We start from the raw sequence: 72,089 nt of genomic DNA, 5'->3' as shown, positions 1-72,089 counted from the left end.
GGAAACAGTTTTCGAACATCAACTCACCCAAAACGTATCAACTTTTAACGAGCCCGCCAAAATATTACAAAGAAGAGCCAAGCCTACCATATTTAGACAAAGGATTTTGAACTGATTTAGCGCCAAGTTTAGAGCCACTGAAATCATATAACTGGCCCCTGTTTTCAACAGAGGGTATGACTGACAGACTAGTACCACACTGTGTCATCACGACAAGGAGAGAAACCAACATGACAGTTGTAAACTAACTTTTCCAGCCTTGAAGCCCTGAAGTCCTGAAGGAAGGAAGAACATCACCAGCGCCGCAGCAACTGACCACAGCCAACGTGGTATCAACAGAAAAACCACCGCGATCGACCAAACTCGAACAAAACACCAACGGGAAAAAACCTAAGAATCAAAAAATTTCCACTCGACAATCTAATCCTACCTACCTACAGGTAAAACATTACCTAAAAGACTGTAGAAACCTATTTCTAACCAAAGAAAATGGGTACTTACCCCACAGATCCAAAACGCACCTTACCATATCAGCGGACTCAACCCAACTGAAGATTGCGCAGCTAGAAGTCCTCTCCGACATTCGGGGTACGGCAAGCAGACCTTACCACATCCAACAAATCCTGAAACCGTGATCTACTGTTAACTGTCAAAAGGATTGGTAAGCATAGTCCCTGCCTGCCCTGGAGTCCAACCAAGGTAGAATTAGGTATTGGGAGGTGGGAGGTATAATTTTACTGTAACCCCCTTTGAATGTGTAGTGTATGGTTCTTTATTAGAGTGATTATAATTTTGACCTTGTACCTTTCCTCGTATTGTCCCTTATTAGAATGATTGTAAGTTTGGCCTTGTATTCTCTTACTAAAGTAATAAGTTTGCATTTCCTTGACTGTAATAAAACAAAAGTTCTTTTGCATCAAATCAGTGTCCTTTGCACTTTTGTCACACCCCCCAAATAAATCCAGAGTCCAGAACCCAAGGGAGTGGGAGCGATTCGAACCATTCAAGTTGGTCAGAAGGGAACCTGACCCCCTCATAGAGACCACCCCCCCCCCTACAAAATGGTGACCGCGACAGGACTCTGGTACACGGGGTGTGATGTGGAGAGTGCTGGTTTAGGGCAAAGAACCAAAATGGAAGAGAGGATTTCCTCCTATGTGTATAAGAAGGTCAATGTAACTAAAGAATGGGTGCTTAGTCTATTGCTCGCTGAGCGTCCAGCTGACGCTGCTGCCCAGTGGATAGCAAGAAAAGGTCACAAAGAAGCAGTAGAGAAGGCAATTTGGTTGGTCTGTCTACAGCGACAGGTCCAACTCCTAGATAGAATGAATGAGACACTACAGGCAGAGTTATGGGAATGCGCAGAGAACTATCAGGAAAGGATTATGTCAGAAGAAAGATTCTGGGGAGAACTCCGCAAGCTAAAACAGAAAGGACCCAGATAATGGAAAGGTTTAAAAACAGTCAGGACTATTTTCAATGTCAGGTTACCGAGGCCAAAAGTAATGAGGGTGGAAAGCACTTGCCTCACCCTACAAGTAAAAGAGCTCCAGGAAAGATTAAAAGATGTGCAAGCAGTGTATAAAGTAGCTCGCACTAATGGGTTTGAATCGGGAGACCACGGTCCCTGCCAGCAACAAATTAAAAGTTTAAACCTTGCTCTTTCCAAGGCAAAAGGCATAGTATGCCTAATAAGCCAGGATACGCCCCAGGTAAACCTGGAAGAGAAGGAAGAAACTACCCGGCCACTACCTGTGGTACCGGTGACTACACTGGTTCAGCAGCAGGAGGAACAAATCAGTTGCGGGGCGGACAGGGATAGTGAACCACCACCACCTGTAGCACCGAGTTTCAGCTCGGCTTGGCCGCAGGGAGGAGAGGGAGGCGAGCCAGAACAGGGAGAGCCAGAACCAGGGCCAATGTGCCCGGTCCGGCAACAGAAGTTTGGCCCGCCCACCCTTAACGGGGGTCCAGGGCCCCTGGAAAGTCAGTTTGTGGTCCGCAACACTCCCCACCAGTTTAGGGCTATGATAAGCCACCTGGGAAAGCTAACTCCAAAGGGAGACCCCTCGGTTCACTTTGTGGAGGTGGAACAGGCAGGGGATATTAATGGGTACGATGATGCAGAAATGGCAAAGATGCTTCTCCTATCCCTAGACAGCAAACTGTACCAGTCCTTCTCTACTGAGAGCAAAAGAGGACAGAAAACACATGCTGCCATCCAGAAAGACATTTTAGAAGCTATGGGCTGCAATGACGGGATTCCCTTCTCTAGAGTGGAGAAAACGGTGCAGCTCACAGGGGAAACCCCACAGGCTTTCGCAGACCGACTGTGGCCTGTGTACAAAAGCGCCTGTAGTGGGGACATAGATAGAGATCACTTAAACCCGGATGAATTAGCACACTGGCTCCGAAGCCTAGTAGCTAACAGTTTGCCCAGACTAAGGACTAAGGCGGAGGCCTGGTTCGACCCCAGAGATCCCCAAGCCACCGAACAGGGAGTACTTAGGCAACTGACACTAGCTTACAGAAATGGCAGAGGGACAGAAGAACACCCACAAAAGGGAAGGGTTCACGAAATCCGACCTAACCAAGATAAGAGGGAATGGCACAATGAGGGGGGCAACCCCTCCGATACAAAACGTACCTGCTTCGGGTGCGGAAAGAGTGGGCACTGGAGAATTAATTGTAGAAATCCCTGGAAGAATAGCGCAGGAAAGAGTTCTCCAGCCCCTGCCCAAAAGACCGAGACAGATACGCCAATCCCTCCCCACTCATTTGATACCTTTTTAACTGCGCTCCGAGCCATGTTAGATGGCCTGGGAAGGTAGCCACCGCCACCGGTACCGAAATCCCATCTGCCCCCTCCCAACCAAAACCGTGACTAGGACAGGCGCAGCCTGTCTACCTGTGTGCCCTCGAGTACGATGCATGGGGGAGACCGACCGTTCAGATGGAGGTGGGTAAGGTGAAAGGGACTTACCTGCTGGACACCAGTGCCTCAAGCACCCTTGTCTATGCAGCTAACCCCGCCACCTCACCTCTGTCCAACGGGGTCCCCTACAGCTTGGTGGGTATCACAGGCACTGAACAGATTGGCTCATTCTCCGTTCTGCTCTCTGTTCATTTAGGTACACTCCACACGAAGTGGACTTGTGTCCTGATGAAGTGGGAGCAGGAAGGGAGAGGGATCCTGGGGGCTGACTTCATCCTGGGTCACAGGAACCTGGTGGATTTAAGAAACCACTGTCTTTGGAGGTCAGTCTGTACGGGACAGGAGAGTGAGGTGATGGTTATCCCGGGAAAACAAGAAAAAGGGACAGTGTGCACCGTGAAGCCAAAGGAGGGTTACGACCTTGAATCACTGGTCAGTAACACCCCTGTAGAATATCAAGAGTATGTGAGGAAAAACCTTGCAGCTTTTGCCACTCACAAACACGACTGTGAGAGAATAAACGGGGTCGAGGTTAGCATTGATGGGGACCTCATGACTCGACAACAGAAACAGTACAACTTCCCCAGGGAGGCGGAGGCAGACATGGAAACAGCCTTGGGTTCTTTGGTTAAACAGTGGGTACTGAGACCAATAGCTACCCATGTGAACTCTCCATTGTGGCCGGTTAAGAAACCGGACAACCCCTGGAGAGCCACGGTGGACTATCGAGTACTCAACCGTAACATCCCCGCCTGTGCACCCACTGTTGCTGCTGTCGCCGACCTCATTGGAAGTATCCCAGCCTCCGCGACCACCTTCACGGTGCTGGATATTTCCAACGGGTTCTGGTCCATACCTTTAAGAAGGGAAGATCAGTATAAGTTTGCTTTTACCTTTAAAGGACAGCAATACACTTGGAACTGTCTCCCTCAGGGCTTCCACAACAGCCCCAGTATTTTCCACCAGTGTATGGCCAACTGTTTAAAGAACTTCAGCAGACCCCAGCAGCTTGTACAGTATGTGGATGACCTGCTCCTGTTCACCGATGAGGGGGAGGAGCATGGCCCACTGCTGGCTGAACTGCTGGAGCTGCTGAAAGAAGAAGGATTTAAAGTAAACCCCAAGAAGGCACAGATCGGCCTGAAGGAAGTAAAATTCCTGGGACTGGCTGTGCACGCTGGGGAAAGAGCCATTGACAAAGCTAGAAGGGAAGCAGTGCAGGAGTTACCCGCCCCCAACACAGTAACAGGAGTAACATACTTTCTAGGGCTAATGGTGTACTGCAGAGATTTCATTGAGGATTATGCAGCCACCGCAGCCCCTCTGCTCCGACTCCTACACAAGGGAATGGAGTGGGAATGGGACAAAGGTTGCGAGGCAGCATTTATCCAACTTAAGAAAGACCTGCAGACCGCGCCAGCTCTAGGGACCATAGATGGGGGTAAAGAGTTTTTCCTGGAGGTTGCAGCCAGTGGGGACAGCCTGAGTGCAGTACTGCTCCAAGAGTGGCACGGCCGGCTGAGACCAGTGGTCTACTCCTCCAGGATACTCACGGATGTGGAGAAGGGATACTCCAACTGTGAGCGACACCTCCTAGCCACTCACTGGGAAGTGAAAAGATCACTGATCTTCACAGGGGGGGGTCCCCTATCACACTCCTTACCCACCATACGCCCACCCAAATGCTCCTGGACGGGAGAAGTAATGATGGGACAGTGAACAGTGCCTGCATTGCTCGCTGGACCCTGCTCCTCTCCCAAATGGACCTAAGAGTAAAGGGTCTCTGCGAGCCAAGACTCGCAGCCAACATGATTTATCGAGGGACAGCCCACCGGTGTTCCATAGAAAGGGTATGGGAAATTGACATAGGCTTTTGGGCTGGGTTACACCCCATAGGCCGAGAGATCTATGTGGATGGTTCAAGCACGGTATCTGCGGGTGAACAGGCTGCGGAGTTTCTGACCCCGAGGCAGGCATTGCCCTGGCGATTAAACTCCCCAACACTATGAGTGCCCAGCACGCTGAACTGTCTGCGGTGGTGTATGTAGTCACACACCCCGAAGAATTCCCTACCCCATACACAATTTGCTCAGACAGTATGTTCACATGCAATTCATATACGGAGTACCTGGCTATCTGGTCCCGCTGCGGATACACAGAGGAGGGGAGAAAGGGAATATCTACATACAAAAGGTGAAGGCGCAGTCCACCACTGAACCCCGTAGTGAGGGAAACTGTTGTGTATGCATGTCTGTTTACTGTGTAATGTCTGTAACACTGTTATGCCACATTGAATGTACCCTTATACTGTACACACCTCACCGGTACACCAGAGGGTGCTGTTGCTGGAGACCTAAGGGTTGCCTGCACACAGCAGGTAACCCAGTATAAAAGGGAACTCACAGCTTGTTGTCGTCACTGAGGAGCTGCAAATGAAAGACTACAGGTCTGCACAGTTTAAGTATCATACCCTGCCTCGTGGAGTCATTACTAAAGGTGCCTACATACACTACAGAAACCAGCAGGCTGACATGTTAGCCAAGCAAGGTGCCCGCACAGGCAAGCTCTGGGATCCATGCAACCCAGGACCCATTGCAGCAGTCAGGGGTAGGATTGGAATGACAGGAAAGGCAGGGATAGCTTTGCCCCCAGACCTAAAAACGGTTCAGACCCAAGAGCCCATCCTCAAAACTGTCCTGAACATGCTAACTAAAGGGGAAAAATTGACAGCCCGTATGGCACCGCAACAATTGCCATTAACGAAGGCATGCTGTTCAGTGGGGAGCAATGGGTAGTACTGCAACAGCACCGGAGAGAGTTCCTCCAGCTGGCCCACGAGGGCCCAGGAGCAGGACACCCCGGACCTGAGACCACTTGGCAATGAGTAGAACAGGCAGGGTGGTGGCCAGGACTCAGGGAAGATGTCTGCGAGTTCTGTGCTAGCTGTCTGGTGTGCGCGGCCAACAACCCCGACCCCCAGAAAAGAAAGGTGTCGATGGGACATATCAGGAGGGTAGAGGGACCCTGGCAGTCGATCCAAATCAATTACATTGGGCCCCTACCCACTGCCCAGGGAGGTTACAAGTACTGCCTAGTATTGGTGGATGTATTCACCAAATGGGTGGAAGCCTTCCCATGTCGAACAGCTACTGCCCTGGGAGCAGCCAGGATTCTGGTCAGAAAAGTGTTCTCTCAATGGGGACTACCACAATATGTGGAGTCCGATCAAAGGAGCCACATCACCGGGCAGGTGATGCAGGAGACCCTTAAGGTACTCGGCATCAAAGCAAAAATGGCATGTCGCCCACAACCCGCAGTCATCCAGGCTTGTGGAGCGTTTAAACCGCACCATCAAAGAAAGGCTGCACAAAGAGACAGGGGACTCACCCAAGGGGTGGGTAGAGGTCCTACCACTGGTCCTCATGGGGATCCGGGCCAGCCAGTCAAAGAGCACGTGGTACTCCCCGTACGAGCTCATGACCGACAGAGCCATGCGAACCCCCACCCATGTGTTAGCCCCGGTACTCACGGAAGGTCAGCTTAGGGAAGTTTGAACACCTTAAACAGATTCACTAGCAGGCTGCTAACAACATGGGAAAATGACATCGGAGCAACCGACTGCTGCTAGAACCCCGCAAGCACCACGAATAGGAGATAGGGGACCAGGTTATGATAAGGAACTAGGCTCGAATAGGGGTCTTTGAGGTACTGTACATGGGACCGTACCACATTGTCGATAAGGCAAGCCCCATGGTCTATGCCATAAAATTGCCCCGCCGAATAAAGTGGTTCCACATAAATCAGTGCAAACTTTTCAACCCCGGGGCAACAGCAGCTAAATGTAAAGGACAGCCAAAAACGGTAAACTGTACTAAAGACAGGGACCCCCAGCCAGCAACCCCCGACTGGAATTCCCACAGGGGAACGTGGCAGACCCACAGACTGTACCTAGAGGGGCGGTGGACTGTGTTACTGGAGGAGCTGTCTCCCCCAATCATTTGGGACTCGGACGCACCTCCAGCAACCGGAGCCTTAAGAAGGACTCCCCGCATACCACGGCCAAAGACACCGTGGTCACCAGCGCCCCAATTTAAATGGTTCAGCCCCGGGAAGGGGACCAACCGCAAAAGGGCACCTAAGGTCAGAGACCATCCCCGCGAGCAGGGACACCCAGCCAGTAGCCTCGGGCAACAAGGGACCCCCAGAGAGATAGCGGTGGAACTGCTACCAAGCGGGAGTCCCCAGCCTGTAGCCCTCGACCAGGCAGAACCTCCAGGGGAAGAAACGAACCAGACAAATGAGCGGCGTGCTGTAGCACCGGAGGGGACATTCCCCCGATAGTGTGGGACTCAAACCCACCTCCGGTTAGGACACTCCGGGTCTGGTGATGCAGGCCAACCTATTACCGACCTCGCTGGACACCCAGCGGAAGAAGAAGAAAGAAAGAAGGCAAGAATTAACGTGGCCACCGGAGACGGGTGGCAGATGTACACATATAGTACAATATGAATTTAAGCATGCTTAGTGAATAATTTAGAGTAGTGTAAGATCTGTGTAATTTTAAGACTTTATATATTAGTTAACTGGGGTAAGGAAAAGAATCTACCTGTGCAGCTGTTAATAGAAGCACAGGCCGGATAATCCCCGGGAGTAAGAAGAATCTACCGGTATGGCTATTAAGGAAGCACCGGTGAGATAACAAACAAAACGGCTGTGAGATAAAAGTTAGAAGCAGACATCAGTCCACAGGGAACTGAATAAGACAGCCAGTCAATTAAAGTCTATGAGCCCAAATTGCAACCCGGTCATCTTTGTCAAGCCAGAGAGCTTTCTCAGGGCTAGACAATCTGTTTTATGTGCCCCTACAGGAAAGAGAGCAGCATGAGAAGGATCCTGTTCCTGCTCGCCCTGATAAGGATGAGCAGCGGCGACCGAGGAGACGTGGAAGAATCCCTCATTTACGGGTGTTCAGGAGGGAGAGCACCAATCGTAACCGCCGGGGGTGGCCCCCGAGACGTGGAAGAACTCACCATTTACGCCCACGAGGGAAGATGGCCAGGGTGGCTGGGAGCTAACTCTACCCGCTACTCCAGCCAGGAAGGTTTTACCTACGGGAAGGCCTCAGTTCCATGCCCCCGGATGCGGATCCTCGCTGCCCGAGTCAGTGTTACAGAGGGAAAACATGTATGTTTGACTTGCAAAGGGAACATTCCCCTGGGAAGATGGTGGTGGCTCAGAAAACTCAGCAAGGACACGTGGGACCAGGAATCGGACCGGGAAAGACTCGGTAATGATACGTACTGCACCATCACGGGGACACGGGGAGCAGTAAAAGTGTGTTGGGACAAGTGGTGGGAATCTGAACAAGGAATTTATGTTTGCATGTGGGGGTCAGAGAGTATTTGTCCCATAGGCATATCGATCACCTTCGCCAGGCAATGGCAAGATGAAGGGGAAGGGATGAGGTGGGATTCCAGCCTACACGGATACGCGGTTCCACACTCCCCACTCCCAATTAACGCCACCGAACTAAGAGCACACATTAAGAAACCCCTGCCCACAACCCCGCCAATACGCACAGTAATAGAAAGGTGTCCTACCATCACCAAGGGACCTGGGAACGGATTAGTATTGGTACCGACCAAAAAGGTGTTATACCAGGGGGTACATTATGCAGTAGCTTCAGTAATATTAAACCTTACCGAGGTACACCTGCCTGCATGGTGTCCGAAGGAAACAGAGCTACTATACCAGGCCCTACTTAGACACATGTTCAAGAAATGTTATGAGTTAGACTTTAGAAATGTAGACAAAGCAGACTTATGCACCCTAAACGCTAAGGACACCATGGGCTCAGGGAAACCTAGAAGGAGAATCATAAACTATATTTTCACTACCTACAATACAGCATCCTCTGTAATAAATAGCCTCGCTGACATAGAACTGCAAACACAGATAAACAGTTTAAAGACCCAATTGAGAAAAATCCTAAAACAGGAGAACAGGATCAGAACTACACGAGGACCAGGCTATGACTGTCCATTTAAAGAAATAGTGGCTGAGCTGGAAAAACATACACAGACAGTGAATGCACTCATACGGGAGGATAGAAACACTTCTGACCAGGCTGCACAGAACGAGGTGTGCGTACTATATGGGGCATGGTTGTTGGGCGAGGGCCGCAACAACCTGGAGGATTTAAAACAAGGTGTAGTCCCCTCCTGGATCAGGAACAAGCACCTCGCAGCCCTCCACCCGTACAGTAATTCACTAAGCCCGTGCCAGCTCCACCTAACCTCTGAAGCCTATCCTGTCCCAGTAGTCTGTGGGAAATCTAACCACACTATTATGGGAATAGTATTAAGGATGCCGGTCATGGGTGGGACAGCCCGACCCGCAGCGGTATACCGGGTGGAGAACATTGGAGTTATTCAGGGAGGTGCCCACATTCGTTTTGCAGCGGTCCCACCCTATGTCATAAAGTGGGAGCACGCTGTAACAGGTACTGACCTCTCCGGGAACCGGAGCCTGGTGCACACGTAATACTGTGTCCCCAGTACTTGAGTGCTAAGTCATAGTGTGGGTTTAAAGCTGCTGGCGCACAGCCTATTAACTGCACCATGGAGGTAATGACACAAGGCCATGTCCCTCTACAGGTAGCATACACAGGGGGTGGGACATATTGTGTCACCACCAGTGTACCCCACTACCAGCATGGACACTTCTGGTGTCCGGTAAGTGACAATTGTTTTTGCGTCAAACCTGAGGCATCAGTTCAAGTGGACCAGGAACGGATTGTCCCCATTCCTGAACCCTCCACTGCCACCTCACTGTGAAGGAAAACATTACAAACCTGCAGGATTATGTTGTACATTTTGGCTATGCAATTCCCCCTCTACCCGAACATCTTACCGCTCTGCTAAAAGCTGTATTATCTCACAAAAACACTTCTACGCTCTAGAACAGAAAACAATTAAAATAGGGAAAAAGATTCTCGGGATTACCATTCAGCCTTGGTGGGTCCTTTTCAGAAATATAGAAGTCCCAGTCTGGATCCGAATCGCTTCCCATACTCTAATTATCTGTCAACTCGCGATTATTGTTTACTTATGGTGTCTCACTTGCCAAGTGAAACGCAGAGGCGATCAGGTCAGGTACCAAAGGGTGCTCTACACTTCTTGGCCGAACTTGGGAATCGCGCAGGGAGGGGTGACACCATACTACCATATTTAATTTGTGTTGATTTTACCTGCTGTAAACCGCAAAATCTCGAGCATTGTGAGAATATTACTTAAAAATGTGACTATGTGCTTTTATTTTACTTTACTTAAACAGTGTTTGACTGTAAACCGTTATTTTACTGTGAAAACCGAGTAAAAGAGGCACATCATATGCCCTCTATGCTATAACCGAATTGTGATGATTGTATTCGCCTGTAAATTGCATTGCATTTCAACGGGGGATGCAGGGTAATGTTTAGCTAGTATAAATACAGGGAAGGTTGACTCTCGGGAGCAGGAATTTTGCTTACCTTGATTCACACTCAAGAGTGTGGTGTGTCAACAGTGGGGACTGAAGGAGGTGCAAAATTCATAAGAACCACCCCCCTCCCCAGTGTTTGGGCTCATTCAAAAGGAAAAGGAAATTTAAATTGGGACTACCTACCAAAAAGTTTGGAACCCTAAAGTGCTTATGGAAGAAACTACAAATTTTAAGAGAATTTTGGATTTTAAAAGACAAATTCGAGGCTGTGGGCGGCCCTAAGGAACTAGCAGGAGACAACCTGATTAAGGGAGGCTACCTGGGTGTGAGGACTATGTTAAACTGTCTGGAGAAATGAGTATTTGAGAATTCTTCTCCACAAGAGTCATTAACATCACAAAATCACCCAGAGATAGCTACCCATCAACATGAGTCTGGAAAACCATTTCAGCATATACATCACAAAGAGGCCCAATCCAGCCTGTATGCGAAAACTAAGCACAAAAGGACATTACAATTACCAAACTAATATCTCCATCAAGAAGCAGTTTTCGAACATCAACTCAACCAAAACATATCAACTTTTAACGAGCCCACCAAAATATTACAAACAGCCAAGCTCGCCAAATTTATACAAAGGATTTTGAACTGATTTGGCGCCAAGATTAGAACCGCTGAAATCATATAACTGGCCCCTGTTTTCAACAGAGGGTATGACTGACAGACTAGTAACACACTACGCTGTGTCATCACGACAAGGAGAGAAACCAACGCGACAATTATAAACTAACTTCTCCAGCCTCAAAGTCCTGAAGTCCTGAAGGAAGGAAGAACATCACCATTGCAGCAACCGACCACAGCCAACGTGGTATCAACGGAAAAACCACCTCGATTGACCAAACTCGAACAAAACACCAACGGGAAAAAAACGGAGAATCGAAAAGTTTCCACTCTACAATCTAATCCGACCTACCTACGGGTAAAACATTACCTAAAATACTGTAGAAACCTATTTCTAACCAAAGAAAACCATGTACTTACCCCACAGATCCAAAACGCATCTTACCGCATCAGCGGACTCAACCCAACTGAAGATTACGCAGCTATACATCTTCTCCGACATTCAGAGTATGGTAAGCAGACCCTACCACATCCAGCAAACCCCAAAACTGTGATCTACCGTTAACTGTCAAAAGGATTGGTAAGCATAGTCCCTGCCTGCCCTGGAGTCCTACCTAGCTAGAATTAGGTATTGGGAGGTGGAAGGTATAATTTTACTGTAACCCCTTTTGAATGTGTAGTGTATGGTTCTTTATTAGAGTGATTATAAGTTTGACCTTGTACCTTTCCTTGTATTGTCCCTTATTAGAATGATTGTAAGTTTGGCCTTGTATTCTCTTACTAGAGTAATAAGTTTGTATTTCCTTGACTGTAATAAAACAAAAGTTCTTTTGCATCAAACCAGTGTCCTTTTATCTTTTGTCACCCCCCCCAAATAAATCCAGAGTCTAGAACCCAAGGGAGTGGGAGCGATTCGAACCGCTCAAGTTGGTCAGAAGGAAACCTGACCCCTTCATAGAGACCACCCCTTTACACTACCAAAGGCCGACAACCTCTTTGCAATGCTGGCGGGAGGAAAGACGTTCACGAAGCTGGATCTGACTTCAGCCTACATGATGCAGGAACTGGAGGAATCATCGAAGGCCCTCACCTGCATCAACAAGTACAAAGGTCCTTTTGTTTATAACAGATGCCTGTTTGGAATCTGATCAGTAGCAGCGATATTCCAGAGAAACATGGAAAGTTTACTGAAGTCAGTCCTGCACACCGTGGTCTTCCAGGTCACAGGTCGGAACACAGTTGAGCATCTGCAGAACCTGGAGGAGGTGCTTAGTCGACTCAACCGCGTGGGGCTCCGGTTAAAATGCATTTTCCTGGCGCCTGAAGTGGAGTTCTTGGGAAGGAGGATTGCGGCAGACGGAGACGATCGGGAACGCACCGAGGCCACAGAACGTGATGGAGCTGCGGTAATTTCTGGGACTCCTGAACTACTTTGGTAACATCTTACCGGGTCTTAGCACATTGCTAGAACCACTACATGTCTTACTACAAAAAGGGGATGAATGGGTTTGGGGCAGAAGCCAAGAAAATGCCTTTGTAAAAGCGAGAAAATTGTTATGCTCAAACAAATTGCTTGTGTTGTATGATCCATGTAAGCGTTTGGTACTAGCATGTGATGCGTCGTCATATGGCGTCGGGTGTGTATTGCAACAAGCTAATGATTTCGGGAAACTGCAACCGGTTGCTTATGCATCCAGGAGTCTGTCTAAGGCTGGGAGAGCCTACAGCATGATTGAGAAAGAAGCGTTAGCGTGTTTCTATGGGGTAAAGAAAATGCATCAATACCTGTTTAGGCTAAAATTAGAATTGGAAACTGACCATAAGCCACTTATATTCCTGTTTTCCGAGAGTAAAGTGACAAATACCAACGCATGGGCCCGCATCCAGAGATGGGCGCTCACATTGTCCGCATACAACTACGCCATCCGCCACAGGCCAGGCACAGAAAACTGCGCTGATGCTCTCAGTAGGCTGCCATTGCCCACCACGGGGGTGGAAAATGGCGCAGCCCACAGATCTAGCCATGGTTATGGAAGCCTTTGAGAGTGAGCAATCTCCCATCACTGCCCGGCAGATCAAAACCTGGACAACCAAGGACCCCTTATTATCTCTCGTCAAAAGCTGTGTGCTTCATGGGAGCTGGTCCAGTGTCCCAGTAGAAATGCAGGAAGAGATAAAGCCATTCCAGCGGCGCAAAGATGAAATGTCTATACAGGCAGACTGCCTTCTGTGGGACAATTGAGTCGTGGATCCCATAGTCCTTTGGGGGCACAGGTATTTAAGAAGGCTTCACAGGTTGGAGAGGCACTCTGGAGACTTGCAATAAAAGGCTAAGGTCACACTTTACTTTGAGCTCACAGTGTTCAATCTGACTCTTTCTCCATACACAACAGTGACCACCTCCTGAAAGGTGCTATCCACATAGCTCCCAGCTTCATGGATGTACCGTATTGACTCCAGCCGCCGCTCAACCTCTGAAACTCTAACATTTCAAATTTCGAGGCAGAAGGAAATGAAACTACAAACTGTAAATATTTTCATGCAATGGCTTTCGAAAGTAATCGACTTTTTTAAGCTTATGTTCGATAAGGCCTCAGTTAATTTCTTTTAATCAAGGATGTACTATGTATCTTTAAAATAAATGTCACAGTAAACAGATGTTTTGCATAGGAACAGCTCAGAGAGTAAGGGGTTAAATCAGTGCCAACACAGGAGCAACTTAACTACTGCACGGTTTTTTGAAAGCATGCCATTTCTGTTTGCTGTACCTGCTACTGATTTTTCCTGCAAAATAAAACTGAAAAAAGTCTCTATTCATTTCTTCACGAAGATTTAAAAATTGAACCTATTAACACATTTACTCCGAAATTCGGGCTCTCAAATTTGTTTTATTTTTAATGATAGTGTTGAGAATTTTGCTAGCAATGTCTTTCATTATATAATTTACAATCTGAAGCATCTTTGGGTCTGATCCTACGGGCTGATCTATAGTAAATAATCTCTAGGTCCCTATTTAGCCCCCATACAAGCAATGTTTTCAGCCACGGCTTGGCCATAGCAGACATTTTTGTGGTGAAAGCATTAAACCCACGTGCAGTTTTCTTTCTGTGGTCATAGGGGGTTGTGCTCCTCTCCCATTAGTTGAATAAATCATAAAGTTTCCAGACCACACAAGAAGTTTGCAAGGCAAGCCACATGCACAGCCGTGTCCTGTCATTTCTATCAGAATACAGGAAAAAGAAAAACAAAAAAAACCCGGAGAACCGGTTGAGTAAAACCACTGGAATTTTGTCTTTTAATTTCCACAATGAGTGAATACAGTTTTATTTTATGACATTGCGATTGCAGAATGGATTCAGCTCCTTATAAAATGATATACATTACCTACTTTATATACTGCGTATTAAGCTAGTTGCAGTCTGCAGTTTGGTCCAGCATAGCAAACATAACATAAAGGAATCTAATGCAAGGTCTTAATGAAAGGACCGCACTACTGTGTCATAATACAACTAACTGGAAATTAATTAAATAGAACCAAAAGATCTGTCTCGTATGTTAGATCAAATGATTCATGCTGCCAGTGGCAGTAATGAGTTTGTGAGGTCTGGAAGTCTAACAAGTACTGTACAGTTAGTTCCCATCAATCAGGAAATGAGATAAGAGGCAACAATTCAAAATTTGCCACCAACATGCAAACGTTATCACTCTCCACAGATGACCAGTGCCTGTGGTGTTAACAATGTAGCAAACTGTACAGCTGAAAAAAACGTTAAGGATTCTTACTACATAAAAAATGATGTCGCATAGAACACACAGACTAGCATTTTGCAACACATCTGCATGAGAGTTGTTTTAATCATTTCAAACAAGCAGACAGTGAAAGAAAAGGAATGTGAATCCATACCAAACTTTTAGTCAATGCACTTTTGTGAGTTCATAATTCAACTATAGATGCAGCACAGCAAAATGTCCCGTTTATTCTACTTGCACGTGCTGTATACTATACTAACAGCTGCATTAGACACCAAAGTCTTGAAAAAAATAAAGAAAAAAAATCTTTTGGTAAAATGCCGCTACACTGTAACAACTGCTCTGGAAACCATTAACAACCTTAAAGTTCATATGTGTGGAGGATTCCACTTATTGACATCAATTTTTGTAAAGGTCCACAGGCAAAGACCTCACACATTTTTGCATGAAAAATATAATTACTGTTACAGACCACTAGGAAACTTGAAAAAACAATTATAGGGAAATAAAAGGGTTAATTCTGAGTTCTCTCAGTCTGAGCCACTCATACTTAGGCAGCCTTCCTTCAACTGTAAGGGAAAGTAAATAAACCACAGACAACTATTGGGTGATTTTGGAAGAAGATTTCCTCCTTTCATTACTTTGAGTGAAATCATTAATACCTCTCATCATCCATCATAGGCAGTCCCTCGGAATCGAGGAAGACTTGCTTCCACTCTAAAAGTTAGTCCAATACGAGAGCCACAGACTCTGTCGCAGGTGGGACAGACAGTCGTTGAGGGAAAGTGTGGATGGACTGGTTTGCCGCACGCTCTTTCCACTGCCTGCGCTTGGTTTCTGCATGCTCTTGGCGATGAGACTCAAGGTGCTCAGTGCCCTCCCGGATGCACTTCCTCCGCTTAGGGCGGTCTTTGGCCAGGGACTCCCAGGTATCAGTGGGGATGTTGCACTTTATCAGCGAGGCTTTGAGGATGTCCTTGAAACATTTCCTCTGCCCACCTTTGGCTCGTTTGCCGTGAAGGAGTTCTAAGTAGAGCACTTGCTTTGGGAGTCTCGTATCTGGCATGCGAACTATGTGGCCTGCCCAGCGGAGCTGGTCGAGTGTGGTCAGTGCTTCAATGCTGGGGATGTTAGCTTGGTCAAGGATGCTAACGTTGGTGCGTCTGTCCTCTCAGGGGATTTGCAGGATCTTGCGGGGACATCGTTGGTGGCATTTCTCCAGCAACTTCAGGTGTCTAGTGTACATGGTCCATGCCTCTGAGCCATACAGGAGGGCAGATATTACTATAGCCCTGTAGACAAAAAGCTTGGTGGCAGATTTGAGGGCCTGATCTTCGAACACTCTTTTCCTCAGGCGGCCACTATAAAGAATATGTTAACAATTTTGCTGCAGTTTTACCCCAATGAATAGCACAAAAAGTGCATCTATTGGGCACTAATTCAGTTCTACCTTCAGGAGATGAGTTGCTCACACCTGCAATGTATGAGAACAGATGAACCTCATTAAATGACACAACCATGTCTCAAAGTCCAGCCGCATCACATTGGAGTGATCACGGATTCATAGCTAATATATGTTCAACATTCATCTGGTATAATAACAACTTGCATTTATATAACAATTTTAACATAAAAATATTCCCATGGTGCTTCACAAATAAGCATAAGGAAAAGGACAACAAGCCAGCAAAGGATTGAGAAGGAGGCGGGTACTGAGTCAGGAATATATTGAGGAGGAGGTGCGTACTGAGTCAGAAGGGCATTGAGGAGGAGGTGCGTACTGAGTCAGGAGGGGATTGAGAAGGAGGTGGGTACTGAGTCAGGAATATATTGAGGAGGAGGTGCGTACTGAGTCAGAAGGGCATTGAGGAGGAGGTGGGTACTGAGTCAGGAGGGGATTGAGAAGGAGGTGGGTACTGAGTCAGGAGGGGATTGAGAAGGAGGTGGGTACTGAGTCAGGAGGGAATTGAGGAGGAGGTGGGTAATGAGTCAGGAATATATTGAGGAGGGTTTAAGTACTGAGTCAGGAGGGGATTGAGAAGGAGGTGGGTAATGAGTCAGGGGAGGATTGAGAAGGAGGTGGGTACTGAGTCAGGAATATATTGAGGAGGGGGTGCGTACTGAGTCAGGAGGGGATTGAGAAGGAGGTGCGTACTGAGTCAGGAGGGGATTGAGGAGGAGGTGGGTACTGAGTCAGGAGGGGATTGAGGAGGAGGTGGGTACTGAGTCAGGAGGGGATTGAGGAGGAGGTGGGTACTGAGTCAGGAGGGGATTGAGGAGGAGGTGCGTACTGAGTCAGAAGGGGATTGAGAAGGAGGTGGGTACTGAGTCAGGAGGGGATTGAGGAGGAGGTGGGTACTGAGTCAGGAGGGGATTGAGGAGGAGGTGCGTACTGAGTCAGGAGGGGATTGAGAAGGAGGTGGGTACTGAGTCAGGAGGGGATTGAGGAGGAGGTGCGTACTGAGTCAGGAGGGGATTGAGGAGGAGGTGGGTACTGAGTCAGGAGGGGATTGAGGAGGAGGTGGGTACTGAGTCAGGAGGGAATTGAGGAGGAGGTGGGTACTGAGTCAGGAGGGGATTGAGGAGGAGGTGGGTACTGAGTCAGGAGGGAATTGAGGAGGAGGTGGGTACTGAGTCAGAAGGGGATTGAGGAGGAGGTGGGTACTGAGTTAGGAATATATTGAGGAGGAGGTGCGTACTGAGTTAGAAGGGGATTGAGGAGGAGGTGGGTACTGAGTCAGGAGGGGATTGAGGAGGAGGTGGGTACTGAGTCAGAAGGGGATTGAGGAGGAGGTGGGTACTGAGTCAGAAGGGGATTGAGGAGGAGGTGGGTACTGAGTCAGAAATATATTGAGGAGGAGGTGCGTACTGAGTCAGAAGTGGATTGAGGAGGAGGTGGGTACTGTGTCAGGAGGGAATTGAGGAGGAGGTGGGTACTGAGTCAGGAATATATTGAGGAGGAGGTGCGTACTGAGTCAGAAGGGGATTGAGGAGGAGGTGCGTACTGAGTCAGGAGGGGGTTGAGGAGGAGGTGGGTACTGAGTTCGGAGGGGATTGAGGAGGAGGTGCGTAATGAGTCAGGAGGGGATTGAGGAGGAGGTGGGTACTGAGTCAGGAGGGGATTGAGGAGGAGGTGGGTACTGAGTCAGAAGGGGATTGAGAAGGAGGTGGGTACTGAGTCAGGAGGGGATTGAGGAGGAGGTGGGTACTGAGTCAGGAGGGGATTGAGGAGGAGGTGCGTACTGAGTCAGGAGGGGATTGAGAAGGAGGTGGGTACTGAGTCAGGAGGGGATTGAGGAGGAGGTGCGTACTGAGTCAGGAGGGGATTGAGGAGGAGGTGGGTACTGAGTCAGGAGGGGATTGAGGAGGAGGTGGGTACTGAGTCAGGAGGGAATTGAGGAGGAGGTGGGTACTGAGTCAGGAGGGGATTGAGGAGGAGGTGGGTACTGAGTCAGGAGGGAATTGAGGAGGAGGTGGGTACTGAGTCAGAAGGGGATTGAGGAGGAGGTGGGTACTGAGTTAGGAATATATTGAGGAGGAGGTGCGTACTGAGTTAGAAGGGGATTGAGGAGGAGGTGGGTACTGAGTCAGGAGGGGATTGAGGAGGAGGTGGGTACTGAGTCAGAAGGGGATTGAGGAGGAGGTGGGTACTGAGTCAGAAGGGGATTGAGGAGGAGGTGGGTACTGAGTCAGAAATATATTGAGGAGGAGGTGCGTACTGAGTCAGAAGTGGATTGAGGAGGAGGTGGGTACTGTGTCAGGAGGGAATTGAGGAGGAGGTGGGTACTGAGTCAGGAATATATTGAGGAGGAGGTGCGTACTGAGTCAGAAGGGGATTGAGGAGGAGGTGCGTACTGAGTCAGGAGGGGGTTGAGGAGGAGGTGGGTACTGAGTTCGGAGGGGATTGAGGAGGAGGTGCGTAATGAGTCAGGAGGGGATTGAGGAGGAGGTGGGTACTGAGTCAGGAGGGGATTGAGGAGGAGGTGGGTACTGAGTCAGAAGGGGATTGAGGAGGAGGTGGGTACTGAGTCAGGAATATATTGAGGAGGAGGTGGGTACTGAGTCAGAAGGGGATTGAGGAGGAGGGTTTAAGTACTGAGTCAGGAGGGGATTGAGGAGGAGGTGGGGACTGAGTCAGGAGGGGATTGAGGAGGAGGTGGGTACTGAGTCAGGAGGGGATTGAGGAGGAGGTGGGGACTGAGTCAGGAGGGGATTGAGAAGGAGGTGGGTACTGAGTCAGGAGGGGATTGAGGAGGAGGTGGGTACTGAGTCAGGAGGGGATTGAGGAGGAGGTGGGTACTGAGTCAGGAGGGAATTGAGGAGGAGGTGGGTACTGAGTCAGGAGGGGATTGAGGAGGAGGTGGGTACTGAGTCAGGAGGGGATTGAGGAGGAGGTGGGTACTGAGTCAGAAGGGGATTGAGGAGGAGGTGGGTACTGAGTCAGGAGGGGATTGAGGAGGAGGTGGGTACTGAGTCAGGAGGGGATTGAGGAGGAAGTGCGTACTGAGTCAGGAGGGAATTGAGGAGGAGGTGGGACTGAGTCAGGAGGGAATTGAGGAGGAGGTGGGTACTGAGTCAGGAGGGGATTGAGTCAGGAGGGAATTGAGGAGGAGGTGGGACTGAGTCAGGAGGGAATTGAGGAGGAGGTGGGTACTGAGTCAGGAGGGGATTGAGGAGGAGGTGGGGACTGAGTCAGGAGGGGATTGAGGAGGAGGTGGGTACTGAGTCAGGAGGGAATTGAGGAGGAGGTGGGACTGAGTCAGGAGGGAATTGAGGAGGAGGTGGGTACTGAGTCAGGAGGGGATTGAGGAGGAGGTGGGTACTGAGTCAGGAGGGGATTGAGGAGGAGGTGGGGACTGAGTCAGGAGGGGATTGAGGAGGAAGTGGGTACTGAGTCAGGAGGGGATTTTTTTCTTGTTTTATTTATTTTTTATTATTTCCTGGGATGTGGACACTGACAAGGCCAGCATGTATTGCCCATCCCTAATTGCCCTTGAGAAGCTGGTGGTGAGCCGTCTTCTTGAACCGCTGCCGCCCGTGTGGTGAAGTTACCCCCATATTACTGTTGGGAGGGAGTTCAAGGATTTTGGACTTTCCAGGGTCAACTGGATGGATGTGCCGTTGTCGTGCCAGAAGTCTGTGCCAAGGTCAATGCAAAGTGGTACATCCAGTTTTATTTTTGTTATTGTTTTCTGTAGGTTTGTGACAACTGAATGACTTGCTGGTCCATTTCAGAGGGCAGTTATGAGTCAATCACATTGCTGTGGGTCTCTAGAGTCTGGTTATGGACTTCTCTGCTAAGGGAAATAGGTCCTTCCTATCCACTATATCTAGACTCTTCATAATTTTATACAACTCAATTAAGTCTTCCCTCAGCCTCCTCTGTTCCAAAGAAAACAACTTCAGCCTATCTAATCTTTCCTTATAACTAAACTTCAACATCCTCGTAAATCTCCTCTGTACCCTCTCCAGTGCAATCACATCTTTCCTAGCTGTGGTCTAACTAGTGTTTTATACAGTTCAAGCAGAACCTCCCTGCTCTTATATTCTATGCCTCAACTAATAAAGGAAGGTATCCCGTATGCCTTCTTAACCCCCTTATCTACCTGGCCTGCTACCTTCAGGGATCTGAGGACATGCATAGAAACATAGAAATATCGAAAATACATGCAGGAGTAGGCCATTTGGCCCTTAGAGCCTGCGCCGCCATTCAATGAGTTCATGGCTGAACATGCAACTTCAGTACCCCATTCCTGCTTTCTCGCCATACCCCTTGATCCCCCTAGTAGTAAGGACTACATCTAACTCCTTTTTGAATATATTTAGAGAATTGACCTCAACAACTTTCTGTGGTAGAGAATTCCTCAGGTTCACCACTCTCTGGGTGAAGAAGTTTCTCCTCATCTCGGTCCTAAATGGCTTATCCCTTATCCTTGGACTGTGACCCCTGGTTCTGGACTTCCTCAACATTGGGAACATTCTTCCTGCATCTAACCTGTCTAAACCCATCAGAATTTTAAACCTTTCTATGAGATCCCCTCTCATTCTTCTGAACTCCAGTGAATACAAGCCCAGTTGATCCAGTCTTTCTTGATATGTCAGTCCTGCCATCCCAGGAATCAGTCTGGTGAACCTTCGCTGCACTCCCTCAATAGCAAGAATGTCCTTCCTCAAGTTAGGAGACCAAAACTGTACACAATACTCCAGGTGTGGCCTCACCAAGGCCCTGTACAACTGTAGTAACACCTCCCTGTCCCTGTATTCAAATCCCCTCGCTATGAAGGCCAACATGCCATTTGTTTTCTTAACTGCCTGCTGTACCTGCATGCCAACCTTCCATGACTGATGTACCATGACACCCAGGTCTCGTTGCACCTCCCCTTTTCCTAATCTGTCACCATTCAGATAATAGTCTGTCTCTCTGTTTTTACTACCAAAGTGGATAACCTCACATTTATCCACATTATACTTCATCTGCCATGCATTTGCCCACTTACCTAACCTATCCAAGTCACTCTGCAGCCTCAGAGCATCCTCCTCGCAGCTCACACTGCCACCCAACTTAGTGTCATCCGCAAATTTGGAGATACTACATTTAATCCCCTCGTCTAAATCATTAATGTACAGTGTAAACAGCTGGGGCCCCAGCACAGAACCTTGCAGTACCCCACTAGTCACTGCCTGCCATTCTGAAAAATACCCATTTACTCCAACTCTTTGCTTCCTGTCTGCCAACCAGTTCTCAATCCACGTCAGCACACTACCCCCAATCCCATGTGCTTTAACTTTGCACATTAATCTCTTGTGTGGGACCTTGTCGAAAGCCTTCTGAAAGTCCAAATACACCACATCAACTGATTCTCCCTTGTCCACTCTACTGGAAACATCCTCAAAAAATCCCAGAAGATTTCTCAAGCATGATTTTCCTTTCACAAATCCATGCTGACTTGGACCTATCATGTCACCTCTTTCCAAATGCGCTGCTATGACATCCTTAATAATTGATTCCATCATTTTACCCCAAGGAGCCTTTGTTCCTCTACACTTTTCAGTGTCCTACCATTTATTTTGCATTCCCTTGCCTTATTTGCCCTCCCCAAATGCATTACTTCACACTTCTTTGGATTGAATTCCATTTGCCATTTTTCTGACCACCTGACCAGTCCATTGATATTTTCCTGCAGTCTACAGCTTTCTTCCTCAGTATCAACCACATGGCCAATGTTTGGATCATCTGCAAACTTCTTAATCATGCCCCCTACATTGAAGTCTAAATCTACAAAAAGCAAGGGACCTAGTACTGAGCCCTGTGGAAACCACTGGAAACAGCCTTCCATCACAAAAACACCTGTTGACCATTACCTTTGCTTCCTTCCACTGAACCAATTTTGGATCCAACCTGCCACTTTCCCATGGACTTTTACTTTTCTGACCAGTCTGCCATGTGGTACATTGTCAAAAGCCTCGCTAAAATCCATGTAGACTTCATCAAACACGCTACCCTCATCGACCCACCTTGTTATCTCTTCAAAAAATTCAATCAAGTTAGGCAGACACAACTTACGCTTAACAAATCCATGTTGACTGTCCTTGATTAATCCGTGTCTTTCTAAATGACAATTAATACTGTACCGCAGAATTTTTTGCAATAATTTGCTTACCACTGAGGTTCGGCTGACTGACCGGTCTAGCCCTTTCTCCCTTTTTAAACAACAAGATTGTAAGATTTCCTGTTTCCTCTTTCATTTAGATTTTTATGGGTGCCTCTGGCTCCTTGTCAGAAATAATAGAAAAGCAAATTATAATTTAAATGGAGAAAAATTGTACAGAGAGACCTGGGGATCCTTGTGCATGAAACACAAAAAGTTAGTATGCAGGTACAACAAGTAATCAGGAAGGCAAATGGAATGTTGGCCTTTACTGCAAGGGGGATAGAGTATAAAAGCAGAGCAGTCTTGCTACAACTGTACAGGATATTGGTGAGGCCACACATGGAGTACTGCATACAGTTTTGGTCTCCGTATTTAAGGAAGGATATACTTGCATTGGAGGTTGCTCAGAGAAGGTTCACCAGGTTGATTCTGGAGATGAAGTGGTTCACTTATGAAGATAGGTTGAGTAGGTTGGGCCTATACACATTGGAGTTCAGAAGAATGAGAGGTGATCTTATTGAAACTTATAAGATAATGAGGGGACTCAACAAGGTGGATGTAGAGAGGATATTTCCACTCATAGGGGAAACTAAAACTAGGGGACATAGTCTTAGAATAAGGGGCCGTCCATTTAAAACTGAGGTGAGGAGAAATTTCTTCTCTCAGAGGGTGGTAAATCTATGTAATTCTCTGCCCTAGAGAGCTGTAGAAGCTGGGTCATTGAATATATTTAAGGCGAAGATAGACAGATTTTTGAGCGATAAGGGAGTAAAGGGTTATGAGGAGCGGGCAGGGAAGTGGAGCTGAGTCCATGATCAGATCAGCCATGATCTTATTGAATGGCGGAGCAAGCTCGAAGGGCCCTGTAGCCTACTCCTGCTCTTATTTCTTATGTTCTTATGTTCTTGTCATAGTCTAGTATTTGAGTTACATTTTACATTAGTTTTGTATTAGTCTCTACTTATATTTAGAGGTATCTGCCTGATTCCCAGTTAGTGAGATAATTATTTCTCTCTCTGTTTCCATTTTTCATATTTTTATAGCAGAGGTCAGCTGCTCTTTTCTGTGTTGTTGGAGCTGACCTTCATTTTGAGGTTCTGGTGACTTTGCAGCCACTAAAATAGTTTGCATGGGTCTATATTGCGAAGCCCCCCCCCCGCTTCCCTCAATACCAAACAAAATCTGTCAGGGAACAGAGAAAATCCTTGAAAATGTGACCTTCACTGGCCAGTTTGCATAAAAAGAAAACAGACTGCTCATTAACAAATGAATGGGTGCCAATTCTAATGGTAATAAAGAAATAACGGAGCCCCAGAAATGCATGGGCCTGCAATCCAGCAATTGCACTGGATTTGTACCCATTGGAAGTCGCACCACGAACCCTGTCAAGGATAATGTTCCCCCATTTCCATATCAGTAGAGGGCACCCCACCTCTATGCATCTTGAGCACCTGCCTTGTCATAGACAACACTTACTGTGGTAATCAATACTGGTTCTGGGGCGGGGTGGGTGGATGTGGGTGATGGTGGTGGTGTGGAGTGTATCACCCATGGCTCAGTGGGTAGCACTCTCACCTCTGAGTCAGAAAGTTGTGGGTTCAAGTCCCACTCCAGAGATGTGAACACAAAAATCTAGGCTGACACTCCATTACCGTGCTGAGGGAACGCTGCACTGTCGGAGGTGCTGTCTTTCAGATGAAATGTTAAACTCCTATACTCTCTCAGGTGGATGGAAAAGATCCCTTAGCACTGTTTCAAAGAAGAGCATGGGAGTTTTCTCCAGTGTCCTGGTGAATATTTATCCCTTAGTCAACATAACAAAAAGAGATTATCTGGTCATTATCATATTGCTGATTGTGGGAGCTTCCTGTGTGCAATTGGCTGCCGCGTTTCCTACATTACAACAGTGACTACACTTCAAAATTATGTTATTGGCTGTAAAACGCTTTGAGGTCGTGAAAGGCGCTATGTAAATGAAAGCCTTTCTTTTCTTTTTTTTGCCTGGTCACCGCAATCCTCGCAAAGACCTGTTCAGTGCCCCCAGCAGCCACCTTGGCAAGCAGGCTGCTTATAGAATTTGTTTTCAAATTTGGAGTTCCTCAAACATGATCTAGACCTGGACCCCCAGGTGAAGCCTAAATGTGCCCTTTGGGGAACTGGCCTATGAGACATACCTCTGCCAATGCTACGCCAGGTCTTTCTGAGGGTCACGGACGTGGAAAATCCCAATGCTGGAAGTCCACATCCCTGCTCTCTCTGATGTCACTGTCCTTGTAAGGCCATGCAGAATCCACCTCGTAGGAGTGGGACCTAGTGTATTTGGGACCCAACCTAACTTCTGGCCCTTCCAGTGTGTACAGTTTTGGTTTCCATATTTAAGAAAGGATATACTTGCTTTGGAGGCAGTTCAGAGAAGGTTCACTAGGTTGATTCTGGAGATGAGGGGTTTGACTTATTAGGAAAGGTTGAGTAGGTTGGGCCTCTACTCATTGGAATTCAGAAGAATGAGAGGTGATCTTATCGAAATGTATAAGATTATGAGGGGGCTTGACAAGGTGGATGCAGACAGGATGTTTCCACATCGGAGAGACTAGAACTAGGGTGCATGAACTTAGAATAAGGGGCCGCCCATTTAAAACTGAGATGAGGAGGAATTTCTTCTCTCAGTGGGTTGTAAATCTGTGGAATTCGATGCCTCGGAGAGCTGTGGAAGCTGGGACATTGAATAAATTTAAGTCAGAGATAGACAATTTCTTAACCGATAAGGGAATAAGGGGTTATGGGGAGCGGGCAGGGAAGTGGAGCTGAGTCCATGATCAGATCAGCCATGATCTTATTGAATGGTGGAGCAGGCTCGAGGGGCCATATGGCCTACTCCTGCTCCTATTTCTTATGTTTTTATGTTCTTATGTTTCCCACTTAAGTTTTGGCTGGGGTACACCAAAATGGCTTCGGTACTTTAGTCACTATTAAAGGAAAGTGAGTAACATCGCTGACACATTCTTACCCAACGAGTTCCTCCTTGGCATTAAAAAGCTAATTTTGATTTTAGTGTTTAGTAAAGTATGCTTCCACAATATTCACTCCCTTGTGAATAATTCCTGAGCTATTTACAATCTCATACTTACTGAGTCAAGTAATATCCTGGACTTACCAAAAGTTGGCTCACAGAAGATGACTCCTTCGCAAAGTCATTCTGCCCAGCCACATATTCCACAATGTCCCCAGCCAAAATTGCCATAGCTCTCATTTCCAGATCACATCACACGTTCTCTTGCCTATTCCTTCAGCACCTCCTCCTCCTTCAAACATCTCACCCTATCCACCCTTCCTGGTTCCTTTTTAAAGTCATCACTTTCTACTGCCTTTCCAAGCCCCATAATGATTGCTGTTCCATGATCTCCTCCAAATTCTTCTCAATTAGCATTTGCACTAAACGATTTCTCTCCTGTCAACTTCACCATCACTATGCCCAAATCCTCCTCTTACTTCAGGATCATCCTGGAGGATCAAAACAATCCTGCACCCTTCTGATTCCTTTCTTCCAACTCTTCCACTCTCAGCTCCAGTGCCAAGTGTCAGTAGGTCTTAGATTTTTTCATTTCCAAGATTGAGGCCATCTGCTTGGCTCTTCTTCCTCCATTCCTGGCACGTCCAAGCCCTTCCCTCATCTGAGGCTCAATTCTATCACTCAGTAATTTCTCCCCAACACCCTCGCGTGCTCACCACGCTAATTTTCTCCATAAAACTGACCTCCTGCTCCTTCAGCACCACCGACCCCCCCACCCCCATTCCCCATCACCCAATCCAACTCCTGATCAACCATCGTTTCTTACCCCAATGTTTGCTGATATTATTAATGATTCCTGTTGCACAGGCACTATTCCTTTCCCAGTCAGTACATCTGGCATCACGTTCCTCCTCTAAAGGCCCACCCTCAATCTCTTTGTCTTCTCCAACTGTTAGCCCAGCTCTTCTAACCTCCCTTTTCTTGCTAAGGTCTTTGAATACACATTGTTACCCAGCAGTATACTCATCATAGGCAGCCCCTCGGAATCGAGGAAGACTTACTTCCACTCTAAAAATGAGTCCTGTCCTATGGCTGAACAGTCTAATATGAGAACCACAGTCCCTGTCACAGGTGGGACAGATAGTCGTTGAGGGAAGGGGCGGGTGGGATTGGTTTGCCACACGCTCTTTCCACTGCCTGCGCTTGGTTTCTGCATGCTCTCAGCGATGAGACTCGAGGCGCCCACCTGGATGCACTTCCTCCACTTAGGGCAGTGTTTGGCCAGGGACTCCCAGGTGTCAGTGGGGATGTTGCACTTTATCAGGGAGGCTTTGAGGGTGTCCTTGTAACGATTCCTCTGCCTACCTTTGGCTTGTTTGCCTTGAAGGAGTTCCGAGTAGAGCGCTTGCTTTGGGAGTCTCGTGTCTGGCATGTGAACAATGTGGCCTGCCCAGCGGAGCTGATCGAGTGTGCTCAGTGCTTCAATGCTGAGGATGTTGGCCTGGTCGAGGACGCTAACGTTGGTGCGTCTGTCTTCCCAGGGGATTTGTAGGATCTTGCGAAGACATCGTTGGTGATATTTCTCCAGCAACTTGAGGTGTCTACTGTACATGGTCCATGTCTCTGAGCCATACAAGAAGGTGGGTATTACTACAGCCCTGTAGACCATGAGCTTGGTGGCAGATTTGAGGGCCTAGTCTTCAAACACTCTTTTCCTCAGGCGGCTGAAGGTTGCACTGGTGCACAGGAGGAGGTGTTGAATCTCGTCGTCAATGTCTGCCCTGGTTGATAAGAGGCTCCCAAAGCACGGGAAATGGTCCACGTTGTCCAGGGCCGCGCCGTGGATCTTGATGACTGGGGGCAGTGCTGTGCGGCGAGGACAGGCTGGTGGAGGACCTTTGTCTTACAGATGTTTAGCGCAAGGCCCATTTTGTACACCTCAGTAAATACGTTGACTATGACGTGGAGTTCAGCCTCTGTATGTGCGCAGACGCAGGCGTCGTCCGCGTACTGTAGCTTGACGACAGAGGTTGGGATGGTTTTTATACCTGGCCTGGAGACAACGCAAGTTGAACAGGTTCCACTGGTTCTATAGTTTAGTTCCACTCCAATGGGGAGCTTGTTGACTGTGAGGTGGAGCATGGCACCTCCCTGACAATTCCCTGTTCAAACTCCTCCAGTCTAGTTTCCAACTGACTTAAAGCACCTGGTCAAAGTACATTCCTGAGACTGCAACCTTTGCTCACTATTCCTCTTTATCCTCCTTAACTTCTCCATTGCATTCAATATTTCACCCTCCTCCACCAGTTTGACCTGTGGTCCATCTTCATAGAGCTTTGTCCCAAAATAGCAAGCACATCTCTAGCCATAGAATTGCCCTGGTAAAAAGGATTGTGGGTAATGTGGTGCGGACTAAGTTGTCAAAGATGAAAGATGGAGCTGAGATTGATGCCAGAGATGTAGAGCTGGTTAGCTAATCTCAGTCACAGCCTTAGAAATCCTGGGTTAGGAAGAGGAAATTGGCCTGGGCTCCCACAGCATTCTGAAAGTGTGCATGTGCGTGTAGCATTCAGCTTGGGTGTGATACAACTGATATGCATCGACAGGGTTTTCAATTGAATGATGTTTGCTTGGATATCAATAGTCACTGCACTCCAAACGGTGCAATAAGTTTTCCAAAGTGCTTTGAAACATTTCAATGTGATGAGGCAACTGACAGCCAGCAAGGAGTCAATGTCCTCAGGAGGAGAGGGGAAGGGAAACAAATGGAATGACAGAGCAATAATTTGCAGTGCAGCATTTATTTTTAAATGATTCTCTGAGAATTGCAATGCCCATTTTTATCACATAAAAGTAGAAAACTCTTGAAGTACATGGCATGTCAGTCAGCATCTGTAAGGAGACAAGATAGGCTAGCGTGGGTGACTGCTAGAGAACATCAGGTCAGGAGAAGGAATTGGACCAATAACTTTATAGACAAATAAGGGCAGCATGTATAAGTATAGATACATTAGTTAAAGTTGATTTTAACTTACCAGGAATGAAGAAAGAACTTACATTTAAATAGTACCTTATCTTATCCTCAGGATATGCAAAAATGCTTTACAGCGAATGAATTATTTTTAAAGTGCAGTCACTGTTGCTATGTAGGCAAAAACAACAAACAACAGCAAAGTTCCACAAACAGCAAATAAGTGAATGACCAGATAATCCATTTTTGCTGTGTTGGTTGAGGGAAGAATGTTGACCAGGACACCAGGAGAATTCCCTGCTGTTCCTTAAATGGTCTACCTAAGCTAGCAGAGAGGTTTAACATCGGTTTAACATCGTGTCCAAAAAATGATCTTCTCACAATGCAGCCTTTTCTCAGTACCACCCAGTGTACCCAAGTTCCAGCCTAAATTCCAACCCTCCCAGTGGACTACTGCTGAGGTTACAGCAGGAGGATGTCATGGGCCATAGAGTTTCATGACCAAAGGCAAAATACTGCAGATGCTGAAAATCTACAGTAAAAGCAGAATATGCTGACGAAAGGTCATCGACCTTAAATGTTAATTCTGTTTCTCTCTCCACAGATGCTGCCTGACCTGTTGAGTATTCATGGCCATATTCTTTTGAGTAAAAACTTAAAGTAAAACTCTCATGCCAGCATTTAGCCCCACTATTTACACACAGCTTCTTTAAATGGTCAACAGCAATTTTGTGAAGACGAGCATGTCTCTATTGTATGATTTTTAAACAGCAGTGAAGAAATATTATTTTTTGAGCCTTACAGGTATATTCCATTTCTGAAAGACACAATAATGTAAAATGTAACTGATGGAAATATCAGTAATTTAAATGCATTACATGTATTTCTACTTTCTTTGATGCATAAATTAATGAAGTGGTTTAGCCAATTCATTTTTTAAATGAACATGACGGCGTATGAAAGTCCACACACATTTGTTTTTAAGATGGTGAAAGGAATGGGATTTCCTACTCTCCAACTACTATCCCATATACCAAACTATCTTGCAGGCCCTTGATAGGCCCATTGATCTGGGTCTGACACAGTACATTTCATTTGGTATATAGTGATTTAGTCACTTATCAACATCTCACTGGTGGTTCCAAATGCTCTAAACAAGAACAAGGGTGCACTGAACCTCCCATGTAAACTTTGTATAACAGTTTTAGCAGAACAGTAATTATTTATAAACTAATAGCATAAGCAGATTCTGGATTTCTATCATGCTCCATTTTTTTGAAAAACAAATAGTGCTTCAAAACTAGGCAAAAAGTCAGTTATTGAACTGCAATTGTATTTTAATCTAATTCTTTATTATCTCTGTAACACATTAATGTGGCTTTAGGTCTTGGGGTGGTCAGATGTAATGGTACTAATTTCTGTTAATATGCAGAGAAATAATCGCAGCCATGGTTCCTGCTCCAGTGAGAAGCTGTATTAGTTCTGCAGCTGGTCCACCAGGTGGAGTGTTCCACCAGGGGTAACACCAGGGACCACTTGGTCCAGCTTATTGCAGGTAAACTCACCTCCTGCTGACAGAGTAGCACAGGTGTAAGAAACTAGTGCTGCCAAGAACTACACTGGGTCTCACCACTCAGGAATGAAACAGCCCAGTCCCTAGGTTTTAGGACCACACGTATCACTCTTACAGTTAAGAGCAAATGTCATATTTTGCAGCTTCATGTGAACTGATCAATTAATGGCCCCAAGTTTCCACATGATTTGCTCCTGATTTTTAGGAGCAACTGGTGTAGAATGGAGTATCTTAGAAATCGGAATTCTCGTCATTTAGTTTGCTCCAGTTCTAGTCAGTTAGAACAGTTTTACTTTGGAACAGAATTTATTTTTCAAAAGGGGGCGTGTCCGGCCACTTACGCCTGTTTTCAAAGTATAGGTAGTGAAAACTTACTCCAAACTAACTTAGAATGGAGTAAGTGAAGATTTTTGTACGTTCGAAAAAACCTTATCTACACTTTAGAAAATCAGGCGTAGGTTACAAATTAGGCGTAGGAAATGGTGGGGCAGTTTAAAGGGAAGTTTACAAACATTAAACACTTCAGTTTTACAAATAAAGAGCCATCATCAATAATAAATGATAAATACATCAATAAATCAATCAATAAATCAATCAAAAAAATTAATAAGAAATACATTTTTTTTTAAAAATCAATAAATAAAATATTTTCTACTTACCGACTGCAGCACCGGGAGCCCTCCAACAGCATGCCCTCCCCCCCCCCCCCCCCCAGTGTGTCTCTGTCAGTGTCTCTATCTCTCTGTCTGTCTGTGTGTCTCTCATTCTCTGTCTGTCAGTGTCTGTGTTTCTGACAGCGAGGGGAGGGGGAGGAGGGGGGTAGAGGGAGAGAGGGGGGGGAGCAGAGGGAGGGAAGAGGGAGAAGGGGGAGGGATGGGGAGAAGGGGGAGGGGGGAGAAGAGGGAGGGAGAGAAGGGGAGGGGGGAGAAGGGGGGAAGAAGGGGATAAAGGGGAGAAGGGGAGAAAGGAGATGGGGGGAAAGGAAATGGGGGGAAGGAGATGGGGGGAAGGAGATGGGAGGGAAAAAGGAGTTGGGGGAAGGAGATGGGGGAAGGAGATGGGGGGAAGGAGATGGGGGGGAAGGAGATGGGGGGGAAGGAGATGGGGGAAAGGAGGTGGGGGAAGGAGATGGGGGGGAAGGAGATGGGGGGAAGGAGATGGGGGGAAGGAGATGGGGGGGAAGGAGATGGGGCGAAGGAGATGGGGGGGAAGGAGATGGGGGGGTAGAAAGGAGAAGGGGAGGGAGGCTGAACGGGCCGGGCCCTAGACCTCGGGCAGGGCCCGTCCCCAGCACCAGATTTCCAGGTAGGTAGCGTTGGGTCGGGTCGGGGGGGGTGGTGGGAGGGAGGTCGGTTCGGTTCGGGTCGGGGGGAGGGAGGGAGAGGGAGGTCAGGTCGGGGGGTGGGAGGTCAGGTCGGATCCAGTCCGGGGGGGCGGGGTGAAGCGGGAGTCAGGTCGGGTCCGGTCCGGGGGCGGGGGGGGAAAGCGGGAGTTGGGTCGGTGTCGTGTCCGGTCCGGAGGCGGGAAGCGGGAATCGAGTCGGGTCGGGAGGAAGCAGGAGCTGGCCGTGGGACGAGCCTTATTCACGCAGCCCCAGTGAGGCCATTCGGCCAGGGCTAGGGGCTGCGTGCTTTGGACCCTCCCACACAGTTTCGGGCGCCTGGAGCTACTGCACTTACTGCACTGTGGGGCGCATGTGCAGAGGTCCCGGCACTGTTTTCAGCGCAGGGACCTGGCTCCGCCCCCTACAGCTCCTGCTGCGCTGCGCCGAGGGCCAGAGGACCTGCAGGGAGGTGGAGAATCTGGAGGGTTTTTTTAGACGCACTTCGTGGCGCGAAAAACGGGCGTCCAGGTCGGGACTGCGCCGTTCTAGGCGCGGCTCAAAACTTGGGCCCATTGTCTCTCGAGACCTCAAAGATTTATCCAGCTGTATTCCCAAAGTTCCAATCCAGCATGTTTATTCATCCTTCTGAATACTATTAAAAAGGGAGAATCTATCATTACCTGTCCTAAAAGGAAATGTATGGAGCATTGCTTGTTATTAAGATTGGTCCGATTAAAAGTTCTTGAATGAAGAGAGAAGATACAAACATGCACTCAATCTCAACCAACATTTTTATTTTGGTACTTAACTGGTAGCAGAAAGTTTTCATTTGTTTTAAATATTTGTTTATGTACTAAATACAAGGAGCTGTGAGACACACTTTTAAATACCTGTGATGAAGTCATGAAGATGGGATCAGAATCACTAGTCGGACCAAATTGCATTCCACACCTCCTCATCTGTGCAGTCAACATATTACATAAGTATAAATTGCAAATCATAATGTGCATTTTAATTTGATACATAGATTACAGGTTAGCTCCAGTGGTGTTACTGTGGAACTTTTTTGAAAATGCAATCTGGCCTCCAATATCTTCATAATGCCATCACGTACGGTATAGATTAGAAGTTGTAAAATTAAATCAGTTACTGAACTTCTAACAAAAATGAACAAGAGTGTTAAATAAAGAGTGAAGTTCCCTCAAAGGAGAACATTCTTTTGAGATTAAACAATGCTGATAAAATATAATTCTCTATGGATATGATTTTCAAATTAGTTTAATGGAAGTCTTAAGTGCCACCTTTGCATATATTCACATCACTTCCACTACCACCTGGGATGTAGAAGTATCCAGTTTATGACATAGAAATTGTAATATATTGTGCTTTTTAAAGTCCTGACACTGGGAAGCATATTGTACAATTAAAATTTGCTGCTTTTAAAAATATCAAAATAATGTCATATAATATATAGAGAGGCTCCTGTAGGGAAACCGTGGAAAGCAAAGAGCCATCGGGATGTACCAGCTTCAGACACAGCTGAGAATACACTCCACACCCTTTGATTAAAAAAAAACAAACCCGCAAACCCCTGGCAACCACACATTACCAGTACATAAAATTAGTCACAACCGCAAGAATTCGGTAATTATCATTTATGGAAAAAAATTCAGTAACACAAATGTCCTTGGGACTCACTCACATATGTTTAAGAAAACGTGCCCTATGTGTCCTATGTAGTAAGCAGTAACAGATAATGAGCTGCAGTGAATGACAGCTGCAAGCCTCCACAGCTGACCTCTTTTAGCTTATTTAACCTCCGCAGCCACAAGGTACTGCTTAAAAGTACAGCCAATCTGTAACTTACTTAATGTTGTTGTCAACTTACATAATTTTTTAAAAAACTAACAAAGTTAATTTTGGAGCATACCAGACATTTGTTAGTATCAGTAGCAGAAGGCACATGAACCTATATCATGGTTTATAGAGCATTGTTTATTCTGTATTCATTATACTGTTCTGTCGTTGATGGCCAAAAAGCAACCAGAGATACAAATACACGAAGAGCAACAGCATATACCTTCAAAACATTTTCGGAAGGGCCATTCCTGCCCCCTCGTAAAAATAAAGTTGGATCGTGAGAGTAAGCTTTGTTTTATTCTTTTGTCAATTAAAATTCAAATTAAATATAAGCTAAAAGAAATAAAATTGCTATGGACATCCCCATCCATTTCAAGTTGTATATAGCATAGGTAGTTGTTTCTAACTCCATGTTACTTGTATTAAATAGACAGATACTTCACTATGTGTCCCAGTAGCAATATTCTCAAAATTATCATGCACCCAATGTAACGCACAGGATCTCTAAGAATATCTCAGAATTTGCTGTTGGCATCAGATCTAACACCTGTGTTATTTCAGGTTTAATAGTCAGCAATGTCATAGTGTGGAATGGTGAATGATTCCTGTCTGTTTGTGTTGCCCAATTGCTGTTGAGCTATATGGTGAAAGATTATGCCCACCTAGCTAAGTTTGGGAATAAAGCTAATTTAAGGAAAAGCGTACCATGTTATAAAGCTCAGCATTGCATGTGCAATGTGCTGCCAGCATCAGATATCGCAACAGTGGCAGAATATCCTTGTCGGCAGTGACAGATGGACTGTTGCATAGTGGAGCTTCGCCATATTAAATTCTATGCAAAAAGGGTCCTTTATTCAGTGTGCTCATGTGAGAACTCAAATGGAGGGAGAGGAGGCAACTATAAAGCTCTCTCCATCCATTGGAGGGCCTCAGAGGCTAACTGGTGTATTGCCAACTCTCACATGATAGTCCTGGGGCAGGCACCAGAAAATCTGCCAGGCCTTTGTGACGCCCCCCACCCCCCCCCCCCCCCACCGCCATTTGCAGGGAAGGGGTAGCCAGCAGCGGTCCCAGTAGTGCAGGGGAAGGGTAATCCAGGTTGGGATGGTTGGGCACTATCAGGTTTTGCTTAATTTTTCTGCTGATATCTTGTCCCATTATGTGAAGATGGTTCCATTCATTTTGGGAATAGCAGAAGATTTCTAGGGACCTGCACCAAAGGGAGGGGCGGTAGCTGGGAAACTCTGCTGGCCATTCCCAGACAGGGAGCAAGGGCAGAGTTCAGCTTCTATTTTTCTGTCCATGAGAAAGATGGGTACAAAGATCCACATATTGAGCAGTTAGTTGGGATGGTCAGTTGAGGGAAATGTCTAGGCAGTTTATTGTATGACTAGTGCAGAATTCCTGAACATAAGAGGTAGGAACCGCTTTGGAGAACCTGACAGAATATCTGAGGTAGGGTTTCCAAGTCTGGTTGGAGCTGTTCCTGGAGTTGATCACATGACATTTGAACATGTGGCATCTTATTACAAAACATCTGATCACATGATTTCTACAATTGTTATTGTTATAAAGGTTGGTCCCCTGTAGTTGAGTATTTTTACTCAGAGTTTCATGCCATGACTTATTATCACCAAGCCCCGAATAAAATATTTGACTTTTTGTTTTATAGTGAGATCAATAACATAATTTATAAATCAAAGAACATAAAAGAATAGAAAGATTTATGGATAAGTAATGTTTAAATAAAAACTACTTCTGTGAGGTCTCTACAGTATCGATCGCAATGAGAAACACCAAGTAAAATTCTACTGATTCAACAAAAACACCAAGAGAAGTAACTTCTAACTAAAGTTTTTGTACAATTTTATGACTTTTTAGAATACACAGCAAGCTATATACAAAAATGAATAAAACCAAAACAAAACTGTTATGTATGTAAGAAAGGTATCAAAATGAGTACTGTTTAACTGAACAAGGTACAACCTTAGGGCTAGACTTTCCACTAGGTGGCTAAGGGCCCAAAAAATGGGCCTTATTCCAGCGATTTGTGATGTATCGCCCATGGTGATCGCCGGCATAAGGCCCATTTTTTTTTTACGATTTTCCACTCGGCCTTACCCCAGCGATATCAAATGATCGATCTAATTTCTCAGCGACCTCACGATCGCCCAAAAAAAGAGGAAGTGAAACGGAAGTCCAAAAAAAAAAGCTTCCCTAGCATATTGTGCACATGTGTAGGATGTTTTTTTTTGGAGCGATTGTTTTGCCGCGTTTGGAGAGTTCATGGGTCATCGCACATGCTCAGAAGGAAAGGGAGGGTCGGTGAGAGCGGGAGAGAGAGGAGAGAGGAGTACATCGTTAGATTGCTATCAGTTATCGTTACAGACGTTTCATCAATGGCCATGTCAAATCCAAATCCAAATGAAAGTGAAAGTGAAAGAAGAAGGGCCAAAGCCTTCAGTGAGGAGGCTAACAAGGCACTAGTCCATGTTGTATCAACAAGGTGGGAGGACTTGACACGGGGTGGCCTTGGGAAATCTCCACCCCATGCTTACAGGCGGAGCTGGCAGGAGATTGCCGATGTGGTGACATCGGCAACCCATGAGGTGCGGATGTTTGACCAGTGCCGCAAGAGGTGGAACAGCTTCCTGGCAGCTGCCAGAGTAAATTTGATTCTAATATGTATTTAAAACATATATAAAACTCATGTTTATAAATTATTATTATGTATTATTTACTCTTGTTTATTAATTGCAAACAAATTTCTCAATTTTAATTATTTATAATGTGCAGTTTAAAAACTACATTAAATGAAAAAAAAATTACGGCGGAGTACGAGCAGGAGGAGGAGGAGGATGATGATATTTTCTTTGTGGGGGGGGAACAACCTGCGGCCATCTCGGTTGAGCTGGAAGAAGCATGGGGACCAAGCGGTGTGCAGGTGGCGACGCCAAGGCGCGTCATACTGCAAACGCTGACCCCACGGAGGTCCGATCAGCGTGGCGAGCATTCGCCTGCCTTGGAGGGCCAGACAGGGAGCTTGATTTCCCTGTGCAGGGGACGTTCACGATTGGTTGCAAGCTTATCCAGGGGTTCGCGGGATTCTCTGCGAACTGGAGCCAGTTCTCTGCGAACTGGAGCCAGTTCTCTGCGAACTGGAGCCAGTTTCCAGCAACCTGGAACCAGTTCTGCACGAACTTCTTGGTCTTCTGAGTGATTCATAGAAACATAGAAACATAGAAACATAGAAAATAGGTGCAGGAGTAGGCCATTCGGCCCTTCGAGCCTGCACCGCCATTCAATGAGTTCATGGCTGAACATGCAACTTCAGTACCCCATTCCTGCTTTCTCACCATACCCCTTGATCCCCCTAGTAGTAAGGACTACATCGAACTCATTTTTGAATATATTTAGAGAATTGACCTCAACAACTTTCTGTGGTAGAGAATTCCACTGGTTCACCACTCTCTGGGTGAAGAAGTTTCTCCTCATCTCAATGACTGATGTACCATGACATCCAGGTCTCGTTGCACCTCCCCTTTTCCTAATCTGTCACCATTCAGATAATAGTCTGTCTCTCTGTTTTTACCACCAAAGTGGATAACCTCACATTTATCCACATTATACTTCATCTGCCATGCATTTGCCCACTCACCTAACCTATCCAAGTCACTCTGCAGCCTCATAGCATCCTCCTCGCAGCTCACACTGCCACCCAACTTAGTGTCATCCGCAAGTTTGGAATACTACATTTAATCCCCTCGTCTAAATCATTAATGTACAGTGTAAACAGCTAGGGCCCCAGCACAGAACCTTGCGGTACCCCACTAGTCATTGCCTGCCATTCTAAAAAATTCCCATTTACTCCTACTCTTTGCTTCCTGTCTGACAACCAGTTCTCAATCCATGTCAGCACACTACCCCCAATCCCATGTGCTTTAACTTTGCACATTAATCTCTTGTGTGGGACCTTGTCGAAAGCCTTCTGAAAGCCCAAATATACCACATCAACTGGTTCTCCCTTGTCCATTCTACTGGAAACATCCTCAAAAAATTCCAGAAGATTTGTCAAGCATGATTTCCCTTTCACAAATCCATGCTGACTTGGACCTATCATGTCACCTCTTTCCAAATGCGCTGCTATGACATCATTAATAATTGATTCCATCATTTTACCCACTACCGATGTCAGGCTGACCGGTCTATAATTCCCTGTTTTCCCTCTCCCTCCTTTTTTAAAAAGTGGGGTTACATTGGCTACCCTCCACTCCATAGGAACTGATCCAGAGTCAATGGAATGTTGGAAAATGACTGTCAATGCATCTGCTATTTTCAAGGCCACCTCCTTAAGTACTCTGGGATGCAGTCCATCAGGCTCAGCGTATTTATCGGCCTTCAATCCCATCAATTTCCCCAACACAATTTCCCGACTAATAAGGATTTCCCTCAGTTCTTCCTCCTTACTAGACCCTCTGACCCCTTTTATATCCGGAAGGCTGTTTGTGTCCGCCTTAGTGAATACCGAACCAAAGTACTTGTTCAATTGGTCCGCCATTTCTTTGTTCCCCGTTATGACTTCCCCTGATTCTGACTGCAGGGGACCTACGTTTGTCTTTACTAACCTTTTTCTCTTTACATATCGATAGAAGCTTTTGCAATTCATCTTAATGTTCCCTGCAAGCTTCTTCTCGTATTCCATTTTCCCTGCCCGAATCAAACCCTTTTTCCTCCTGTGCTGAGTTCTAAATTTCTCCCAGTCCCCGGGTTCGCTGCTATTTCTGGTCAATTTGTATGCCACTTCCTTGGCTTTAATACTCTCCCTGATTTCCCTTGATAGCCACGGTTGAGCCACCTTCCCTTTTTTATTTTTACGCCAGACAGGAATGTACAATTGTTGTAGTTCATCCATGCGGTCTCTAAATGTCTGCCATTGTCCATCCACAGTCATTCGCCAATCTATCCTAGCCAATTCATGCCTCATACCTTCAAAGTTACCCTTCTTTAAGTTCTGGACCATGGTCTCTGAATTAACTGTTTCATTCTCCATCCTAATGCAGAATTCCACCATATTATGGTCACTCTTCCCCAAGGGAACGAGATTGCTAATTAATCCCCTCTCATTACACAACACCCAGTCTAAGATGGCCTCCCCCTAGTTGGTTCCTCAACATATTGGTCTAGAAAACCACCCCTTATGCACTCCAGGAAATCATCCTCCACCGTATTGCTTCCAGTTTGGTTAGCCCAATCTATGTGCATATTAAAGTCACCCATTATAACTGCTGCACCCTTATTGCATGCACCCCTAATTTCCTGTTTGATGCCCTCCCCAACATCACTACTACTGTTTGGAGGTCTGTACACAACTCCCACTAACGTTTTTTGCCCTTTGGTGTTCTGCAGCTCTACCCATATAGATTTCACATCATCCAAGCTAATGTCCTTCCTAACTATTGCATTAATCTCCTCTTTAGCCAGCAATGCTACCCCACCTGCTTTTCCTTTTATTCTATCCTTCCTAAATGTTGAATTCCCCTGGATGTTGAGTTCCCAGCCCTGATCATCCTGGAGCCACGTCTCTGTAATCCCAATCACATCATATTTGTTAACATCTATTTGCACAGTTAATTCATCCACCTTATTACGGATACTCCTTGCATTAAGACACAAAGCCTTCAGGCTTGTTTTTTTAACACCCTTTGTCCTTTTAGAATTTTGCTGTACAGTGGCCCTTTTTGTTCTTTGCCTTGTGTTTCTCTGCCCTTCACTTTTCCTCATCTCCTTTCTGTCTTTTGCTTTTGTCTCCTTTTTGTTTCCCTCTGTCTCCCTGCATTGGTTCCCATCCCCCTGCCATATTAGTTTAACTCCTCCCCAACAGCACTAGCAAACACTCCCCCTAGGACATTGGTTCCGGTCCTGCCTAGTGCAGACCGTCCAGTTTGTACTGGTCCCACCTCCCCCAGAACCGGTTCCAATGCCCCAGGAATTTGAATCCCTCCCTGCTGCACCACTGCTCAAGCCACGTATTCATCTGCGCTATCCTGCGATTCCTACTCTGACTAGCACGTGGCACTGGTAGCAATCCTGAGATTACTACTTTTGAGGTCCTACTTTTTAATTTAGCTCCTAGCTCCTTAAATTCGTTTCGTAGGACCTCATCCCTTTTTTTACCTATGTCGTTGGTACCAATGTGCACCACGACAACTGGCTGTTCTCCCTCCCTTTTTAGAATGTCCTGCACCCGCTCCGAGACATCCTTGACCTTTGCACCAGGGAGGCAACATACCATCCTGGAGTTTCGGTTGCGGCCGCAGAAACACCTATCTATTCCCCTTACAATTGAATCTCCTATCACTATCGCTCTCCCACTCTTTTTCCTGCCCTCCTGTGCAACAGAGCCAGCCACGGTGCCATGAACTTGGCTGCTGCTGCCCTCCCCTGATGAGTCATCCCCCTCAACAGTACTCAAAGCAGTGTATCTGTTTTGCAGGGGGATGACCACAGGGGACCCCTGCACTACCTTCCTTGCACTGCTCTTCCTGCTGGTCTTCCATTCCCTAGCTGGCTGTGGACCCTTTACCTGCGGTACGACCAACTCGCTACACGTGCTACTCACGTCATTCTCAGCATCGTGGATGCTCCAGAGTGAATCCACCCTCAGCTCCAACTCCGCAACGCGGTCCGTCAGGAGCTGGAGGCGGATACACTTCCCGCACACGAAGTCGTCCGGGACACTGGAGTCGTCCTTGAGTTCCCACATGGTACAGGAGGAGCATAACACGTGACCGAGCTGTCCTGCCATGACTTAACCCTTAGATAGGCAACAACAATGCTAATGTTTACTCACTGTTATAGAAGAGAAAAAAGAAAAACTACTCACAAATCACCAGCCAATCACTTACCCCCTTGGCTGTGACGTCACCTCTGTTTCTTTCTACTTCTTTTTTGCCTTCTCCCTATAGCTGCACAAGTACGCCTTTTATAGGCCTCACCAACGGACCTCCTCGACGCTGCTCCCGACTGCCGCCGACACTGGGCCCCGGACTCCCTGCTGTGCCTTTTATAGGCCTCACCAATGAACCTCCTCGACGCTGCTCCCGACTGCCGCCGACGCTGGGCCCCGGACTCCCTGCTGTGCCTTTTATAGGCCTCACCAACGGACATCCGACGCTGCTCCTGACTGCCGCCGACGCTGGGCCCTGGACTCCCTGCTGTGCCTTTTATAGGCCTCACCAACGGACATCCGACGCTGCTCCTGACTGCCGCCGACGCTGGGCCCTGGACTCCCTGCTGTGCCTTTTATAGGCCTCACCAACGGACATCCGACGCTGCTCCTGACTGCCGCCGACGCTGGGCCCTGGACTCCCTGCTGTGCCTTTTATAGGCCTCACCAATGAACCTCCTCGACGCTGCTCCCGACTGCCGCCGACGCTGGGCCCCGGACTCCCTGCTGTGCCTTTTATAGGCCTCTCCAACGGACGTCCAACGCTGCTCCCGATTCGGCTGCAGACAGCCGCAACCAATGCCCTACAGCATGCGTTGCTGGCTGGACACGGCGCTACACCCCAAGGTGTCGTGTCTGCTCACAGCGAGACCCCTAGTGCACAAGCGAGTATGGAGGACACAGTTCCTACTGACTCGGAAGTGGAGCCTCAGGCTTCTGTTTCCGCTCTGTCACCTCCACCACAGCAGGAAGTCTTGCCATCCCACTCTGCACGACGTCTTGGTGTCGGTCTGCGTAGACCAAAACGGACGGGTGGGGTGCGAACACGGGGTGGGGCTAGACCTGGAGGGAAACATGGCCGCAGGTAGGGAGGGGGACATTTTTTTCACAGTTTGTTCACTTGTTCAAATGTTCTTGTTTCTGTTTTGTTAGTTTTGTTTGTTGTTGTTGGTTAATTGTTAATTGTTAAAATTTTGTATTTTGTATTTGAGGGAAGGGTGGGTTGGTGCAGGGGGCGGGGGGGAGGTTGGAGGGATAGTTTTTCAAATTTTATTTGCGTTTTTATTAATAAAAAAAACATTATTTAATTCAATAAATTGTGTGTGTCTTCTCTTTTAGTTAGTTATCAACTATACAGATGTTATTCCACATCTGAGCATTCTATTAATATATGAATACTTTAGTAATACCTTCTAATGAATTCTATTATATAAAACCTATTCACTAAAAACCTATATACAACCTATTAAAAACAATGTAATAATACCTATATGAAAAATTACAGCTCTCATCCTCATTAAATTCTATTATATAAAACCTAATTATCTAAAACCAAACGTAATGATAATTATAAGAAAACTTACAGCTCTCAGTAAATTACACTATATAAAAAATATTTAATAAAAATAACATAATAACAACTATTACATTCCCTGTCTCACTATTCTGAGCACAAGGTAGCTCTCTAATTAAATCACAACTAATCCTCTACTCTTCAATTGAAGTCAAAGTGATGTCCGTAGTGCCCATTTTCCTTCTCATAGGTCCAGAAAAAGCAACTATTTCTCAGCACTGTTTTGGGCCTAACATCGGCCCAGTGAAATGCATGCTAGATGCTGAAACTTGGGATGGCGTTGTGTGGGCTATAATTTCGGCGATCTTCTTGCTGATCAAAGTGGAAACATGGGCTAGACTTTCCACTTCACATCGCCCATCTATGGCCCATCTATCGCCCAAAACAGACCTCTATCGCCCATTTTGAGCAAAAAGTGGAAACTAGGCCCAAAATATCGCCGGAAAAACAGGTGCCTAAGTTTCCACTTTGATTGCCAACATGATCGCCCAAATGATCGCCCAAACAAGGTCCATCCCAAGTTTCGGCACCTAGCATGCACTTCGTTGGGCTGATGCAAGGCCCAAAGAGTGCTGAAAAATAGTTGCTTTTTCAGGGCCTAAGAGAAGGAAATGGGCACTACGGACACCATTTTGAACTTCGGAGGAAGGGTGGAGAATTAGTTGTGAGTCAATAGAGAGTAAAATTGAAGAAAATTGAACTCAGAAATTTGGGACAGGGAATATAAATAGGTATTATCAACTTATTTATGCTAAATAGTTTTCATATATTGGAATTATTTTGTAAATAGCTTTTACATAGTGAAGTTATTCAATGATATTGTTGGGGCCCATCAAACTGACTGGTATACAGCTTAGAGAGTACAGATTAGAGAGTATAGAGTAGAGAAATTATTAAAATAAATGAAAGTAATTATTAATAGTGATGGGGCCCTGCCTTTATTTGCAATTGCTCACACACTGGTTACTGAAAGGATCAATCGAAGAGGTGGCAGAGTAATGTGTAGCCGGAGATGAAGACAGAGGAGGAGACCGTATAGCCAACGAAGGTACTTGGAAAAGCAATCCTACCTGAACTTGTCTGAAAATGCTTGTCTTAGGAGGCTACGATTCCGGAAGGAGTCATCGATGAGATATGTCAACTCGTCAAAGGGAGATCTGTAGCCTTCCAGCACCATCAGAACCGCACTGTCCGTTGAGGTGAAGGTTACTGCTGCCCTAGCCTTTTACACATCGGGATCTTTTCAGACTTCAGCTGGCGACATCTGCCATATCTCTCAGCACGCTACACACTGCTGCATTCAACAGGTGACTGAAGCCCTTTATGCTCGCAGGATGGACTTCATAAGCTTCCCAATGACCAGGGAGGCACAGACCGAGAGGGCTTTGGGTTTCTCGAGAAGAGCAGACTTCCCCAAGGTGCAGGAAGTAATAGACTGCATGCACATTGCCCTGAAAGCACCCTTAAAGAACGCAGAGGTGTTTCATAATGTGCAGCTTGTTGTCGACTACTATCAAACAATTATGACAGTAAATGCTACATTTCCTGGCAGCATCCATGATGCGCACATCTTACGTGAAAGTGCTGTCCTTGACCTGTTTGTCAAGCAGCCAGAAGGTCACGGTTGGATGCTGGGGGATAAAGGATATGGCCTTGCCAGTTGGCTCATGACCCCTCTGTGTAATCCTGTCACTGAATGTGAGGTTATCCATTTTGGGGGCAAAAACACGGAGGCAGAATATTATCTGAATGGCGGCAGATTAGGAAAAGGAGAGGTGCAACGAGACCTGAGTGTCATGGTTCATCAGTCATTGAAGGTTGGCATGCAGGTACAACAGGCGGTGAAGAAGGCAAATGGTATGTTGGCCTTCATAGCTAGGGGATTTGAGTATAGGAGGAGGGAAGTCTTACTGCAATTGTACAGGGCCAAGGCCTCACCTGGAATATTGTGTTAGTTTTGGTCTCTTAATCTGAGGAAGGACATTCTTGCTATTGAGGGAGTGCAGTGAAGGTTCACCAGACTAATTCCAGGGATGGCTGGACTGTCATATGAGAAGAGACTGGATCAACTGGGGCTTTATTCACTGGAGTTTAGAAGGATGAGAGGGGATCTCATAGAAACATACAAGATTCTGATGGGACTGGGCAGGTTAGATGCGGGAAGAATGTTCCCGATGTTGGGGAAGTCCAGAACCAGGGGACATAGTCTTAGGATAAGGGGTAGGCCATTTAGGACTGAGATGAGGAGAAACTTCTTCACTCAGAGAGTTGTTAACCTGTGGAATTCCCTGCCGCAGAGATGCCAGTTCATTGGATATATTCAAGAGGGAGTTAGATATGGCCCTTACGGCTAAGGGGATCAAGGGGTATGGAGAGAAAGCAGAAAAGGGGTACTGAGGGAATGATCAGCCATGATCTTATTGAATGGCAGTGCAGGCTCGAAGGGCCGAATGGCCTACTCCTGCACCTAGTTTCTATGTTTCTATGTTTCTATGAAGCACAGAAACGGTATAATGAAAGTCGCATAGCAACTCGCAACATCGTTGAAAAGACAATTGGAGTCCTAAAGCAGCGCTTCTGGTGCCTGGATCATTCCGGAGCTAGCCTCCAATACCACCCTGACCAGGTAGCAGAGTTTATTGTGGTGTGTTGCATGCTGCATAACCTAGCTATAAAGAGAGGACAAATAACGTCAGGTCACGCTGCAGGTCCACCTCCAGAAGGAGATGAGACAGAAGAGGCAGCTGGCGAAGATGAAGAGGAGGTACAGGCGGGAGAGGACGCGGGCGAGGACATAGGGGAGCTTAATCAGCCCGGCGATCTAACACCGATACCACCTCACCTTTCCCGAGGACCGGTAGCCAGGGGCAGTTACACGGCCGCTAAGCTTTTGCGTCAGCAGCTCATTAATGAACGCTTCGCATGAACTATTATTGTTGATATTCAAACGTTCAATTACAGTTACGGTTAATCAAAAGTTTCATTTCCGTGGGGAAACAGAATAAACAAACAAATATGCACAAATAACTGTACGTTGTAAAACTAGTAACTAAGAGAGAAGATACAAATGTTGTGGAAAAACTTTTTTTTTATCAAGAAACAATTTTTTTTTAATGAACTAATGAACAACACCCTCCCTCCAATGCCCCCCACCCCCCGAACCCTCCACACCAACCCACCCTTCCCTCAAATCCCCAAAATGTTCGAAGAAGAAATTGAACATTTAAGTATTAATAACAAGTGACCATTTAAGTAATGATAACAAGTGACCATTTAAGTGTTGATAACAAGTGACCCTTTCAGTCATGATAACAAGTGACCATTTCAGTGATGATAACAAGTGACCATTTGGACAATAATAACAAGTGACCATTTCAGTAACGATAACAAGTGACCATTTTAGTAAGAATAACAAGAGAATACTAAAGTGATAATAACAAGTGAACAGTTATGTAACAACGGAACTATTGAAAAGCACTCCCCCCTCCCTACCTGCGGCCATGTTTCCCTCCAGATCCTGTCCCACTCCATGTTCGCACCCCACCCACCCGTTTTGGTCTACGCAGACCAACACCAAGATGTCGTGCAGAGTGGGACGGTAAGACCTCCTGCCGTTGTGGAGGTAACGGAGCGGAAGCAGAAGCCTCAGGCTCTACTTCCGAGTCAGGAGGGACTGTGTCCTCCGTACTCGCTTGTGTGCTTGGGGTCTCGCTGCGAGTGGACACGACACCTTGGGGTGCAGCGCCGTGTCCAGCCAGCAACGCATGCCATAGGGCATTTGTTGTGGCTGTCTTCTCCCTGATCGCCTCCAATGTCTCCCGAGCAGTCTCTGGCTGCTCAGAAGACCAGCTGGAGAAGCGCGAGCAGAACTCGCTCCAGGTTGTGGAGAACTGGCTCCAATTGACTGAGAAACCCGCGAACCGCTGGATAAGGTCGCGACCGATCACGACCATCTCCCTGCACAAGGAAAGTAAGTTCTTCGTCTGGTCCTCCGTGGCAGGCGAGTGCATATCACGCTGACCGGACTGCCATGGGGTCGGCGTCTGCAATGTCACGCGCCTTGGCATCACCATCTGCACACCGCTTGATCCCGGAGCCTCATCTGTCTCAAAAGAGATGGCCGCAGGTTGTTCCCCCTCTCGACAAAAAAAATCTCCTGCTCTTCCTCCTCCTGTTCTTCCTCCTCCTCCTCCTCTTGCTCACGCACAGCAGCAGCAGGAGTCTGCACTGGCTTCTCCTCTGGCTCTTCCTCCTGGGAGGTTCCTGAAGGTTGACTGCACTGATACTTGTTGACCTTTGAAAGACAAATGAAATTTATAAACAACGTTTAACAATTCAAATCAATTCATCTCAATTTTTCAAGAACTCAAAACATTACCATTAGCCCATATGCACAAGCGCTCACCGGGCCTAACATGACTTCATGAATAGTACATCTCAATAGTATAACTCAATTATATATCAAATTAAAGTATCATTGTAACAAATATTTACTATTGATTCACACATTGCACAATGCACAGTTCTCATTCCTCACGTGACTCTAGGGTGGGTTCGGCCACACCACGGGTTGTGACCGAATGGCTTTCTGGCCCCACCAATGCCACTGCAAGCTCTTCATAGGCAGTGAGCGACTGCAGCATGGCACATCCCCCGCCCGTCCTGCGTTGCTCTCGCTGGTTGATGGATATCTTCTTCTGTAACAGATAAGGTAACATTGCACAGCATAAGCAAATGGATTTGGCAATAAATATTTAAAGCTGACAGATTTATAAGTTCAATTACAAATTTGCACTACATTGCATAGGAATAAGATATTTCATACTGTAACATTCAAATTTATGTTGCGGTGCATAAATGTAATCATAATTTTATCCTAATTTAGTTATTTAGTTATGTTTAAAGATTACAAGATAACATTGCAGATTCTAGTTAGAATTTCCATACATCATTAAATAATAAATATGGATGATTTCAAATTTAAATTTCAACTTACTCTTGCAGCCACCAGTAGACTGTTCCACCTTTTGCGGCACTGGTCTGGTGTCCGCGCTTCATTAGATGCCGACGTGACCACGTCGGCAATCTCTGCCCAAATCCTCCGATATGCATGGAGTGGAGGTTTCCCATGCCCACCCCGTGTCAGATCCTCCCACCTCGCACTAACAATATTAACAAGGGCCTCATTGGCCTCCTCACTGAAAGGCTTGGCCCTTCACCTTTCTACTGATCCCTCCATTATTTAAATTGAATTGAATTAAGGGTAGTATTTTTCTCTGGTAAGTGCTTTGTCAAAGTCCTGCTTCCTTTCTCCTCTCTCTCTCTCTCTCTCTCCCAGACCCACACAGAGCTTCTGAGCATGTGTGAAGACACCTGACCTCTCAAAACACGGGAAAGAGCATCAACCTGAAAAAAAAAATTGCACATGCGCAGTAATGTGTTGCTAGGGAAGCTTTTTTTTCATTCACTTCTGCTTTCTTTGGGCGATCGTGAGATCACCGAGAAATCACATCACCCATTTGACATCGCTGGGGTGGAAAATCGCAAAAAAAAATGGGCCTTGAGCCGGCGCTCAGCATGGGCGATACGTCCCGCATTGCTGGAACAAGGCCCATTTTTTTCGGCCTTAGCCACCAAGTGAAAGGTCTAGCCCTTAGGCACCTGTTTTTCAGGCGATATTTTGGGCCTAATTTCCATTTTTTGCTCAAAATGGGCGATTGAGGTCCATTTTGGGCCATATATGGGCCATAACTGGACGATGTGAAGTTGAAAATCTAGCCCCTTGTTTCTGCTTTATTACGGCCCAAAAGGCCTGACTCACAAAATGGCTGGCCTTTTATACCAGAGCAGCACCATGTGCATGCTGCTCAGTGGCCTCCAACAATGACACCATCTGGTGGCTACAAACAGCATGTACATACATGACAATGCCCTCCTCTGAGATTTTTATTGAACTTTTATTGAACAAGTCCGTGATGGAAATTCCGTGTTCACTGATGACTCTTGAGTCCACTGAAGGCTGCTGGTAGGTTGGTTGGTTGTCGATGGTTTCTTCGTCCTACTGCTCTGGCTCGTCTGTGTGCCTCAGCTTTGTTTGATCCATGTGTTTCCTGCAAGTCTTTCACAGGTTGAGACAGTCTGGTGCTTTACGCTCCCGGATTGAACGTTTCAGTTCGATTCCAGCCTTGGGTGAATGTGCGGAGTCTGTTGTGGTTGGTGACTGGATGGCTGACTTGTTGGGGATAGCAATGGCCATGCCAGGAATTGCAAAACCATTTTTATTGAACAAGTCCGTGATGGAAATTCCGTGTTCACTGATGACCCTTGAGTCCACTGAAGGCTGCTGGTAGGTTGGTCGGTTGTCGATGGTTTCTTTGTCCGACTGCTCTGGCTCGTCTGTGTGCCTCAGCTTTGTTTGATCCATGTGTTTCCTGCAAGTTTTCCCATTCTTGAGCTTAATAACAAATACTCTGTTGCCCTCCTTGGCCATGACTGTACCAATGATCCTTTTGGGACTTGACCATAATTCAACATATAAACAGGATCATTAACAGAAATCTCGCGTGACACAGTTGCGCGATCGTGGTACCCTTGTTGACCCTGTCTTCTGTATTCAACATGATTACTTAAATCTGGGTGTACAAGAGATAACATGGTCTTAAGACCCCTTTTCATCATGAGTTCAGCAGGCGAGGCCCCTGTGAGTGTGTGGGGTCTTGTCCTGTAACTCAGCAGTATGCAAGACAAGCGGGTCTGCAGTGACCCTTGGGTTACTCTCCTCATGCTTTGCTTGATAATTTGTACTGCACGTTCTGCTTGCCCGTTGGACGCAGGCTTGAACGGTACTGACCTTACATATTTTATGCTGTTAAGTTTTACAAACTCCTGAAACTCCTGACTGATGAAGCACAACCCATTGTCGCTCACCACTATGTCAGGCAGACCATGTGTCGCGAACATGACATTGAGATTCTCTATGGTTGCCATGGACGTACTGGATGACATGATTATGCATTCTATCCTCTTCGAACAAGCATCCACCACCACTAAAAACTCTTGCCCAGGAAGGGACCTGCAAAATCTACATGGATCCTGGACCAAGGTTTAGATGGTCATGACCACAGACTCAGCATCAATTCCGCTGGTGCTTTGCTGAGCTACATGCAGGTGTTGCACTGATGCATACATACTTCCAGCTCAGAATCAATTCCTGGCCACGATACTGTAATGTCTGTAAGCTTGTAATGTTTGTAGCTCCACATTGTGGATGTGGACGTATTGTGTACCGCAACTGCATAGTTAATAATAAACAGAACCAGGCAGATACCGGAGGCTTCCGAGAGAGCTGCCTGCCATGTTAGGAGCTGTGTGTGATGTGCTCTGTGAATATATCACATTTGGCGGCGAGATGGGATTTTTCAGATGATTTAAAGCTTAAATTTTGTTGGGAAGGATTCAGCCAGCCGATAGAGAGACTTTGGGAGTTTCTGTCTTTGGAAAAAAGCTACAAAATCCGAGGTAAAATACAGCATGCGTTGTGAACAGCTAGAGATTAAAATGGCAGGTGTAATCGGACATTTGGGAGAACATAGACACAACCGGGAACGTTTTAAAGCATATGTGGATCGGCTAGAAATGTATTTCACTGCAAATAACATAATCGAAGTTCCAGACAATGCAGTCCAGAACCGGGCTGCATTGGAATGTAAGAAAGCAATCTTCTTATCGAGTCCGGCATTGGACGACACCCTTGTAAATCTGCTGGTGCCTGACGAGCCAAAGGACACAATGCTTAAAGACACTTTAACGAAGCTGGAGTCAAAACTGAGCATTAAGGGATTGTTTTGTTTGTGGGGTGAAAAATTATGTGATCAGAAGGAAGTTATTGACGACGGATAACTTGACTTTTGAGATTGCTTGTCAGACAGCGAGGTCGATGGGCATCGCCGAACAATATTCACGAGAATTAAATAATAATTACGGTCGTCAGTCAACCGAGGTAAATCACCTGCAGATTCAAAGTAAAAGACGGTGGGGGCCCACAGCCTCAGAAACTGGAAATTCTAAAGAGCGTCGAAGTTGTGCTATAGGTGCCTGGGACAACACATTGCTCAAAGTTGTGCATACGTGAAGGCAGAGTGTTTCTTCTGCAGAAAGACTGGGCATCTTGCGAAGGCATGCCGACTGAAGGATAAACCAGTTTTTAAAGCTATGAGTCCAGCGTTCGAAGCTATGAGTAGAAATCCCAAGAGACTACATAGCATGGAAGAACAACAACAGGACGAGTTAGAGTTACATGTCATCAGGAGCACGAGGTTGATGGACAGCGATTTGGAAAGCATCAAAATCCACATAGATGTTGCGGGATTTAAGATACCAATGGAAATTGACACCGGTGCATCCGTGAGTGTAGTACCGGAGTCGCTGTACCGCGACAAATTGCGTGATTTCCAACTGGAGAAATCCAAGCTAGAGCTGTGAGGCTACTCAGGAGAGAAAATTCCTGTGGTAGGTCATATCACTGTACCGGTGAAATATAAAAATCAATTTCAGAACTTGTCTCTAATAGTAGTGAAAGGAGACAAGTCTGCCTTACAAGGAAGAAATTGGTTGAGCTCACTGAAGCTGGATTGGAGTAAAATTTTCTGTGTGGAAGCGAGATTTTCATCAACGGATGAGGTTATCAAGAAGTATCCGAAGGTGTTCTGCGAAACGGGCAGTCTGATCCAAGGCTTCAAGGCGATTATCAGGGTACAGAAGGACGCTAGATCAGTTTACTACAAGCCACGTTCCGTACCATATGCACTCAAGGAGAAAGTTGAGCAAGAACTCAAAAGACTAGAGAATGAGAACATTATTTGTAAGATAGATCGATGTAATTGGGCTACACCCATTGTTGTTCTACCTAAGTCCGATGGTAAGATAAGATTGTGTGGTGATTATAAAGTAACCATAAACCAGGTTCTAGAGGGTAATGTCCCCAATACATTGCTGAATATAGAAGATTTGTTCACAACACTGACAGGTGGTCAGATCTTCTCAAAGCTGGATCTTACGAATGCCTACTTACAGCTTGAACTAGATGAGGAGTCCAAGTCATGTTTGACTATAAATACTCATCTAGGCCTATATCAGTTTAATAGTCTACTGTTTGGAGTGTCTTCCACCCTGCCATATTCCAAGGGGTGATGAACCAGATTTTGCAAGGTATTGAAGGGGTAGTATGTTATTTGGCTAACATACTAATTTCAGCACCAAATAGGCAAATTCATAATAACATATTGAATGAAGTCATCAAACGGCTAGAGAAGCACAGAGTACAAGTGTCTGCTCGTAAGTGTGAGTTATTTAAAAACTCAGTGGAATACTTAGGGTACAGAGTAGACAAAGATGGTTTACATCCAACCATGGAAAAATTAGATGCAATTAGAAATGCAACCACTCCCAGGAATGTTACTGAACTTCGTTCATTCTTGGGTCTTTTGAACTATTATGGGAAGTTCTACCAAATTTGGCTAAAGCATAACATCCACTGAATGAACTTTTGAAAAAACAGGTATTTTGGGAGTGGTCAAAAGAATGCGATACAGCATTCAAGGAGTGTAAAAGCAAATTGGTAGAGAGCACCATGTTAGTTCACTATGACATATCTAAGGAGATTAAGCTAGCATGTGATGCCTCTCCGTATGGAGTTAGGGCAGTGATCTCTCATGTATTAAGTAGTGGGGAGGAGAGACCAATTGCTTTTGCTTCACGCACTCTCAGTGCCAATGAGAGTAATTATGTGCAAATTGAAAGGGAAGCTTTGGCATTAATTTTTGGGGTCAAAAAGTTTCACAAATACTTGTACAGTCATAAGTTTATCATCGATACGGACCATAAGCCTCTAACAGCAATCCTCCATCCAAAGTCCCCAGTTCCAAAATTAGCTGCAGCCCGAATGCAGAGATGGGCTTTGATTTTGTCAGCATATACATATGATATTGAATACAGATGATCAGCTGATCACAGTAATGTTGATGCAATGTCTAGATTGCCTTCCCCATCACAAGTTACACCCGATAGGGAAGAAGTGTTTATTTTTCATACATTGATGAACTTCCAGTCACAGCTGAAGAGATTGGTAGAGCAACCAAACGTGACCCAGTGATGTCAAAGGTGTATGAGTATATTGCAAATGGATGGCCAAACCAGGTAACAGACAAAGATACACATCCATTCTTCATTCGTAGGAATGAATTATCAGTCAATAAAGATTGTATCATGTGGTTATACCAAATAAATTCAGGTCAAAATTATTAGGAGACCTCCATGATCAGCACCTGTGAATGTGCTTGACCAGCACCTGGGAATGTGCTTGACCAAGAATTTTGCACGCAGTTATTTATGGTGGCCAGGTCTTGATAAAGATATAGAGCACATAGTGAGTCAGTGTATGACATGTCAAATCAGTAAGCAAGCAACCACCACCAGTACCATTACAGCCATGGAAATGGCCTCCCAGGGTATGGCAAAGGCTACATATTGATTTTGCTGAGTTAGAAGGACAACAATTGTTCATTGTGATTGATAGCCATTCAAAGTGGGTTGAGGTGTTACCAATGTGGAAAATAACAACAAGTAAAACATTGGACATTTTGCGAAAATTAATTTCTTCATTTGGCCTCCCTGAAGAAATTGTTTCGGATAATGGACCACAATTTCGTTCAGAAGAAATGGCACAATTCACGAGCAAAAATGGTGTGAAACATACCAAGGTTCCTGCTTCGAATGGTACAGCAGAGTGCACAGTACAAATTGTAAAATGTGCCCTCATAAAACAAATGTTAGATCCAAATCCAAGGAAACGACAGTTGTCAATGCATCACAAATTGGCTAATTTTTTGATTACATATTGAAATATTCCTCATACAACTACTGGTAGAACACCAGCAGAGTTGTTTCTCAAATGACAGAAATGAACCAGATTCTCGTTGTTAAAGCCAAATTTGGCACAGTCCGTAGAAGAGACACAATTAAGACAGGAAGAGAATCATGATAGAGGTAGAGTAAAAGAGAGACATGTGAAATTAAACCAGAAGGTAAGAGTGAAGAACCATTACCATAAATGGTTAAAGTGGTTACCAGGAAGAGAGGTGAAGATATGTGGTCCTCGCACATATTTGGTAAAGATGTTTGATAATGGACAAGTTAGGTTTGTTCATATTGATCATATTTTACCGACAGACATGGAAGGAGTTGAAGGTGGGAATGATTCAATTATTTCTGATTCATCAGATAGTTTTGATACACCAGTAGCAAATCCTAAATCCAATGTACTGGAAACAAATCCAGGAGAGAATCAGAATGAAAGTCTGAGTCCGAGTCAGGAAAACAAAGAGCCTGATGTTAGAGTGAGTTCAAATGAAAATCAAGGAAATTCCATGGAGGAAAACATTCCTCAGGATGAGCCTCGAATGAGTTTAGATTCGACACCAGGTTTGGAAGGTTCTGTTCGAGAGCGAAGGTATCCTCTTCGAAACAGAAAACAAGTGGTAAAGTTAAATTTATAAATATGGAAATAAATAAGTTTATATCCTGTGTTATGTATTAACATGAAAGTTATGTATGATGTTGTTATAATAACTTCTTCATTAAGGAGGGAGAAGTGTAATATCTGTAAGCTTGTAATGTTTGTAGCTCTACACTGTGGATGTGGACGTATTGTGTACTGCAACTGCATAGTTAATAATAAACAGAACCAGGCAGATTCCGGAGGCTTCCGAGAGAGCTGTCTGCCATGTTAGGAGCTGTGTGTGCTGTGTTCTGTGAATATATCACAGATACATGGGACCTGGCGATGGCCTTCATCATCCATATACCAGGATGTGTGCTGTGTAATTCACACACAAACTTCTCTCTCCCTTTCTTAGGTATTACAACTCGATTGCCCCATAATATGCAATCTGCTTGAATAGACAGTTCATCTTTGCAACGAATGTACGGTTTGGCCTCCTCGCACATTTGCTCAGGTATGGCTGACCAATCCCCTTTGAGGATGCAACCCTTTCCACCGATAATATCGGGTCCAGGTCTTAACTTGTTGAGCCGTAACAGGGGCACCTTCACTCCCAAAAGTTTCCATGATTAACATTAAATCTGCCATTGTCACGTTTCCACCTCCGGTGTGGGCAACGGCAACCGGTTCAAAGCATCGGCACAATTCTCTGTGCCAGGTCTGTGGCGAATGACATAATTATAGGCAGATAATGTAAGCGCCTACCTTTGGATGTGGGATAAAGCATTGGAATTGATACCTTTGCTCTCGGAAAACAACGAAATGAGCAGCTTGTGAGCGGTCTCTAATTCAAACCTCAGACCGAACATGTATTGATGCATCTTTTTAACACCGTGCACACACACTAAAACTTCTTTTTCTGGCATACTGCAGGCTCTTTCTGCTTTAGACAAACTTTTGGATGCATACGCGACAGGTTGAAGTTTCCCCGACTCATTGGCTTGTTGTAACATGCAACCAATTCCATATGATGATCCATCACAGGCCAAAATTAAATGTTTACATGGGTCATAATGTACTAGCAGCTTGTTCGAGCAAAGCAGATTGGTGGCGTTCTCGAAACTCTGTCTTGCAATGCGCCGCACACCCAGTTGTTGCCTTTTCTCAGTAGCATGTACAGTGGTTCAAGTAAGGTGCTCAATTTAGGTAGGAAGTTACCAAAGTAGTTGAGTAGACCCAGGAACAAATGGAGCTCCGTTACGTTCTGCGGCTTGGGTGCATTCTTGATGGCTTTGGTTTTCACGTCAGTAGGTCTGATGCCACCATCGGTGATTTTCCTCCTGAGGAATGCGACCTTCGGTGCCATGAAGACGCACTTCGGGCGTTTAAGTCTGAGTCCCACTCTGTCCAAATGCAGTAGAACCTCTTCCAGGTTGTTCAGATGTTCCTTGGAGTCATGACCGGTGATCAGGATGTCATCTTGGAACACCACCGTTCTGGGAACGGACTTCAGTAGACTTTCCATATTCCTCTGGACTATTGCTGCAGCCGAGCGAATTCCAAATGGGCACCTGTGCTAAATAAACAATCCTTTGTGCGTGTTAATGCACGTAAGTCTCTTCGACGTCTCGACCAACTCCTGCATCATATAGGCCGACGTCAAGTCCAGTTTTGTGACCGACTTCCCTCTGGCTAGCGTTGCAAATAAGTCATCAGCCTTCGGTAACGGGTTCTAATCTTGGTTCGAAACCCTGTTGATTGTAGCCTTGTGGTCTCCACAGATTCTGACTGTGACATCACTTTTCAGCACAGGAACAATGGGGCTGGCCCATTCATTAAATTTGACCAGTGATATGATCCCTTCACGCTGGAGTCTGTCCAGTTCAATTTTGACCTTCTCCCTCATCACTGTTCGAGCTTTATGATGGACAGGTCTTGCATCTGAGTCCACGTGGATCTGCACCTTGACTCCCGTGAAGTTGCCAATACCCGGTTCAAACAACGAAGGGAACTTGCTCAATACTTGGGCACGTGTATCTTCCTCCGACGACAACGCCTTTATGTCGTTCCAGTCACATCTGATTTTCTCCAACCAGCTCCTGCCGAGCAGCGTTGGGCCATTGCCTGGAACAATCCATGGGTAACTCGTGAAGCGCACTGTTATACGACACATTAATTTGTGCACTGCCAATCACCTTTATCAGTTCTTTGGTGTACGTGCATAGCCTGGTGTTAACAGGGCTCAGCCTGGGCCTCACAGTCTTAGTATTCCACAGCTTATTAAATGCCATCTTGTTCATGATCGATTGACTCACCCCTGTGTCCAGTTCCATCGATACCGGTATCCCTTTAAACTTCACATTAATCAAAATTGGTTTACTCTTCGTTATCTGGCATCTTGGATTGCATATCTGGATCCACGCTAGTCTGACTCTCATCCTTCACATGGTGTGTCGCAGCACGCTTGCTCATCTGCGGACACTTGCGCTGGAGATGCACCACTCTCAGACAGCCTTTGCAACTATATTGCTTAAATCGGCACTGCTGGTGTCGATGATTTCCCCCACAATGCCAACATGGAGAAGTCGGATACATTCCCGCTGGCAGACTTTGGGCACCCACAGATTTTGCGAACGTAGCCGGATAGGCCCTGCCATGTGCCGCTCTGCCGAACGCTGAATTAATCGCATTTACAGTACTTGCCGAGGTTCGGTTCTTCACCGCTATTTGCTTTAAGCTCCTGTCCATCGTCATACAGGATTGAGTGAGCTGGATGGCCCTTTTTAAATCCAACTCCTCCACCACCAAAAGTTTGCTCAGGATCACCTTGTGGTTGATACCAATAATAAAGAAGTCCCACAACATGTCTGCCAACACCCGATCTTGCATGGTCCTGCTAGACGTCTCAGGTCGGCAACGAATTCCGCCGCGCTCTGGTCCTCCGATCGAACGTATGTATAAAACCTGTATCTTGAGAAGATGATGCCGTCGCCTGGCTTGAGGTGCTCCTGTACCAATGTACACAACCCCTTGTATGTTTTCTCTGTTGGATGACGAGGCATGAGTAGATTCTTTATCAGACCGTAGATCTTTGAACCGCACACAGTGAGGAACACGGCCCAGCGCCGATCTGCATCGTCGACCCTCTTCATTCTGTTGGCCATGAAGTACTGGTTCAAATGGCTCACAAAGTCTGCCCAATCTTCTCCCTCCAAGAATCGCTCTAAAAATTCAATCGTGCTCATTTTGCAAACAAAGGTTCTTGTGTTCGCGTCGCCAAATGTTATGTATGCAACAAAGGTACAAACTGAGTACTGTTTAACTGAACAAGGTACAATCTTGTTTCTGCCTTATTACGGCCCAAAATGGCTGGCCTTTTATACCAGAGCAGCACCATGAGCGTGCTGCTCAGTGGACCCCAACAATGACACCATTTGGTGGCTACAAACACCATGTACATACATGACTGAATGTTAGAATTTAATAATACTAGTTTTGTTATTAATATTAAAATAGATAAACATATTGTTTTAGAAAGAATTAAGAACTTGAAAATAGATAGAGCAGCCAGGCCGGATGATATGCACCTGAGGGTCCTCTGGGAGATGGGACATGTGCTGTGCGAGCCCCTGGCATGTATTTTTTTATAGCTCACTGCACTCTGGAATGGTTCCTACAAATTGGAAGGAGGCGTATGTAGTCCCCATTTTTATAAAAGGTGACAAGGCAGACCCGGGTAAATTTGGGCCCATCAGTTTAACATCAATAATAGATAAGATGCTTGAAGGAATCCTAAGGGGTTCAATATATGAATACTTGGATAGGGAGGGACATATTAGGGACACCCAACATGACTTCGTAAAAAATAGGTCATGTCCCACAAAGCTAATTGTATCTTTTGAAAAAGTTACCGTTGAGTATGCAAGCACTCTAATAATGACTCCACGAGGTAAGGGTATAGTACTTGAACTGTAGTGACCTTAGTCCTTTATTGCCACTCCTAGAGTGAAGACACCAAGAGGTGAGCTCCCTTTTATACAACAATATTTGGTTACCTGCAGTGTACAGGTGACCTTTAGGTCTCCAGCAGCAGCACCCTCTGGTGTACAGGCATACTGTATACAGGGAAGGTACATTCAGTGGTCTTGTGTTACAGTACATACATTAACATGCATACATAACAACACTCCCCCCAAAGTCTCTCCCAAGTTCTTATTGCCATGACATGGGGAGGTGATCAGTAGTGGGCTGTGGGAAGTTGTGGTGAGGGTTGTGTGGGTGCCACGTGTGATCCATGTGCTCATGGCAGCACTCATCCATTCCCCCACCCCATACATAGAACATGTGGGTGTCACTGTTGTAGGACTCCGCAGTGGTGGAGCAAGTGCTAAGGGTAAGGTACATTGTAGAATGGGTGGGTGGTGGCGTTTAGTGGTGGGCAGGGCCACAGATTGGTGTGGGCTCCTTGTCCTCCATTGGTGGTGGAAGTCTGGTCATCCCAGGATCGGCCGGGAAAGCTGGAGGTACTGGCCTCTTGCTCCCAGTGCTGGCCCTGGTGGTCAGGTGGGGTAGGGCCGATCTGGGGCAGGCTGCCAGTGGGGGTGGCTGTGCTGCCCATTGACCACTATCCCTGCAATGGGTCTGCTCCCACTGGGTGTGTGTGAGCCCTTCCTGGGGCATCACATTGGTCCCAGAAGCGCAGGTTATGTGATCAGGTAGCCCGCTGGACCTGGGTGTTTCCCACGGGGGGTTACCTTTGGCATTGTCAGTACACATGTAGAACCCGGTATCATTTCTCATTCTATCATTAGCATACATTACACATTGGCTCCGATCGCGACTATTCGACTCAACATTGTTATATCTCTTTACATTTTCACATTTGTCACAATGCTTTCTTGTGTGCTATCAGTATCTCTGTACAAGGTTACATTTATCATGTTAGCATTACTGGTATCTCTGTTCAACAGTACGAATTTGTTACTTACATCACTTTTTGAAGCATTCGTTACATTTCTCCCGTTAGCATTGCCGGCATCACCATTTAACAGTACATTTGTATACCTGCATTCATTTACTACACTTTTATCTTTAATATCACTGGCATCGCTGTGCCTAGAGTGGAACTGTCCCTTTAATTGTTTTGGGTTGCTAGTCTCCTTTAAGAGGGCCTTGCAACCTTTACCCCAATCCGGTTTGCCGCTCAGTAACACGTGTTGCTCCCTCAACGCTGCTCCTCGTGGTCTGGTCGTGACCATCTTGATTCCAGATGCTTCGCCTCGTGGAGCGGGTGCCATCTTCTCTCTCTCCACGAGGTAAGCTGCGGTGATCCGTTTCTCCCCAGGTTCTGCCATGGACACCGGGAATCTATGTTCTGCGCTGATCTTCTTCCCTCAGAGTCCTGCAACTGGAACCCGGAAGGTGAGGTCTGGTCGTTCAGGTTGGATCATCTCGCCGCTGAGTTGTGCAGTCTGTGTCATCGCCACGGTGTCAAGTCAGACGGTAGGGTTTTCAGGTGCCATGATGGATCCAAGTTTGAGGCCGTGTGGGAAGTCGATCGCCAGGGCCTGGAGGCCATTGTCGCTCCGACAGATTTGGACTTGCTTCATCTATCTTCTACCCAGCAGCGTTGGACCATCACCAGCAATGATCCACAAGGGGAGCTTGTACATCACGGCGCAATGGGACACCTGGACATCCACACTGCCAACGACTGGGAAGGTGCCTTTTGTGTAGGTGAGCAGCTTTGCCTGGATTGGGAACATTTTGGTCATTCGGCGGGATTGTCCCAGAGTTTCTCAAAGGCCGTCTGATTCATCGACAACTAGCTCGCTCTTGTGTCGATCTCCATCGAGTCTGGAACCACGTTGATTTCCACTTCCATTTTCCACGGGGAACTCTCGGTGGCGCAGGTATATATTTCGTACTCCTCTTCCAGGGGCTGAGCAGCTTCGTCTTCATCGGTGTCGGAGCCCAGGTAATCGGCCAACTCTTCAGTGACTCGGTGAGTAAAACTTTTTCTAAATATTCGCAGAAGGTGACCTTTAGTGTTGCAGCCTTTGCAGGTATAGTCTTTGTATCGGCATTGGTGGGCCCTGTGGTTTCCTCCACAGCGCCAGCACGGGGCTAGCCAGTTGGCCCCATGTGGTGGACTCAGGGTTGCGGGACTCGGGGCAGCATTTTTGCCTCTGTAAGTCGCCATTCTGTTCACAGAACTTGTCAGATTAGAGTCCTGAGTGTGGGTCATCATCCGTTTGGAGTTGCAGACCGAAATCATGAAGGCCTGGTTCACTTTGATTGCCTTCTGCAGGTGACCATAGTGTCGCAGAGAGCACGGAGGAGGCCTTCATGGCCGATTCCAATAAGGAAGATGTCCCTTAGTGCTTCGGTGAGGTGGTCGCCAAAATCACACGGTGCAGCCAACCTTCTTAGATCTGCAGCATATTTTGCAATTTCTTGGCCTTCGGGCCGCCGGTGGGTGTAGAACCGGTGGCTGATTGTGAGGATGCTCTCTTTAGATTTAAGTTGTTCTTGTATTAAAGTTATGAGCTCCGCATAGGTCTTGGTTGGCATCTTCGCTGGGGCTAGCAGGTCCCTGATGAGGCCATGGATAGTGGGCCAACAACTGCTGAGCAGGATGGCCCTGCGCTTGTTCGCCAGCGAGATCGGTGAGTCCCCAGCCAGATCATTCGCGATGAGAAAGTGTTCTAGCCTTTCCACAAAGGCATCCCAATCTTCCCCATCAGTGAATTGTTGGAAGTTGCTTAGGTTCGACATGTTGTGCGTGGAAATTCGTAACCTCGTCGCCAGTTGTTGAGTATGCAAGCACTCTGATAATGACTGCATGAGGTAAGGGTATAGTACTTGAACTTAGTACTTTATTGCAGCTTCTGGAATGAGGACACCAAGAGGTGAGCTCCCTTTTATACTTGGTTACCTGCAGTGTACAGGTGACCCTTAGGTCTCCAGCAGCAGCACCCTCTGGTGTACAGGTATAGCAGATACAGGGTGAAGGTACATACATACATTAACATGCATACATAACAGTTACAAAGTTAATGGGTGAGAGAAGCCCAGTAGATAAGAACAGAGCCTCTGGTATTAGTGGAAATATATTGAGTTGGCAGGCGCAGGCAAAGAGATGGATGGATTTGGATACCGAGATCAGTGTTGCTTTTTACTATTTATATTAATGACCTGGATTTTGGGGTTGGGGGCACAATTTGCAAATTTGCAGATGATACCAAGATCTGTGCGAGTGTTAGAACTGTAGAAGATGCTCGTCTGCTTCTGGTAGATCTTAATGTGTTGGGAGATTGGACTCAAGACTGAAAAATGATGTATAACTTAGATAAGTGCAGTGTTATGCATGTGAGCAGGTCAAATGTTCAACATTCATACACCCTCCAGGGAAAGGCATTAAAGATGGTGGAGATAGAAAGAGATTTGGGCATTCTAGTGCATACATCCTTAAAGGTACACGAGCAATGCGTTGCATCGATAGCTGGAGCAAATAGGGTGTTGGGGTGTATCTATAGGACAATTGAGTATAAGACGAGATGTATTGTTTTGTCCTTGTACAAGACTTTAGTCAGGCCACACTTGGAATACTGTGGGTGATATTGAAGCTCTGGAAAGGGTGCAGGAGGGCCAAGTCTAAAGCATCTTAGTTATCAAGATAGACTAAAAGAGTTGGGATTCTATACCTTAGAACAGTGTAGACTGTAAGGACTCCATTCCATTCTCCCAGTTTCTCTGTCACATCTGCTCTGACAATGCCACCTTTCACACTAGTGCCTCTCACATGTCTTCCTTTTTCCTGAACCGAGGATACCCCTCCACCATGGTTAACATGGCCCTCGACCGTGTCCGTTCTATTTCCCACATCTCTGCTCTCGCCCCTCCTCCGCCCTCTCTGAACCACAACGATGCCCCTTGTCCTCACCTTTTACCCTGATACGTCCTTACTATACAGTATAAATGCACACGAGGCCCATGCTTGAGAGAAGGTCAGTTTGTGACCTGTCCTTTATTCCTTAGCACTCAAGTGATGAAGGTGGGTGGAGCTTCCCCTTTTATACCTGAAGGTCCAGGTTAGGAGTGTCTCCCACCTAGTGGTCAGTGTTCTCACGGTGTACAACTTAGGTCAGTTTATACATGGGTTACAATGCTGGTTGAATACATGACACACCCCACCAGCCTCCACATTCAACGGATCATTCCTCGCCATTTCCGCCACCTCCAATGTAATCCCAGCACTAATCACATCTTCCCTCCCCTCCCCTCTCAGCATTCTGAAGGGACCGCTCCCTCCGCGAAACCCTGGTCCATTCCGCAATCAACCCCAACACCCCCTCCCCTTCCCAGGGCATCTTCTCATGCAAGCGCAGGAGATGCAACACCTGCCCTTTTAGCTCCTCCCTTCCCACTGTCCATGGCCTCAAATACTCCTTCCAGGTGAAACAACGATTTACTTGTACTTCTTTCAATTTAGTATACTGTATTCACTGCTCACAATGTGGTCTCCTCTACATTGGGGAGACCAACCGCAGATTGGGTGACGGCAGATTTTTGCCTCTCCCAGGAGACCATATGGTTTCGGGTGGGGTGGAGCATATATGTTGTGATACACAAGGTATCGCAATTGTGTGGGATAGGCCCGATGGACCAGATAGTCTTTACCTGTCCGTCATTGTTCGTATGCGTATGTTTGGAGCTGAAATTCTATCTCTCGCACTTTTTTCTCAGCCGCTAATTCTGCCATTTCAATTTATACTTCTTATGCTTCTTTCAACATTAAAAAAATTATTAATTCTGTTCCATTCACTTTTAAGTATTAACCTTTTTAAGTCAACTACATTACCCTGGACAGTGAGAACGAATTCAAAAGGGAAGGAAGTAAAGCAGAAATTGGATAGCAAGAATCTAGAAAGCAAATCTGTAAGACAGAGGAAGCAGGGCTTAATATGTAGTAAGCAAGGAGATCTTCATGTGCTGAATGGTGTAAAGTTTAATGCAAGGAGCATAGCGAATAAGGCAGATGATCAAAGAACACAGGTAGACACTTGGGAGTATGACATTATAGCCATTACAGAAACATGGCTGAAAGAGGGGCAAGTTTGGCAGATCAATATTCTGGCTACAGGATTTTTAGACAAGATAGAGAGGGGGGTAAAAAGGGGCAGTACTGATTTAAAAAACTATTACAGCGGTGAGGAGGGATGACATGTTAGAGAGATCATCAACTGAGGCCATATGGGTCAAATTGAAAAAAAAAGGGCGATCACACTCCTGGGCATGTATTATAGACCCCCAAACAGTGGAAGGGAGATAGAGGAGCAAATACGTAGGCAAATTGCTGTGAAGTTCAAAACCACAGGGTAGTAATAGTAGCGGATTTTAACTACCCAAATATTGATTGGGACAAATTTAGTGTGAAGGGTATAGAGGGTACGGAATTCTTGAAATACATTCAAGAGAACTTTTTTAGTCAGTATGTAACAAGCCCAACACGAGAGGGGGCGGTCTTGGCTTTAGTTTTCGGGAATGAAGCTGGGCAGGTTGAAGGGGTATTAGTGGGCGAGCACTTGGGTGCCAGTGACCAAAATTCAGTCAGATTCAAATTGGTTATGGATAAGGACAAGAATAGGCCTGGAATAAAATTGGGGAAAATCTAATTTTGCTAAGTTAAGGAGTGATTTGGTCATAGTGGACTGGAAATAGATACTTGTGGGTAACTCAGTGTCAGAACAGTGGGGGGCATTCAAGGAGGAGATCCGGAAGGCGCAAGCCAAACATGTACCCTTAAAGAAAAAGGCTGGGAAAATAATTCTAGAGCCCCCTGGATGTCTAGGGACTTACAGGGGAGGATTAAGAAAAAAAGGAACGCTTATGTCATATACCAACGGCTAAATACTATCGAATCTTTAGAGGAATATAGAAAGTTAAGAGGCAAAATTAAAAAGGATAATAGGAATGCTAAGAGAGAGCATGAGAAATTCTTGGCCAGTAAAATTAAGGAAAACCCTAAGATGTTCCAAAAATATAATAAGATTGAGAGAGTAACTAAAGAAAGGGTAGTGCCTATTAGAGGCCATAAGGGTAATCTTTGTGTGGAGGCGGAAGATGTTGGTAGGGTTCTTAACGAATACTTTGCATCTGTTTTCACAAAGGAAAGGGGTAATGCAGATACTGCTATCAAGGAGGTGTGTGATATTCTGGATGAAATAAATATAGTGAGAGAGGAAGTATTAAGGGGTTTAGCAGCTTTGAAAGTAGATAAGTCCCCAGGCCCGGATGAAATGCATCCCAGGCTGTTGAGCGAAGAGGAAATAGCAGAGGCCTTGACCATCATTTTCCAGTCCTCTTTGGATCTGGGCATGGTGCCGGAGGATTGGAGGACTGCTAATGTAGTACCCTTGTTTAAAAAGGGAGAAAGGGATAGGCCAAGTAATTACAGGCCTGTCTACCTAATGTCAGTAGTGGGAAAATTATTGGAAAACATCCTGAAAGACAGGATAAATCTGCATTTGGAACGGCAAGGATTAATTAGGGACAGTCAGCACGGATTTGTTAAGGGGAGATCACCTTTGACTAACCTGATTGAATTTTTTGAGGAGATAACCAAGAGGATCGATGAGGGTAGTGCGTACAATGTAGTATATATGGACTTTAGCAAGGCTTTTGATAAGGTCCCACATGGTGGACTGGTCATGAAGGTTAAAGCCCATGGGATCCAGTGCAAAGTGTTAAGTTGGATCCAAAATTGGCTTGGAGGTAGGAACCAAAGGGTAATGATTGATGGATGTTTTCGTGATTGGAAGGATGTTTCCAGTGGGGTTCCGCAGGGCTCAGTACTGGGTCCCTTGCTTTTTGTGGCATACATCAACGATTTAGATTTGAATATAGGGAGTATGCTTAGGAAGTTTGCAGACGATACTAAAATTGGCTGTGTGGTTGTTAATGAAGAGGAAAGTCATGGGCTGCAAGAGGATATCAATCTACTGGTCAGGTGAGCAGAGCAGTGGCAAATGGAATTTAATCAGAGAAGTGTGAAGTGATGTACTTTGGCAGAGCTAATAAGGAAAGGGTATACACATTAGGCAGTAGGTCACTTAATAGTGCAGATGAACAAAGGGACCTTGGAGTGCTTGTCCACAGATCCTTGAAAGTAGCAGGCCAGTTGGATAAGGTGGTTAAGAAGGCATACGAAATGCTTGCCTTTATTGGCCGAGGGATAGAATATAAAAGCAGGGAGGTTATGCTTAAATTGTATAATACTTTAGTTAGGCCACAGCTGGAGTACTGCATGCAGTTCTGGTCGCCGTATTATAGGAAGGACATGATTGCACTAGAGAGGGTGCAGAGGAGATTTATTAGGATGCTGCCTGGAATGGAGAATCTTAGTTATGAGGACAGATTGGATAGGCTGGGTTTGTTCTCATTGGAACAGAGGAGATTGAGAGGAAACCTCTTGAGGTGTACAAAATATTGAGGGGCCTGGATATAAGTGGATAGTAAGGGCCTATTTCCATTGGGGGAGTGGTCTATAACGAGGGGGCATAGTTTTAAGGTAGTTGGTGGAAGGTTTAGAGGGGATTTGACGGGGGGGCTTCTTTACGCAGAGGGTTGTGGGGATCTGGAACTCACTGCCTGGAAGAATGGTGGATGCAGAAACCCTCACCACTATTAAGAGATGGTTGGATGGGCACTTAAAGTGCAGTAACCTGCAGGGTTACAGACCTAGAGCTGGGAATTGGGATTAGACTGGATGATCTTTTTTTGTACGGCGCAGATATAATGGTAAGTACTGCAGGGAATAGAATACAGCCAGCATGATCTTTTGGACTAGTTTCGATTGCCTGGATTGGTTGGAGAGGAATTTTCCCAGATTCTTTCTCCCTAAGTTGGTCTGGGTTTTTATTTGGTTTTTGCCTCTCCCAGGAGATCACATGGCTCCGGTTGGGGTGGAGTGTAGAATGTTTCAGTATAAGGGGTGTCGCAGTTGTGTGAGGCAAACTGGTTGGGCTGGGTGCTCTTTGCCTTTCCGTCATTGTTCATAGGTTTATATATAACCTTTAGGGCTGCTGACCAAGGGCCGTGTGGCTCTTTGTCGGCCAGCGCCGACACGATGGGCCGAAATGGTCTTCTTCTGCGTTGTAAATTTCTATGTTTCTATGTTTCTTTGTTCCAATATAAATCCGTATCCCAGGTTGATGCCACCAACTAGGGTTCCCAAACCTCCCGTTTTGGGAAGGAGGCACCCAGAATGGGAGATTAGTCTCCTGAGCGCTGCTGCTGGTGACTCGGGTAAAAAATGGTCCTTCTTTGCATGGTTCATGCATGGGCAGCATCCTGACTGTCGTGGCTTGCAACCAAATCATGGTGTCTGAGCCCTGCTCATCACACTGCTCATTGCCGATTCTGAGTATGACTGCATTGGGGTAAAGGATAGTCACCTGGAACCTCATGGCTGCAAAATTTGGCTCCGTAGCGCATGTTGTTTGGGTGCTATGGATACTATTTTGGTTCCAAAATGGTGTCAGCAGCGCATACGCACACTTCTGGTGTAGGCTGCGCCAGATGCCAGCTTGGGTAAGGCATTAGCACGGACGTAGTGTGTGTGCACCATAAGTCTGCAGAGTAGGCAGATTGTTTGCTGATTTGATGCCAGTGCTGCCACTTTGGAGCGCAATGCTCCACCGACACCCTCTCTTAAAGATACACAGCTGAACATGTGTTCAGCAGCTGGAAGGACCCCCCACCAGCCCTATTTAAAGGAATCATCAACTACTTATAGTTTAGTTGCTAATTGATTTTTAGTGCCTCTTGTTGAGTTTGTAGGTGTTTGATGGTTTATACAGTTATTGAAAGTTGCGAAAGTCTGCAAGGAGTGGTGTGACAGGTGCTGAAGGACTTTGTCCTGACTTCAAGGATTCTGCACAGACCACTTTCTCCAAGACATAGGTGCAGTAGTAGCCATTCCCCTTGGCCTAGAGCATGACAGGTATAATGAGCAGAGGAGACACAGAGCAGGACAAGTTGCTGGAAGAGCGAGGAGGAGTGGGAGAAGGGCAATGTTCCCTCTAATTTTCTTTGTACTGAGCGTGGCAAAAACTCCTTTGACCATGACCTTTTTGTTTGTGGCCAAATTTTACAACAACAACAGCATTTTACAACAACACCACCAGGTAGAAAAGGCCCTGCAGCCATCTTTGTGTAGCATGCCAGAGCCAGTTTTGCTGTGCAGAACGCGAGTACCGACATATTTAGGCGGGCGAGAGTCCTGCTACTTTGTTCATTGAGCATCATCGCTATCTTTGTCTAGGATACTGGTGCTGTCATTCTCTCATCTTTGTGACTTTTTCCTGCTTGTGTTTTGCCATTGGGTATTGGGCCCCTCCCCCTGCTCCAATTCTCCAGCTCACTACATGGTCTGTGAATTTATGTGCGTGGAACCTTACAGATTGACCTGCGCACCTTACTGGGAACATTGAAGAAGGGTTCGCAGCAACAAACCATATTCGTTCAGGGTGTCAGGGAGCAAAATCATACCTGAACCTCAGTGAGGAACAGTGTGTCGGACATCTGTGCTTCACCAAGAACGTCGTCACTGAAATCTGCCACCTGCTGCAAACACAACTGCAACCTTAGAGCAGTGCCAAGACAGCATTGCCAGAGGCTGCGAAGGTCACGGTGGCCGTCAACTGTTATGTGTCGGGCTCCTTCCAGGCTGGAGCTCGAGATATTTGCAACATCTCGCAGTTTGCTGTCCACTGTTGCATAAGGGAGGTATGAGGCTCTGTATTTCAGTCGAGCTGAATACATTTCCTTCTCTCTGGCCAGAGAGCAGCAGGTGGAGCGAGCACACGGCTTTGCAAGGATTGCTGGCTTCCCCATGATGCAGGTTGCCATTGATTGCTTACACATCGCTTTGCGGGCGCCACATGTAAACTCCGAAAGGGATTCCACTCCCTTAATGTCCAGGTGTACAACCATTGGTAAATAGCCGGGATCCTAGCAGTAGTTTTGATGCCTTCATTCTGTGGCAATCGACAGTCCCATCTGCATTTAAGCCACCATGACAAACCAGTGGCAACTGGGCGGCAAGGGCTATCGATTAACAACATGGCACATGACTCTGGTACAGAACCCACGCACACGTAGGCAGCATTCATACAAAGAAAGCCATGCTGCCACATGAAATATCATCGAGCATACCATTGGCGTGCTGAAGCAACACTTCTGCTGAATGGAACGCTTGGAGGAGGCCTACAATATTCGATAGAGCGGGTGTTGAGACTCATGGTAGTCTGCTACATGCTGCACAAGCTCGCCATCATGAGGGCATAGCCCTTGCCACCAGCCATACATTGATCAGCTGAGGAGTAGGCAGAAGAGGAACAAGAGGAGGATAAAGAGGAAGGGAGGAGGCAATCCAGACAACCCCTTTCTCGCCAGACTATCAGTGACTGACTTATTCGGCTGCAATATCAGTAAACACAACCCCAATTCCCCATTCACTAACAGTCCCACACGTTATCTTCCCTCTGTCACTGACCATCATTGCCAGTGTGCAGACAGTGGTGGACTCCCAGAGTGACTGTACGGACCTAGCTCCAGTGACGCGTCTCTTGCCCGAGTTGACCGCTGCCATTGTAGCACAGGCACGAGGGATCAAGCGACACTGTGCTTCTTTGGACAGGATGGCCATTGCCCTGGGAGTTCAGAATGCTCTCATGCATTCTGGGCAACAGAGCACAGAGCATCTGACTGCTGTCATCTCTGATGGCTTCTAGAGTGTGGCTGCTCTCATGCAGTCTCAGCTGGAGGCTACGCGAGATCTGACTGCTGCCATTGCGGCTGGAGCCACCAGGGGGTTGACCAGAGGGCCGAACAGTGCCACCCCACTCCACCGACTTGTGTTCCAGCAACTTGGTGGGGTGCTGGCCAGGGCAGTGGCGCTGGCTCCTCAGACCACAAGACTGATGTGGGCTCTCCGGTTCACAGCAGCCGTGAGCCGAGACCTGCCACTCTGCAATTGCTGCCAACCATGGGTTTGCCCCAACCACTTCTGACTGAAGGCAAACAGGAGGATGCGGCCCAGTCTTCAGCCGGCCCTTCCCGATCGAGGGCGTTGGAGAAGGACAGCTGTAGCTTCCTCTACAGACACACAGCAGCCTTCTTAAAGCCATGAGGGGAGACACTGCAGCATAGTGCAATGATAGGTCTGTGTAAGAGGGGTAATAAGGAGATGCACAAGGGTGATCATTAAAGATGTGAAAGTTTTGGAAACCCATTGTTTAGATTCTAATAAATCTTTATTTTGTATTTGGAATTCGCACAATGTGCAGGAGGCGTTGGCCTGCCAGCACTGCCCCCATTTCAAAGCTCCCCAAGACCAGCCTCTTTGAAGTGGCCTCTCTGTTCTGCAGGTGGAAGGCACCTCCAGCACTCGCAAAGCAGCATGCACTGTATCCTTGCACTGCTAGTGAAACAATGGGAAAAAGTCGCCGTCACAAAATCAAGGCAAAGCAATACACCTTTAAGACACTCTGACAGTGTGCATCAGGAACTATGCACCACCCGAAAAAAACAACTCTTGGCACTGCCGAATGGTCGGATGACTTTTATAGGGCAATGTTGCTTCTAGCCGGGGACATCACTTAGGAGTGCTGGCTATCACCGCTGCGGAAGTGGGGGGGAAAGTGATGCGGTGATGCACACCGCTGGGAAACCGCAGCAGGGCAATTGGGCTATTGGCGGCCATTCCAAGAAAAAAGTCGGCAGACATTCCACTCCGCAGCCTGGCCGCCAATTTCCAGTGGTAACAGGCCTGAAGGGAAGGGGCAATTTCAGCCCCATGGACTTTGATACGGTACCACATGTCAGACTGGTCACGAAAGTAAAAGCCTATGGGTTCCAGGACAAAGTGGCAAGCTGAATCGAAAATTGGCTCAGAGGCAGGAAGCAAAGTGTAAAATGGTTGATGGGTGTTTTTGTGAAGGGAAGGCTGTATCCAATGGGGTTCTGCGGGGCTCAGTGTTGGGTCCCTTGCTTTTTGTGATATATATCAAGGCCTTGGACTTGAATGTTGGGGATATGATTAAGAAGTTTGCAGATGACACTAAAATAGGCTGTGTGGTTGATAATGAAGAAACATAGAAACATAGAAAATAGGTGCAGGAGTAGGCCATTCGGCCCTTCGAGCCTGCACCACCATTCAATATGATCATGGCTGATCATGCACTTCAGTAGCCCATTCCTGCTTTCTCTCCATACCCCTTGATCCCTTTAGCCGTAAGGGCCACATCTAACTTCCTTTTGAATATATCTAACGAACTGGCCTCAGCAACTTTCTGAGGTAGAGAATTCCACAGGTTCACAACTCTCTGAGTGAAGAAGTTTCTCCTCATCTCGGTCCTAAATGGCTTGCCCCTTATCCTTAGACTGTGACCCTGGTTGTGGACCTCCCCAACATCGGCAACGTTCTTCCTGCATCTAACCTGTCCAATCCCATCAGAATTTTATATGTTTCTATGCGATCCCTTCTCATACTTCTAAATTCCATTGAATATAAGCCTAGTCGATCCAGTCTTTCTTCATATGTCAGTCCTGTCATCCCGGGAATCAGTCTGCTGAACCTTCGCTGCACACCCTCAATAGCAAGAATATCCTTCCTCAGATTAAGAGACCAAAACTGTACACAATATTCAAGGTGTGGACTCACCAAGGGCCTGTACAACTGTAGTAAGACCTCCCTGCTCCGATACTCAAATCCTCTCGCTATGAAGGCCAACATGCCATTTTCCTTCTTCACCGCCTGTTGTACCTGTATGCCAACTTTCAATGATTGATGTATCATGACACCCAGTTTTTGTTGCACCTCCTCTTTTACTAATCTGTCACCATTCAGATAATATTCTGCCTTCCTGTTTTTACCACCAAAGTGGATAACTCCACATTTATCGACATTATACCGCATCTGCCATGTATTTGCCCACTCACCTAAACTGTCCAAGTCACTCTGCAGCCTCTTGGCATCCTCCTCACAGCTCACACTGCCACCCAGCTTACTGTCATCTGCAAACTTGGAGATATTACATTCAATTCCTTTGTTTAAATCATTAATGTATATTATAAATAGCTGGGGTCGCAGCACTGAATCTTGCGGTACCCCACTAGTCACTGCCTGCCATTCTGAAAAGGACCCGTGTATTCCTACTCTTTGCTTACTGTCTGCCAACCAATTCTCTATCCACGTCAATACTTTACCCCCAATAGCATGTGCTTTAATTTTGCACACTAATCTCTTGTGTGGGACCATGTCAAAAGCCTTTTGAAATTCTAAATACACCACATCCAATGGCTCCTCCTTGTCCACTCTACTGGTTACATCCTCAAAAAATTCTCGATCATTTGTCAAGCATGATTTCCCTTTCATAAATCCATGCTGACTTGGACCGATCCTGTCAATGTTTTCCAAATGCGCTGCTATTACATCTTTAATAATTGATTTCAACATTTTCCCCACCACTGATGTTAGGCTGACCGGACTATAATTCCTATTTTCTCTCTCCTCCTTTTTTAAAAAGTGGGGTTACATTAGCTACTCTCCAGTCCATAGGAACAGATCCAGAGTCAATAGAATGTTGGAAAATGACCACCAATGCATCCACTATTTCTACTCTGGGATGCAGACTATCAGGCCCTGGGGATTTATTGGCTTTCAATCCCATCAATTTTCCTAACACAATTTGCTAACTAATAAGGATTTCCTTCAGTTCCTCCTTTTCGCTGGACCCTCGGTCCCCTAGTATTTGCGGAAGGTTGTTTGTGTCTTCCTTAGTGAAGACAGAACCAAAGTATTTGTTCAATTGGTCTGCTATTATAAATTCATCTGATTCTGACTGTAAGGGACCCACATTTGTCTTCACTAATCTTTTTCTCTTCACGTATCTGTAGAAGCTTTTGCAGTCAGTTTTTATGTTCCCTGCAAGCTTACCCTTGTATTCTATTTCTCCCCTCCTAAATAAAACCTTTGTCCTCTTCTGGTAATACTAAATTTCTCCCAGTCCTCAGGTTTGCTGCTTTTTTTGGCCAATTTCTATGCCTCTTCCTTGGATTTAACACTATCCCTAATTTCCCTTGTAAGCCACGGATGAGCCACCTTCCCCATTTTATTTTTACGCCAGACAGGGATGTACAATTGTTGAAGTTCATCCTTGTGATCCTTAAATGTCTGCCATTGCCAATCCACCGTCAACCTTTTAAGTATCATTCTCCAGTCTATCCTGTCCAAATCACGTCTCATACTGTCGAAGTTACCTTTCTTTAAGTTCAGGACTCTAGTCTCTCCATCTTAATGAAGAATTCTGCCATATTATGGTCACTCTTCCCCAAGGGGCGTCGCACAACAAGATTGCTAATTAATCCTCTCTCGTTACACAACACCCAGTCTAGGATGGCCAATTCTCTCGTTGGTTCCTCGACATATTGGTCGAGAAAGCCATCTTTTATACATGCCAGGAAATCTTCCTCTACCGTATTGCTACCTGTTTGTTTAGCCCAATCTATATGTAGATTAAAGTCACCCATGATAACTGCTGTACCTTTATTGCACGCATCCCTAATTTCCTGTTTGATGCCATCTCCAACCTCACTATGACTGTTTGGTGGTCTGTACACAACTCCCACTAGCGTTTTCTGCCCTTTGGTGTTTCACAGCTCTACCCATACAGATTCCACATCATCCACGCTAATGTCCTTCCTTACTATTGCACTAATCTCCTCTTTAACCAGCAACGTTAACTCACCTCCTTTTCCTTTCAGTCTATCTTTCCTGAATATTGAATGCCTTTGGATGTTGAGTTTCCAGCCTTGGTCACCCTGGAGCCATGTCTCCGTAATCCCAGTTACATCATATCCGTTAACAGCTATCTGTACAGTTAATTCATCCACCTTATTATGAATGCTCCTCGCATTCAGACACAGAGCCTTCAGGCTTGTTTTTTAACACTCTTTTTCCTTTTAGAATGATGTTGTAATTTGGCCCTTTTTGATTTTTGCTTTTGATTTCTCTGCCCTGCACTTCTACTTTTCTCTTTTATATCTT

This window comes from Pristiophorus japonicus, chromosome 2, assembly GCF_044704955.1.
Source record: "Pristiophorus japonicus isolate sPriJap1 chromosome 2, sPriJap1.hap1, whole genome shotgun sequence".
Classification (NCBI taxonomy): domain Eukaryota; kingdom Metazoa; phylum Chordata; class Chondrichthyes; family Pristiophoridae; genus Pristiophorus; species Pristiophorus japonicus.
The sequence above is the reverse complement of the archived record's forward strand: the minus strand, read 5'-3'. Positions refer to the sequence as shown.